At 47.3% G+C, this 72,089-nt stretch overlaps 1 protein-coding gene across 4 annotated transcripts; it reads right to left on the reverse strand.

The window, feature by feature from the left end:
* Positions 1-2,366: 2,366 nt before the first annotated feature.
* On the reverse strand, positions 2,367-49,295 carry LOC119464515 (uncharacterized). Of its 4 annotated transcripts, none has more exons than XR_007463385.1 (7): positions 48,993-49,295; positions 21,896-21,925; positions 20,287-20,418; positions 16,526-16,669; positions 12,309-12,466; positions 3,311-3,521; positions 2,367-2,494 (listed from the first exon to the last, which is right to left on the reverse strand). XR_007463385.1 is itself a non-coding variant. In XM_037725520.2 (7 exons), the coding sequence occupies exons 1-7, from the start codon at positions 49,036-49,038 to the stop codon at positions 3,481-3,483; spliced, it is 567 nt and encodes a 188-aa protein (XP_037581448.2). In that variant the 5' UTR covers positions 49,039-49,295; the 3' UTR covers positions 2,513-3,480. The 4 variants fall into 4 exon arrangements, 3 of the variants coding, with proteins under 3 accessions (XP_037581448.2, XP_049511837.1, XP_037581447.1); XM_037725520.2 differs by lacking the exon at positions 2,367-2,494 and adding an exon at positions 3,982-3,997 and having other exon boundaries at positions 2,513-3,521; XM_049655880.1 differs by lacking the exon at positions 2,367-2,494 and having other exon boundaries at positions 2,513-3,521.
* Between the last annotated feature and the right edge of the window lie 22,794 nt (positions 49,296-72,089).

Below are 72,089 nucleotides of genomic sequence, written 5' to 3' on the forward strand. Positions count from 1 at the left end.
TAGAGAACGAGCGTTCGCCCAGCTAGGCTGTGTCGACTTTTCGTCGTCTTCGGGACCATCGTCGTTCTCTTCTTCGCCTCACGGTAACAATATAGAGAAGAAAAAAAAACAGCGCAGCTTCACTGACTTAACGTCGCGAAGACTGGTAAAACAGCGGAGCTGGTGGCTTCAACTTGTCTTTTACTTCACTATGAGTCTTTTCGGACCGTTGCCGCGACGCCGCCTCCCTCACTCGAAACTCGGGGTCTTCGGATCTTCGCCGTCGGTTAGCCTCGGCTTCCCTTGCTCGGAAATCTGGGTCGGCGCGTCGTCGTTGGACCCATGCTCGAGCAGCTTCCCGTCGTCTTTCCTGCCGCGCCGCTTCTTCTTCCGGAGACAGTTGCTTCTTCGTCCTCGTCATACTCGTCGCCGAACGTCGTAATGCTCTGCGCCGACAGTGCACGCTTTTTATACTGCTCGGTAGACCCCCGCACCGGCTATCTCTCCCCAGAAAGCGTCGCGCCGCCGCTACGCCGCCGTCTCTCTCTCCTTGGCTCCGCCCACCTGCCGCTCGGCGGGCGCTCTCCCTCTCTAATCCTCGCCACTCTCCGACCACCTGTGGCCGGCGCGCGCTCCCCAGACCTGATCAACGCTCGGCACGGTTCAATCTCGGCCTTAAACAGCTCCGCTGTAAAAAAAATTCAAGAAACACTAGAATATTACTATCCACTTGTTGAGCGCACATACCTCGCTCAGACCATCTGGTGTGGCCATACCTGGTATCTCTACCACATGGTGCAACCCCCCCCCCCTCCTTTAGCCATCGTGAGATCATTGCAATCCTTTCTATGCTCTTTCTTCTGGTCGGCTGGCACGGCGTTGGTCTGCCGTGTGGCACTAGGGCAGTCACGTCCCCAGGGTGCCTTTTGCCTTTCCATCTGTGTCTGTCCGCTGCTAGCTTCTAACATTGCGCTTTCCGCTACGCCTAGTCGAAGGTGATGAATGGCCCGCGCGAATTCTCACATTTTACTTCCTGGGCACTCATCTTCAGCAGCTGCTGCCCGTGTGCATCTCAACAGAGGCCCCCGGTCAATGAATTCCCCGCCATTCTTTGCAACAGATGTGGAATGCTATCGCTATGTGCAGCTGACCTGCCAAGATTTAAACGTGTTTAACAGTCCTGTTGTCAATAGTAAGGTGCCTAGATATTTTTTTGCTTTCTTTAAGTATATAGCGACAAGCTTTGAAGCATCTCATTGGTCGGCGCTCATTTCGGCGGCCATGTTCTTCCTAACGCTGTTCGCCGCAGTCACTTACATGCTGCTGCGAGCAAACTTGAGGGCAGGCTGAAGACGCATTAAGTTTCTGTGCGTGTTTATCTTTTTGTCTTTTCCTTGTGCGAAGAATTTTCTGCGGTCGTCGCGACCGCAGCTAGAAACGCGGCAGGCGTCGCCGTAAATACAAATTTCGCGTTCTGCCTCAGCAGCGCAGTACCAACGCCTCTTATATTTAGGAGGCGTTGGCAGTACTAAGTCGCTTTTGGGTTCGTATTTGGTTGCCTGGCCCCATGCCTGAAGCGTATATTTCACTTGTGTGGTGCAGCAGCGGCCGTTGACGGTTGAATGCTATCTACGCAGATACGCCGCTTCAGGAGGTTAGGAAGAGCATGGCGGCCGACGGACGTAGATGTCGCTACTTAAAAAAAGAGCAGAAAATCTGGGGACTTTAGTTAATATATGACAGCGGCCTTGCTCCAGTGCGTCGTGCTCGCTCCGGTGTGGTCATGCGGAACTATAAAGGACTTTCTTTTCGTGACTTCATGTGGCGGCTCGAGTAGGGTGTGCTCCCCACTGCCTGGAGCGGTGAGGAATGGTCCAATCAGCGACGCGTCCGTACTACCCACTTCAGGAGACGAATCAGCATGTCCCGAGGCAATGTGTCGTTGATCGGGTATTCTGGAGGGCCTTGCATTACGGATTTCGCGGTTCTAGAACAAATTGTTTCATTTCTACTGGCCATTGTTCGCGGGGCCGCTCCGATCGGCTTCTGGCTATTGCCGGTATACCTTCCGCTTACAGCGCAACCGCTCCGAGGCGGTTGCCGCAGACTTCGTCGTTGCACCATTTTTCCTATTCTAGAACGGCCGCAACCCGAGCTTCTATCTGTTCTGTCGGTGGAACTCTTATTTAGTAACGCAATGAGCGGGGCTAATTGGTGGGCATGCATGACTGTATTGCGCTTAGTGTTACACTGTCAGAATATTGTAAAGAATGAACATAAAAGAACAAAAAGTGGACGCACGTGGCACAAACTACCAACTCGTTTAATACTGTTAGATAACACGCTTATATACATGGTGATTGTGTGGGGGGAGGGGGGGGGTAGAAGGGATGAAATATAAGATATGACAAGGTGATCACATGTGATGATGCGGTGGGCCGGAACAGCGGCGTTCATTTGCACCCGTTGGCGCTGGCAAACTCGTCCTCAGCTTCGATGAGCGCAGAGACGAGGACTACGAAGAAAGAGGCGACGGGACATATAAGCCCTGTACTCGCAACTCAGAACTTTATTGGAAGTCTCCCAATGTTTATTGTCAACAGCCCAGCTTAAATGGACACTAAAGGGAAACACTAAATTAGTTTAGACCGATAAAGCATTCTTCCGAATCCTTATTTCCGTTAACCTCGCGGTAATATTCCTACTGAAAAAAAAACGTATTCCCCATAACTCCTATATTCAATAACGTCATATAGAATATGGGAAAAGCGGGTTTTTATATGGGATCCTATATGTTTCATATCGGATTGTTGGATATGGGAGTTATGGGGCATATGCATTTTTAAACAGGGATGGCTTCATTCATTATTAGAGGATAAAGTGAAGGTCCAATTCCATTTTTCAGATTTTCGCGCCGAAATCCGCAGCACCGGGACTTCACCGTGACGTCATGGATTTCAAAGTAATAATTCTCATATTTGTGCCGTTGTAACTCAGTAAAAGTTCAAACTTGCCGAGTTCAGTCTTTTAGCCCGTCAGAAAATTATGTAGTCTGTCTTTAGCGATAAAAAGCTTAACTAGTCCCGAGCAGAGGCCGTCAAAATCTATGACGTCATGGCTGGCTGGTGCGGGAACACGAAGGAGGCGTCGCTACGAGTCTTTCAGTTCTTGCGTTTTTCCTTCCTTGTTCCAAGCCTCTTATCCCGGTAATAGGTGCTTTTTTTTTTCTTTTTTTGCTAAACGTAGAACAGCAATTTGTTATTGCGGCTCAAACTATTTTTTTTTCTCTTCAGTGTCCCTTTAACATCCTTTCTGAAATCCGTTTGCTCACATGTCGCCTGTGTGGTGTCTACGCGTGAGCGAAATCTCGCCGTCTCAGGCCACAACGTTACAGTCTTCGATGAAGGTCAGCCCCTCGTGGTCGTCTTGCTGCACCTGCACACATTCTGCACACAGCTGGCTCGATCGTAGTGCAGCTTGCCGCAGTCCGTCCTGCACTGCTCAGGGCGTCCCTTTCCAGCACGGGTCCATGTCATACAGAACTGCACTCGAGAAGGAAAAATAAATAAGCAAACGGACATGCGTTTTTCTCTGCAAGTTGGCTCTAGACTGCAAGCTATAGCTCCGATATACAAGAAAAAAGGGTTTAATAAATACCACTAATTGCAACAATGCTTAGTTCACCGATTTTTCGCCAGACCTTGCAGAAACTTGGCACGTCTTAGGGAGAGTCCATGGAAACCCGAAAGATGGCGTCACTACAGATACCTGGCAGCAAGAGTGTTCACGTGCGCAAACATGAGGACAATGAAGATGCTAGGCTAATGCGGGGAGGTTCTAACTCCGCCTTTACGTCATGACGCTGAAGTCATGAACTTTGAAGTGATGTACGTATCTATCATCACCTCCCTGTGAGTTTTACTCGCCGACTTGCATGTCTCAACTTGAATCAAAACAAACAACGTTCCAATAGATGTCTAGATAACAAGTAACACTACTCACCCTTTGGCACTGACAGCTGTAAAATGAGAGAAGAATAACAGCACTTCATTACTCAACTAATAGTTCCCACACCACTGTTATTATTGAAGCTATTTTCGAGCAAGCAAACAAATTCATACTTGACTTCAAGCGGAAAACAAAAACAAAGACGAGGCCACAAGAAAGGAAGACCACAAGAAAGGAAGCGCTCGTCCTGTGTGATCTTCCTGTCTTTTGTCCTCGTTTTTCTTCTTTTTTCTTTTGTGAGCTTCAAGTCACGCATGAATTCTTCCAAAATCGGCCAAATATCAGTTCTTGTAGGCTTGTTTGTACCGGCGCAAAACCCGTGCCGCGGAACTCACACACCGCTGGCGTTGAAACGAGCACAGGTCCCAGCGCCAAAAGATGACAATCAAGTGTATGGTACCCTTGTATCTGCCTTTTGAACGTCGCTATTCGGAATGACAAATTAAACTTCAGCCTACTAGAAGTTACAGCTTGAGTAATATTTTTGTAACTTGTTTCGGCAGTAATTAGCGTATGCAATACGGTCCTGTACAAAGGGCCAGATACGACATTTTCTTAACTTTTGATTGGTTGCCCGGATTCTCTCGTTTTGTTGTTGCAACGATGTCCGGATGTTCTCGTTTGAGTGCCCGGATAACGGCTCTGGCTTGTGGCTCAAGGTCACTTGAAGGTCGCCGACAACGGGAGCTAAAAGCATTTCATGCTTAATACTGAGCTCGGAGCATCAATGCAAAATGCCTCAAGGTGTCTCGGCTAACTCCGTAATTAGAAGTTCTCTCTCTCTCCACTTGCATTTTAGCTGCGTCCTTATAAGTTATCTGAGAAAAAAATGGCGAAAGAAAATTTTATACATCGGAAGGGCTTTTCGGCTTTTTGATATTTAATTGACAGCCGGTCCATGATAAAATTTGATTTCCGTGCTCTTCGTTAGTTAGTGTAGACCATTTCATTTGAGCGAGGAGGAAAGGTCTGGCAACCCTTGCGCGACGAGCATTTTCTTCTCTCTGTCTTGTGCCATCCGGCACGGTGCTGCTTGAAGGTGTTGCCATCGCATGCTTACGGAACAATTTGAATGTCTTTGACTCGTTATGTGGAGTAGTTACGTGATGTCTGCTTATACGAAGAACCCCGGGGGAACCACTACCTAGTCTTTAAGCTGAAGCAATAACTACAGAAAGTGGAAACTCTTGGTTGCACAAACATATACGACGTGCACCACCAGCCATGGTGTGTGTGCGCGCTTGTGAATCATTTTAACCCGCCGCGGTGGCTCAGTCAGCTAAGGCGTCGCACTGCTGAGCACGAGATCGCGGGATCGAATCCCGGCCGCGGCGGCCGCATTTCGATGGAGGCGAAATGCAAAAACGCCCGTGTGCTTGCGTTGTAGTGCACGTTAAAGAACCCCAGGGGGTCAAAATTAATCCGGAGCCCTCTACTACGGCGTGCCTCATAATCAGAACTGGTTTTGGCGCGTAAAACCCCAGAAAGAGGAAGTGAATAATTTTAACTGACTGCATCCGTTCCCATAGACGAAGACCAGCGGCTTCTCTGGATAGCCAGCGTGAAGTAAAAAAGGTCGCAGTTTCACCCGATAGGCGAAGCATCAATTGCGATAGCAAATAAGTAGAGAGCTATACGGAGTAAGGATAGTAGTTTAATCAGCTCTATAAACTTGGACATGTAGCAGCACCAGCAACGCGCAGAACTGTCGTTGACGCTGTCGGCGTTTTGCCCGCGTTCGCACCGAATGCAGCCGCGTTGGTGACTGTTGCCGGTGCCTCTGGGGGAGGCTCGGAGGTTTTCGACGAGATCAGAACGGGACACTCGTCGAGCAGCGTAGGAAGTCTTTAAAACCTTCTCGCTTCGCAACGTTTTTATATAAATACGCATTTGGTGCCGCAGCTAAACGTTGCCTCCCCTCCCTCCCCTCCCCCCACGGCCTTTCGCGCGACGGAAGAAGTCGCGTTTGCTCTCCGCCGTGCGTTCGCTCCCCGTGAAAGCGTGCGTCCCTCGCGCGCTTTAACTCGCACACACATGGCGACGATTTCATCGCCGTTGAACTTCATACGGAACCTCACGGCGACGACGGTGACGACGCCGACGGCAGAAATGCGCTTGGAGCGTCCATATAATTGCTATCGCAATCAAACAAAGAAACAAAACCTTCTCACAATATGACCACTTCGCACGAGAATTAAAATGTAACAATGCTCATGTACGGCCAACTCACTGCAACCCCGGAACATACAAGCGCAAATCGCGAGAATACTTCCGTCAGTCACCGGTACTGATTTCGCGCATGTACTACTGGAAGAAATGTACTAAGGGATATTCGGCAGTGGGCTAGCTGGTTAAACATACTAGAGTGCGGGCGAATGTGATTGGGCCACATATACAATCTCTAGTTTCTGAAGCAAAAATCCTGAGCCATTCCACTCCGTGAAGGTGGATGACCAGCGAAGCTGTTTAGCATACGACACAGAGGTGACACAGAATGGGGAGGCCGCGTATAGTCCGGACTCACGAGGAGCAACGCGACTACGAAGAGCGACGGCAGGAACAGGCACGAGAATGCAGTCATCGCCGACAGCGCGCACTACACGCGGCCTCCCAATTACCACGAGAGAAGTTTAAAATGGAGAACGGTACCTTCTCCTATATACACGTGCGACGGTGCCGCCGCCTCTGGGGACCGGCAGCAAACAAGGCACGCACGCGGTTGGAACGCCGACAAAGAGGGTCGGTGGTGCGAACGTAGACGTGGCCGACGCGGGTTGGCGTTTTGGGCTAAGATCTGATTGTACCTATTAATATTACTAACACCACTAACTCGATTTTTTTACCATTTAGTTTTTTGGAATTTTATTGTATACATTTTTATCCTGTTCTTCTTTTGGTTCTGTAACCCCTTCGTGATGATGTTTGTCAATAGCATTAATAAAAAATGTCACAGTTTCGCCCTAAGGGCGAAGCAATGAATGCGATAGCAACACAGCAATGTCATACGAAGTAAGGTGAGCGGCTTTGGTAGCAATATGAATTGTAGTAAACATGAGCTGATTAAGTAAGCAGGTGTGCTGCGGCGTAAGTAGACCGACATGAAGATAGACTCGATGACCACGAGAAGGCGCGTGTGAAACGGTGGTGATGAGAAGCGCTTCCCGTGGGCAGCGCGTGCGAAGGGACACACCTGTAGTGCTGCACTGGCGATCCGGGCAGCATTGCATGTGTAGCGTGCGTTGGAAAATGTGGCCCGACTATTACTAACTGAATGAACAAGCGTGGTGTGAGCGCGCACAAACCAACATGAATAGATCACACTGAATGACTGCAGACAACGACCGTCAAAACGCTGGCAGCAAGCGCATACGCCGCAGCAGCGAAGGTACATGTACGTGCGGTCTATCGTTTCAACGGAAACTGAGCGGCGAATGCACGGCGCATAAAGGTCAGAGCCGTGTGGAGATAAGAGACGGTGCGGACGAGCGACGAGCGCGGTTGTTGGCAGAGTAGAAGTGCGCCCCCCCCCCCCCCCCCCCCGTTCCCTCCGGCGCTGGCCTCCCGCTTCCATGCTTTTCTCTACGTGACGTGATCGATAATAATGTCGGTAGTTTCAGCAGACTCTATACATGTATATCCCCCCCTCCCTCGCGTGTGCGTGCGTTTGTGAAGAGATTACGTAAAAAGTAAAGTAAGCTCAGTAAAATACAGTAAGTACGACAGGTATAGTGGGCGTTTAGAGCAACGGTCTCTCATCGCGCCACTGAATGGACTAGTCTTCGAAAACGCATCATTGAGACGACCCGCCCGATCGGAGAAGACATGATTAATTGTTAATCTCCGTTAAGGTTAGATGGCGTTGTCCTCGTCTGGGCGAAGTGCGTTTTACAAGTCAAGGACGGCTATACACGTGAAAATTCACGTGTGACCAGGCTATACCTACTACCATAGCAATAGTTCGCTGCGTCTTTGCGCTAGAAAACTTAAATACGGGCAAAAACGTGTAATGCTTTTTTTTTTTTCGAAGATTTCGTCGCCCTGCTCCCTCATACGAGAGGGTTGCATTTCCTGCGGCAAGTGCATGGGCCGCTGTGTCTTCCGCTGTGTGCGAGCGTGCAGCCGTCATTTGCCTTTACGTCAACAGATGCAGAATTGTACAGAATATTTCACTGCACAGCATAGATATGGCATGTGCACGCATTTTAAGTAGTGCGTGCAACTCATTTCTCCTTCACTTACGCCCGTGCAAACAGGAAGCGGCCTTGTACCTCACAGAATCTCGACGGATTGGTGTACTAGTGATGCAGGAATGAACTCCGGTCTTGTTCAGCGCATAGTGCGCATAATCAATTTCTCAGGACGCGTGAACTCGGACGAGAACTTTCAGCGCCTGCAACAAGAGTTTACTTACGCTGTACTGCGCACAGCAGTAATCCATGCTTGTCGGCTGTCTGTTTCGTGCATTCTGTTGCGAGTTGGCGGAATTTCACTGCTGGCATCAACCCCTTCATGTGTACATTGCTGGTTTTGGATTCCACAACAGAACAGCAACTACCAGCCTTCCGTAATTGTGGCTTGCGATTCAACAACACAACAGTAACTACCAGCCTTCCGTAGGGGCGCAATCGCAAACAAGAGACGTTTCGCGCGCAGACGAGATCCTGCGCGAGCGCGGCCTAACCGGCACCTGAAGGGAAGCGGCGGAAATGTATACCGGAAATTTCGACCACATGGGGTCTTTAAAGTGCACCTAAATCTAAACGGGCCTCGAGCATTTTCGCCTTCATCTAAAATGCGGCTTCCGCAGCATGTTGCTTCATCTAGAATGCGGCCGCCGCAATGCGGCCGCCAAATTCTCGCCCAAAACCTCACAGAGTGTCAAAGCCTTGACAAACACCGTGAAAGTTTTTTCCATATGCAGACATGATGCGCTGTAAATTACCAACCCAAACGGAAGCGCCCAGGAATGAAATTGGGATAGCAGCACCGGTTTCTTGAATTATATCAGCGCGAAGCGACGAGAACAAAGGGTGGGTGGGTGGGTGGGTGTGTGTGTGTGTGGGGGGGGGGGGGGGTGCGCAAAAAATTTGGGGGGGAGGGTTTGAAGCCCCCCCCCCCCCCCCCCCGGCTACGCCTCTGTCCGCAGGGTATGTGCCATTGCGCTTGGACCCTTTCTTCACTATCACCAGGATCGGCCCACATTTTTGAACGCACACGAAAATCGCACGGAAGCCAACGCATAAACAGCTTCGCTGTAAAAAACTCTTGATAATTTGCGCTCGGTGTCCTGCACGTGTTTGTGTACTCGCTCTAATCTGGTTCTTTCGTTGTTTTCGGGACCCAACGTCTATTGTTTCAGATGTACTGTTTTGGATCTACGTCAGGACTCCTGTATAAGACTGATGGTGTGGATTTAAGCGGCGAACGCTGCGGTTGGTAAACCAACACATACGCTTGTGCTGAGCGAGGGTTCCTTGCTCCGTAAAGCAGTATTAACATATCCAATTGGCACCGCATGAACAGAATACAGAACCGCATGAATAATGGGGACTAATTACAACAAATGATTGAGGAACTTAACTGAGAAAGTGCAAGAGTGGGGTTGAAAATTAATATGCAGAAGACAAATATAATGTTCAATAGGCTGGCAAGAGAACAAGAATTCAGGATCGCCAGTCAGCCTCTAGAGACTGTAAAGGAGTACGTTTATCTAGGTCAATTACTCACAGGGGACCCTGATCATTAGAAGGAATTTACAGAAGAATAAAATTGGGTTGGAGTGCATACGGCAGGCATTGCCAAATCCTGACTGGGAGCTTACCACTGTCGTTGTAAAGAAAAGTGTACAATCATTGCATTCTGCCGGTGCTAACATATGGGGCAGAAACTTGAGGTTAACAAAGAAGCTCGAGAACAAGGTTAAGGACCACGCAAAGAGCAAAGGAGCGAAAAATGTTAAGCTTAACGTTAAGAGACAGGAAGAGAGCGGTGTGGATCAGAGAGCAAATAGGGATAGCCGATATTCTAGCTGACATTAAGAGGAAAAAATGGAGCTGGACAGGCCATGTAATGCGTAGGATGGATAACCTGTGGACCATTAGGGTTACAGAATGGATACCAAGAGAAGGGAAGCGCAGTCGCCATCGGCAGAAAACTCGGTGGGGTGATGAAGTTAGGAAATTTGAAGGTGCAAATTAGAATCGGCTAGCGCAAGACAGGGGTAATTGGAGATCGCAGGGAGAGGCCTTCGTCCTGCAGTGGACATAGATACAGGCTGATGATGATGATGATTAACAGAATACGACGGCTTCTTGTGAGAACCCGATAACCGCAAAACTGGTGGGTGCGTCCGAGAGGAGGCACCATCGAAAAAAAAGAAAACAAGAAAAAAAAGCTTGTTGTTATCTTCTCGTGGCTTGTACCTCATGCTGATATTGCTAAGCCAATTAAACTACTTTATTCGGAGAAAAAAATGTCGTCTAACTCATAAACTGGCCCTGGAGTTAGCACGACATTACATTACATTAGCAACAATATTAGCCGCTTAAGCGCTTGTGGAAGTAAACTACAGAACTGCAGCCCCGTTGTTACGATCACCTTGGCTGTATCGTGAACTAATCATTGCTACTAACCACAACGTAGGCGAAATACCGGGCGACAGTTGTAATAAGGGCTTATTCATGAAACGAATGTTTATAATTAACGAAACGAATGTTCATAAAGACAAAACTAATCACCAACGCCGGTTCTGGGCTCAAACACGTCTGCATGAACGCATTGCATTTAGGGTTGCCAACCGTCCAGAATTTAGCCGGTTAGTCCCGACTTCGGCGTAATTGTCCCGAGTCCCGACTAGATCCAGTTGGGACGGCTAAATGTGTTGACTATTGTATTTTTCTGCTGAATAACAATCAATACACCAGAATACCTTTTTGTAATGCCTTACATCTCTGTTGCACATTCATCTCTTTTGACTTCTGTTGCATTGTCATAAACGTAAAGGCAGTTTAGTTTTTGTGTGGTTTTAGTATTGATGTAGGCGCTAATCGGTCACAGTATACCTCCATCTGTACTGGTAGCTGTGTTAACCAAGCTGCTACTGCAACTTTCTTTTTGTGAATCGCGATGCTGGGACTTGCAAAAAATTGAAACTTTTTGCGCCTAAGGACTGGCGGTTCCTGTAACTGACAGTATCTATCGTCGCCAGTCAGCATTTACATCCGTCGTCGACAATGTGCATGTACATGCGGTTATTCGAGTCCGGATACTATTAACCGAATAATCAACCGAATAACCACTGATTCCACTTATCCGGTTTTCAAATTCGAATAGTATCCGGATACTTGTTCGAATTGGAAAACCGGAGGAGTGGAGTGAGTGGTTATTCGGTTGGTTATTCGGTTAATAGTATCCGGATACTTGTGATTCTGTACTTTTGCCGAAATTACCTCGCTTTCTGTCATGTATTCTTATATTTGTAGTTATTTTTGCAACCGCTCATGGCAAACCCGATATTTGCTCTAATTAACCTCCTTATACGTTTCCTTTTTTAAACACCAAATATTCGTGTCCTAACATTCGAATATCCGGCTAACCGGTTACGTAAAAGCGGACATCCGGTCCGGCTATCCGGTTAAACCGGATAGCCGGTTTGACGGATATTTGCAAGCACTAGTGCGCAGCCATGCACCGGTTTTGAACCGGTCGCACTGTGCTGTTTCTCGCCTTGACGCAGGCTGTAGCAACAGTCTCAACCAGCTATGGGTACGAGGTCGTGTAAGCGCGGCTGGGCCGGGCTGTCCGACTTCTGATTCAACTCGTTTTTTTTTATTATTATTATTAAAGTGAAAATAAAAAGAAAGAGATGTAGTCACCCTATAATGGGGACGGCTACTCCATTTCGCATAGGAGAAGCAATATAAAAAATATATGTAGGGAGAAAATGAAAAGAAGCAACGTCACAAGGCCATAAATCCACAGCACACAGGCCTATACACCAACAAACATATAAACATAAAAGTCGCACCACAATACGTTTTGTAAACAAAGTCACAAACACACATCAACGGCCGCGATGTATGACTGCGACGAGCATGTAAACAGATGAGTCTACACAGAATACAAAGAAGTATAACACGTGATACTCAAGCGCTAATAATTACCAATAATAGAAGCAAGTTGTAGTTGCACTGTGTGATCAAGTAATTGTTAAGGATGCCTGTGTCTTCGAAAAAATGTTCGAGTGTGATCAATGCTTTTCGATCTCGTCGGGTTCATGTCTATACGCAAAGCCTACGACACATGAGTAGCCTAATTCTTACCAAATCGAGCAGCGGGACGTAGGTTTCCTGCGATGAGCCAATGACCCGCTTCCTGTGCGGCTGCTGTTTCCGGAATCCACGCCCATCGACCGCAACCCTACGCTCGGGCTGCACCGCGGCGCTCATAGCATTCTGCTTCGAGGCGGCTGCTTTGGCGTCTGCGAGAGAAGCACGGAGTCCTATCTTAATTAGCAAGCTACACCGTAAGACCTAATAACCATAGTCCACTAGCAAAACTTGTTGTTGGGTGAATTGTTAAATGTCGTTATGTAATAAATATGAGCATTAAAATGCAGTTGGTGGGAGATGTGTGAAAGCATAGGTGGTGTCCATCTTCGGTGTCTCTAAATGCGACTCGTTTGTGTTTTACTCTGTTTATTTTTAATTTTTGTTTGTTTGTTTGTCCTGGTCATTGTATCCGTGATGTCTTTTCATTATGTGTCACTGGTTCATAACTAACCGTTACACTGAGCGACGATCGACTGCAGCGCATTGTTATAATGCGCGAGCGCCATGTGAGTTATGCCACGGGCTACGCAGATATGTTGTAAAGTATACGGAATGTTTTATTTACTGCGCTGTACACCGAAGATTACGCGCGGCTTTATCAGCAGTCTCTAACTCCCGTATTCAGAGGTGCTTATGAACTTGAAGCTTATGGTTGACTTAATCTAAAGACGCCTCGCGTGAACGTGCCCAAGACGCCCATTGGGTTTCCTTCGGCACGTTCACGTCAGGCGTCAATTATAGATCAAGGCATGCATGACAGGGGCTTCAAGTTAAGGCACATCTCTGAATACGGGGAACCCCCATATTAATACATGCACCACAGCTTGAAACTCATCCTTGATTTTGTCACGATAACACCTGGCGTGAAGGTGCCCAAGCTGTCTACTGCCTTTGGTTGTGTGCGTTCATCATGCGTCATCCTGACCAAGTCAAACATGGGCTTAGAGTTAAGGTGCATTGCGCTTGGAGCCCGCACTTGGTTTGATCAAAAAATCACCGCATATCCACGAAGTAATTGATGCTGAGTGGGCGAAGCACCGGGGGATCATTTGGGTAACTGTGAATCCCCCATGTATGTATGTATGTATATATATATATATATATATATATATATATATATATATACTGAGCATGTGTACAGTATATACAGCGCTTATATAGCCCTTGTGCACCGCAGCGCCCCTAGCGGTCTCCATGCAAACCAGAGCTACGGACAACGGACGACCATGATCGGACAAGGCACGGCCCTAAGGTGCTTCGCCCTTATTACCGCCTAACGTAAAAGTGTCGAAGGAAGCGTAATGAGCATCTTGGGCCCGTTCACGCCAGTCATCATGTAGATCAAGTCAAGCATGAGCTTCAATTCAAGCTAAGGCGCATTTCGGAATGCAGGGGTAAGCTTCGACGCTCGCAGCTCCTCCGAACACACTGCGCATCGTATACGAGCGATTCGGCAACGCTTGGGAATCTTCTAAGCGTGGTGCCTTCGTTCCGCTTCGCATTGGGACGGCGCCTATCGCAATCTTCCCAAAAAAAGGACCTTCGTGGGACGAGGCATCTTCGCTATCCATGCTATCTTCTCCTGTCTCATTTTCTCTACTCTCTACTCAAGCCCATCCCTGTCCTCATTGAAATCCCTACATGTTTATTTTCGCTACATAGCGCTAATTTTGCGAGTACACGAACACTAGAGGCGTTGTTGGCGCCGCCGTCGTGCTGACACGATATCGACGCGCATGCGCGGTGACGGTCAAAATGTCTCCCGAGACGCACAGTGCGTTTGGTTGCAAAAGTGACGAAGCCACGTGCACGCACCGTCACGCTCTATTCAAGCACCTCTACCGGAGCCGGGGCATGAGCATTGTGCCAGAAAAGAAAGGGAGGAGGCGCTGGTTGTGCGCGCACATGTGAGCGTACCTGCAGAGCTGATGTGTGCATACCATAGTGTGGTGCATACACCGGTCTGAGCAGAACGGAGAGTATACAAACATCAAGCTAAATGTAAGCGTTTCATTTCAGCGTTCACAAAGCACCGAAGGTTTTCCGCCGGTCTCATCTTCGTCTGAGCTCGTGCAATTTCGAGGTGCGACGTCGGTAACGCGGCCGCTGGCGTTCCTCATCGGACCAGCGCAGTTACCAAAGGGATCTCGACAAACATTCTGTTACAGTAGAAGCCGCAGCAGGTTCTTACCAGCAGAGATGAAGCCAGAGCTTGCCCCCTACTTCACCTTCAAGGCGTGCTGAACTCGACGAAGAACAGTCGCATTTCATCTTCTCTTGCTCTGGTAAAATATATAAATTCTAGACTAATTAGAGAATAAAAGCTTGTTGTTTGGGGCTAAAATATTGCCTTTGAGCGGAGTAGTGATATCATGATGTCCCATGCAAGTTGTCAAGACGTTCAAGTGTCACCCTAAAACCAGTGACACAAATGGGGCACGTCGAGAAGCATCTGTATACAGCAAGATCGGTCATTTGAAGGTTTATGAAAGTGAATCAACCGCTTGCTCAATCCTAATGTTAATCGATTCCTATAAAACATCTTCTCTACTCCCGATTTTTTTTAACTTTCTTGGCTGTTACATGCCTTGTATCTGCCAGAGCGCTGCCCCTAAAGTTACGCACCGGTTGTCCCTTGTGCTGCGTCACGCCCTAGGTCACGCCATGTCGTCTGCTCGCATTGTTATAACACACCGTGGGAGAAGCCCGAGCACAACGCTAGGCCTTGTCACCTCTTTCAATTCTTCGCTTGCAATTGCGATGCGATAGCATTAGAGGCGGACTGCACCCGCTTTAAATATATCCATCTTTTTTTAAATAACGTCGACCGACATCGAAGGCAGTACAGTCTAACATAACGTCTCAAGTTGCTACCTGTCATGAGGGCAGAATGCGAGAAACTGGCACCTGACACATGCACCAGACGTTTCAAAGAGCGACTTTGGCACGAGAGAAGCATGCGTGCGATCGTTACCCGCTATGTTTCCCAATGAAAGAATCCAGTGTTGAGCCAAATTAATATTTTAAGCACAATGTGTCACGAAATTTTAACGTTTCTGTCTTTATTATCAGCGCTACAAATAATTACCGGGCCCCCTTTTTTTGCATGTTTCTGCGTTATACAAGGTTTGCCCGGTGTCCTCGGTCAATCAAACGAGACACCTTTTTTTATGTTTTGTGAAAGTAAGGGCCAGGTAATGGATGATGTGAGCGCGAAGTTCAAAGGTGGTGGTTTAATTACGGTATTTGCGATAAATTACTTATACATAATTTATTGCAAATACCGTAATTAAACCACCACCTTATAACCCCCCAGAGCGATTTACGCCTATAGGGGTAAATCGCTCTGGGGGGTTATAAGTGTGTTTTACGAGCGGAGGAGAATGTATCCCGTTGCCCTGGCAACTTTCTTAGCAAAGACTTTCTTAACTAACAACTTTCTTACTTTCTTAACAAAGCGTTGTTTTATGCATTAAAGAACAAAAGTAACTGGAACGCCAATGCATTTCTCCGCAATATCTCGAAACTGGTGTCATCCTGAGAATTCTTTCCAAGTGGATCGGCCTTGCGAACTCCACGGCTAGAATTTGTAAAGGGCAATATGTGCCCATACGATAATTAGTTAGAAACTTAATTAGTGATTTTTTGTTAATTAGTTCATTACAAATTTCCCTTTTTTATCATGTCCGCATCTTCGAGTAGACCAGCTCATGAACTACAATTGTGCTATTTGCCACAAGCAACCTTTAAAATTTTTTGTAAGTGTTCGCTGGAACACCCGGTATAAACCTCTATGTTCCTATATATCATACTAGGCATGTTTCATATGCATGAGCAGATGGGGTCCCACATAAAACATGTATGTTCCCATGTATATACCACATACCGCGTATGTTATATAGAAAGATAATGGCTTCTGTATGGGACCCGGTCCCATGTGTTGATTGGAGATCATATGGGACAAGTCCGTATGATAAATTGAAACATGTAGTTTTTATGTGGGCACCCCATGTGTTCATATGGATATCATATGCGCCATGCCCAGTATGATATATGGGAATATGCGGGTTTTTATATAGCACCCCTATATGTTCATACGGGATACTGGAATTTAAGGCTTCTGTTCTTTTTTTTTTTCACAGGGATGCATAAGCACTCCTCCAAGAAGACTTCCACGAGCTATGCAGTAGAGCTGGACCGAGCCTTACCGCTGAGCCTGGTGCCGGGCTGCACGCCGTTCATGTTGAGGCAATGGCAGATCTGCTCGACACAATGTCCCATGTCGAACGACAGGCCCGTGCAGCTCACGACGCATGCGCCGATGTCCTGCAGCTGGCACGGGTCCGGCGCGGCTGCAAAAGCGCGCGCCTTTCTCACACAAGAAGCAGCACACCGGCACCCCGTCGAAATTATCGCAAACCCGCAAGCAAAATTTACAAACTTTTGGCAGTGGGCGCCTAAAGAATTTCATCGGCGCTTATGAACCACAAGATTGCTGCAGTATGGCGTTAAAGACTAAGTCGTTGTAGGCTGATAAAGTATTCTTTTAAACCGTATTCCTGTTAATTTCGCGATAAGAGGATGATTATCCGAAGAGAAAATTAATGTCGAAGTTAAATTTTTTCACACGCGAAACGCCAGCACCGGTACGTCAGTATGACGTCAAAGCATTCAAAGTATTAAAACGAAGTTCTCTTCGTGTTCTTCTCGCCCCTGTGTTGTCGTTAGTATGCGCTGCATGTATATCAAATGTAAAATTTAATTAATTCATTCATTCATTGTTTCTACATTTACCTTGAGGGCAGTATCGTGAGGGGTTCCTCACTAAACTACACGTACAAATCTCCCACGATTGCAGAAAACTGCCAACTTTAAGAGCAATGAAACAAATTGAGAAATTATGTCAAATCAGCTAATCTGTAAGCACATCCATTTAATACCATAGTTTTAAACGAACTATGGAAAACCTACACGTAAGGAAATAAGTGTCATCCTGGATAGAATAGGACAAAGCTCTAAAAGAAATTGATGCGGGTTTTCAGAGGAAGAGAGAGAGACCTTCGCAGTCGACGAGAAATTCGTTCAGGTAGGCGCATTGAGCCCGGGATCAACGCGTTACCGGGGCCTTCGCTCAAGCATTTGCGCTACACCAGGGCATTTTTTTTTTTGCGCTAACCAGGTGCTAGTGTTATGTAGGTGACAATTTTTTCCTTTCTCGAAAACATTCTCCCTTTCACGCATTTCTGCAGAATCGATTTGTCATACGGAAAGTATTGCGCACATTGTAGTTTTTTTTTATTTTAATTCGTTGTCTTTTGGTATCAAGAAAGGTATCCACAGATCATAAGGAAGAAAACATACGCATTATAGCCATTTTTAAATAGGAAGTCTTGCTCTTATTCTTTATTTCTACCGCACCTTTGCACTGTACTTACTTTGTTTTTGTCCACATACATGTGCTAGCCATTAATATGCCTTGTTTGTTGGTAATAAAATTTAAGTTTATGGGTTTATCATTTTTAAAGTTGCACGTCGGTCTACGAGGGATGCCGTAATAATTCCGTAATAATTTTGACCGCTTTAGTTTTTTTTTAACGTGCACCCAAATTTGCATTCGGCCCCCATCAGAGTGCGGCCGCCGTGACCGGCAATCGAACTCATGACTTCGTGCACGGCAGCATTACGTCATAGCCACTTAGCTTGTTGCTGTTTGCAGTGGAGTTTAACTCCCCTACAGTCAGTCGGTCGGTCAGTCAGTTATTTGGTTAGTTGATTACTTACTTACTTAGTTGGTTAGTTGGTGGTTAGTTAGTCAGTTACTTGGTTTCCTTTTTGTGTGTGTGTTCTTCTTTACACTTTTTTTACATCTCTTTTCTAACATCTTTTATTCCCCTTGCCCCCTTTCCCCCGCACATGGTAGCCAGCCGGTCTGAGAACTGGCTAACCTCCCTGTCTTTCCGCCCATTCTTCCTTCCTTATAGTTACTCGGCTGGTTAGTTAGTCTGTTTGTTGTTTGTTTGTTTGTTTGTTTGTTTGTTTGTTTGTTTGTTTGTTTGTAAGTTCATTCATACATACAAAGCACGTCACAGGCTCCAGTGTTGGACTATTACGAGAAGGAAGGGGCGGGGGGGTACAGATATGCAATTAGGCGTCGGTCGTACGTGGGCATGCAGAATTTGAAGAAAAAGAAAGTAGAAACGAACTGCAGCTGAGGACATGAATGTAACAAACACAACTCACTAATACTGTGATTACGTACCAATGCGATGACAGAAATGGGGAATGAGCTGCAACTGAAGACACAAATATAGCAATACACGACTAACTAACGCAGTGATTGGGCAAGAACGCAATAACAGAGCAAGAGAATAAATCATATATATAATGAACACAAGTGTGTAACACAGTGGATAGGCAGGAACGCAACACAGAACTAGGTTATAAAATAGGTTATATAAAGAAAGTGCTATAAACACAACTAAGAAACACGGTGGTTAGGCAATAATGCAATGACAGAGCTAAGGAATTAAGACATATACTTCGGTTCGGAATTTATCAGGGTCACCGATGGTGACAAAGTCATCAGTGAGACCATTCCTCAGTTGAATCGCCCTTGCCAGAGCTCATAGGTGGAACGTAGTAGGTTTCTTCACTTAAAACTTTCAACTCTGTGACCTTCAGAACATTGCCGGTGTCCCCGTGCAGCCTCTAGAGAATAACCAAATTGTCAAGAAATCAAAAAACAACGTCAGCCCAAGAATTGCACCATAGTTTTATTATTGTTTCATATACGTGTCATTAAGTAAGTGAAACCTTCTCGAAAATATGTTCCCCTTAGTTGGTGGAACCTGCGCAGAACGAGATTGAGATCATGGCTACAACAGCACGACTAAAAAGGACTAAGAAAAAGAGAGAGGACCCCATACGGCTCTGATTGCCTTATTGCAGAAAAACTAACATATACAGGATGTCCCAACTATCATGCACCAAGATTTAAAACTGTGCAAATGCCACGTAGCTGGACAGAACCAAGGTAATGTTGTTTGCCGTCGCATGGAGATACTCAGGTTATTTCCTGCATTACGCCTAATTATATAATTAGTCCTAATTAATTATTCAACTTCTCAAATATTATAATTAGATGAAAAGTGTCAGTGAGAAAATTGTAGAGCAACGTGAAAAACTCCCGATACAGCTTTCTGTTGCTCAATACAGGCTACATAAATGTGTTTTTCTGAGCGTGAAAGAAGCGCGCGAATACGCACAAAATTTCCGCACAAGACGCTCGAGGCCTTTGCGTGTATTCGTGCACCTTCGGCGTGCGGAAAGGATGGGCATTAAATATTGTAATTTCGTGTTCGTGTTCAACTGCATATTCATGTATTTGTTTTCCAAGCGCACAGCACTTTCGAAGGTTTGGATTTTTGAGTTGAACGCCGTTCTTTTTTTTTTTCTTGGGGGGGGGGGGGGGGGGGTAGTGATCATTTGTGTATGGGAAGGAGTTCATACCCTATAACAGTTATTCTTTATATGTTCGTTTTCCTGCAATAAACTTCAGTTGACTGTCGGCGCCGTGTACTGTTGCCTCCTTTTTCTGAGTCCTCGTCTTTAGTCGCGCTGTGTCAGCCATGAACGGATACCAATTCTCCCGATTCTCCATCCTTCTGACATTAGGACGTTCCGATCACTTACTTAGTGAAACGTACGTGGAAAGATACTGAGTGTGGCATACAGTAACGGCGGCAAGAAGCTACATCTAAGGAAGAGCCGACGCTCGACGGCATTCGTCGCGCGTACGTTCCACTAAGTGGAGCCATTTGTCATAAGATTAAGAGCGTAATACCGGTGTCACGCGGTCACTTTCCATCGCGATCGGGTCCGATCCAGATAAGGCTATAATAGATCGCGATCGAAAAGGGCTCCGCTGACACCGCCGCAAAGCACGGACAAATTGGCATCGCATACTCACACTCAACCACAGCTCGGGCGTTAATGCTGCACTCGCAGTGGTCGCCCCGGCAGTAGCCGTGCGGCAGGTTCCTGAACTGCTTGCACGCCTCCGTGCACCTGGCGTCGCTGTGGTACTTGCACGGGTTCTCCACTGCGCGCATGCGCGGTCGGGTGAGAGAGCAACAAAATGGAGAGGGTATGAACGAACTTGAAATAAAGGGAACAGCACCTCTGACGGCTAAGGGCGATGGGATAGCAGAAATTAGTAATTTGTAAACGATCATATAGCAGCGCAAAAGCATTTTTCTTTCTTCGCCTTATCCAAGCCGCAGCAGCAGTACTGGCCTCCGCGATGCATGGAAGCCCTCCGGCTGCGCAGTCTCGGAGGCCACGATAGCAAAATGAACGCACACCAACGAGCTCAAAATTTCTCTATTTCTCGATATGCTCAATTATTTTGCTTCCGTTTGGCTACACATTTACGCCATATGCCGATGCCCTATACATCATCCATTAATAATATTCCGTAAAGAATGTAATGAATAGCCTCTTTAGGTGGTACGTGGCTTTGCTGATGATTCGAAAATCTGTCGGTAAATCGGTCCGTTCAGTAGGTAGCGCTATATACAGGGTCGCGCTAAGGCCGCCTACATGTGTCCTACTTCAAAACCAATCATCCCGCCAACTTTGAAAGATCACGTGATCCGAGGCGGTTTATCTGATTGTACTACCTATAAAGATGGGTAAACAGAGTAAGAACGGCACACCAGAACAAGACGTCTGACTCGTTAAGGCCTCACCACGCGTACGTTTGCCCGAGCGCTTATATACGCATGCGCAGATGGTGCGGGACAGATCGTAGGCGTCGCAGCGCGAGCACAGATATCTTCTCCAGACAAATATCGGTGCTCGGGCTGCGCCGCAAAAATACGAAATAATGTCTACCAAGGCGAAAGAAGGCAGCCAAGTGGGCTCGCGCTGGCGCGCGTCTTGTAGTTGCAAACCGCCATTCCTCGCGAGACGCGGCAAACGCAAGGCGCGGGCGCGCGCTTTCGCGCGCTGGCAAGCGTATACGTGTAGTTTGGCCTTTAGTTCTACGAAACGTAACTGCCAGTCGTGTTGTGCTCGTGCGCATGCGCGGAACCTCGCATATTTATTCTCTTCGTCTTCTTACGCTAATTCTGGACGCTTCTTTAACCTACCGGAGGAAGGCGCTGCAATCGCATAACTGGACACATCCTTACATTTGGTATCTCTCTCTCTCTTTTCTTTTCTTGACACCAGCATCTGAACATGCAATCTTACGCAGAGCAAAATGGCGCCAGTGCCCCGGCTGGTCTAAGTAGCAAGAAGAAAAGACAATGCAGGAGAACAAACAGACAGCAAGGAACGCTAACTTAATAGATTAAATAGTTAAAGCTAGCGCACTGTCCTGCCTCTTTCTTGCCCTCATTTTGTTGTCTTTCTTTCTTTCTTTTTTTGTCTAATAATGTCCAAGCCTTAGAAAACGCACCAACTATAGCCCGATCAGCCGTGTTAAGCCAAAGCCACGTCGACGGGATCGTATACACAGCACTGTTGCAACTTCACAAGCAGAAAGATGTAGTTGGGCCTTCTAAAACACTTACTGCTGTATGGGTGCACGCCTCCGATGAAAACTGAAAGGAAATCCAAGCGCAAGTTTAAAGAACGCTAATAATAAAAGTTGGTCAAAGAAAGTGCACAAGTTATTACAAAACTTTAAAGTCTTTGTCGCTTACAGTTACGTTTCACCAAAACAATAGCAGAGAGCGAGCTCGGAAATACTGGAGCCATATTTTTATTTCTTTATACTAGCGCGGACTACCCAAACTCTAAACATCCCTTTTATTCTGTCCTCTTTCTTCCTTCTCTTTCTTTTAGGGGCGAAGCACCTTAGGGCCGAGCCTTGTCCCTCGTCGTCCGTTGTCCGTCCGTAGCTCTGGTTTGCATGGAGACCGCTAGGAGCGCTGCGGTGCACAAGGGCTATATAAGCGCTGTATATACTGTACACATGTCCAGTATATATATATATATATATATATATATATATATATATATATACAGGGTGTTTCAGCGAACACTTTCAAAATTTATTTAAGGTTACCTGTGGCAGATATCCCAATTCTAGTTAATGAGCCGGTCTACTCGAAGCGGCGGACATTATTTGCGCAAAAAATTGAGATGCATAATCGACTAATTAATAAAAATTCACTAATTAAGTTTTTAACTATTTACCTGATGGCCCATATTGTAATCCACAAATTGTAGCCGTGGAGTTCGCAAGGCGGATCCACTTGGAACGAATTATCGGGATGACACCGCTTTCGAGATATTAATTCCCGAACTTTGCGAAGAAATGCATTGGCGTTCCAGTTAGTTTCTTAACAAAACGTCGCTTTATGCATTGAAGCACAAAATTAACTGGAACGCCAATGCATTTCTCCGCAAAGTTCGGGAATTAATATCCCGAAACTGGTGTCATCCCGATAATTCGTTCCAAGTGGATCCGCCTTGCGAACTCCACGGCTACAATTTGTGGATTACAATATGGGCCATCAGGTAATTAGTTAAAAATTTAATTAGTGAGTTTTATTAATTAGTCGATTATGCATTTAGTTCTTTTGCGCAAGTAATGTCCGCCGCTTCGAGTAGACCGGCTCATTAACTAGAATTGGGCTATCTGCCACAGGTAAACTGTAAGAAATTTTGAAAGTGTTCGCTGAAACACCCTGTATATATATATATATATATATATATATATATATATATATATATATATATATACGGGGGGGATTCACGGTTGCCCGAATGATCCCCCGGTGCTTCGTCCACTCATCATCATACACTTCGTAGATATGCGGTGATTTTTTCTTTTCTTTCATTTCATTCTCTGCCACAACGGTTCGTTATTCATAGCAGACAATCACGAATAGCAAAATCACAGGGCGTGCTAGTCGTGATTGTCTGTCGTGATTGCTATAGTCGTGGTTCTTGTGGGTGGTGTACGGCTAAAACGCAGAACAAAAAAAGTTGTTCGAGAAGCCCTGACAATTATTAATCACCTTAATTACCAATATAATAAAAGAGGTGGTGAGCACATGTTTAAAGGAGGGGACACAGTCATGTTTGTTTTGATTGGTGGAACTTGTTAGGATTTGAGTGAACCTGCTCTAAACTTGTATGGTGTGGTTTAAGGTACGGCATGCATAGAGTTTGTATACTAACTGTAGAGGAAAGGCTCACTGAAAAAAAGTCGCAGTTTCGGGCGAAAGGTGAAGCATCGATTGCGATACCGAATTATTAGACAGCAATACGAAGTAAGGATAGTAGCTTTATAGGCCATATAAAGGTGTAAACATTCGTTTACCACCTAAATAAACAAGCACGGTGTCACGCGCGCACAGATAAACATGAACACATCTCGTTCAATGACCGCAGAAACTCGTCAAACGCCGGAGTGAGAAAGCGCGCCAGCGGCAGCGAGCAAATTGACCTTCGCGCTGGCTCTCGCTTCAACGCGAACTAAACGTCAAAAGCACAGCGCAGACGAAGCTACCGGCACTCGGCGCATGCCCTTTGTACCCATCGCAGATCGCTTTGAAGATGAGGCGCCCGCGGGCGCACATTTCGGCCACATCGCAGATCGCTTTCCAGCCGTGCTTTCAAGATTGGCGCCCGCGCGGCAGCTCCGCGTACAGCAGCCGTAAGAGCAGAACGCACCTCCCCCCCACCCCCCACCGTCTCCATCGCCTCCTCCACGTACCTCGCGCGCGAACGAAGACAGCGCGCGCTTCCGGCCGCCTTCCTCACTCGCGTGCGCGAGATTTAAGCTGCGGTTGCCGGCTCACCCTCGCACGCTTTCACTCGCACACACAGTGTACGGCGCGCGGCGACGGTTTTATCGCCGTTGGACTTTATACGGAACCTCACGGCGACGACGACGGCAATGGCAAAATGCGCTTGCAGTGTCCATATAATTGCTATAGCAATGAAAGAGGCATCCGCAAGGACGCCGCCATGTTGCTACGACTAATTTTGTGACGCGAAAAATATTTAAAATATTACGCAGAAACAAGCACTAACACGTAGCACGTGCGCATGGTGTAGGATTCGGAAGTCGTGGTCTCGGAGTCTGGCGTCAAACTGAGGGTCGCTCTCTAGCCTACACCACCGGTGCATCACACGGAGGCTTAGCGGGCCCACACCGTCGTCCGAGCAGACTTGACGAGGGCTCTTTCTTTAGTGAAGAGTACGAGGTCAAGAAGTAGGGGCTAAACGGAACAAGCTATTCATTTACACAGGATATCCAAACTTATTTACAGAACAAGGAGATACATGTACTGGCCAGAGTATACGGAGCGCAGTACATTGTAGCATGTCAGCGCTGCTACATCTAAGCAGACATCGTTCTGGGAGAGCACCAGCTACAAGTTAGAGCAGATGGGAGAGCACTATCCAGGTGAGCCGCAAAAGTCCGCTTAGAGGCACCTTGTCCTCCCTAGATCCCTAGGCCAGCGAAACCTGCGGTCACACCTTCCTCCAACCGGAGCCTCGAAAGTCACCGAAGGTTCCTCCTTGAGGGCGAGGGTAACACATAATCACTCCGGCGCCTTTATTCCCCGAATGCACTTGGAAAAGTAGCCTCGGGCGCACACGGCTCACTGTCACAAAGAACGGAGGGGACGCTCGTAGACGGGAGGTGTCACGCTTGACCCAATCTGGCGCATCTTGGCTACAAGGATAGGATAGGATAGGATAGGATAGGATAGGATAGGATATGATAGGATAGGATAGGGTAGGATAGGAATAAACTTTATTTGTCCAACGGTTATGGCTGTTGGTGCGCGGGGGTAGGCACCAACAGCCATAACTGTTGGTAAATTAAAGTGCTTTGCACTTAAAAAGGTTGTCGCAGTTTCACCTGAAAGGCGAAGCATTAATTGCGATAGCAAATTTGTAGAGAGCTATACGGAGTAATGATAGTAGCTTTATCAGCTGTATAAACTTGGACATGCAGCAGCACCGGCAACACGTAGAACTGTTGTCGACGCCGTCGGCGTTTTGCCCGCGTTCGCACAAAATGCGTGCGGGGTTGGTGACTGTTGCCGGAGCCTCTGATGTAAATAGGCACCTGGTGCCGCAGCTAAACATCGCCTCCCTTCCCTCCCCCCCCCCCCCCCCCACGGCCTTTCGCGCGTCGGAAGAAGGCGCGTTTGCTCTACATATATGGTGATTGTAAAGGAGGAAAGAGACGCCTACTTCTGCAGCCCTTAAGGGAGCACGGCGCAGAACGCGCGTTTGTTCTCCGCCGTGGGTCCACTCCCCGTGAAAGCGCGCGTCCCTCGCGCCCTTACACTCGCACATACAGCGTTCGGCGGCGCGCGGCGACGATTTCATCTCCATTGACGTCATACGGAACCTCACGGCGACGGCGACGGCAACGCCGACGGCGACGCCGACGGCCGAAATCTGCTTTGGAGTGTCCATATAATTGCTATCGCAATAAAAGAAAAATCTGGAGTAGCAATGCTGCTTCGGAAGTGAAGCCAAGCCGACGCCATCTTACTCAGGGCACGAAGAGACTTTAGAGAATAATGGAATATAGGAAACGCTTTCTTTTCGCCTCCATGTTTAAGGCGGCTAATTTTGCTCTACAGATCCTACTGAATACACATCTCTGCTTCACTGGTTTTAGGAGGAAACCCGAAAGGCCTGTCACATTCTTTTAGAGTTCTCGATATCAATACTGAGCTACATATAATATTTTAGCTAGAAACAACGACCTTTTATTTTCCGATTGCCCTAGCGTTTACATTCGCAAAACAAAAGCATTTAAGGTGTGCCTGGACTGCAGCCTTCGCGGCTCTCAGTCGGAGGTGAAGTCAGGGCCAGCGCTGGCTTCACCTTGGCTGGTAAACAGTAGCGAGCGCTGCCGCTCCAGAATTTGTTTAAATGCGAAGCACTTAGGGGCCCAAGCTGTCGGCGTCTGTTGCTTGATCACGCTCAAAAACACGCGCAGAATTGATCAAAACCGGTTAAAAATAAACTAACACGATTCAGAATAATTTAAAAGACAGGAATAATCAAGCCGATTTCACGAGAGCGTAGGTTTGCATTGGAGCCAAATTCGAGCAATTGCTGTTAACGTTATCTTTAAAAGCATCCGTTATTGCCCTGGGGAGGTGTCGACATATCATCTCGATATCTAATTAGTACTAAAGGCCGCCTTAATATAAAAATTTGAAGTTGAAACTGTTTATGCTTCCTTCATGTCTTTTAGGCTAACATTTCGGTAGTCAAAGCAAACGTGCCTGAAATTATGCTGTTTGAGCATGTTCGAGACAAGCGTTTATGAATGAACTTCTTTCTGAGGTTTTACGTGCCAAAACCAGCTATGATTATGAGGCACGCAGTAGTGGAGATCTGCGGATTAATTTTGACCACCTGGGGTTCTTTAACGTACACTACAACGCAAGCACACGGGCGTTATTGCATTTCGCCTCCATCGAAATGGGGCCGCCGCGGCCGGGATTCGATCCCGCGACCTCGTGCTAAGCAGCGCAGCGCTTTAGCTAACTGATCCACCGCGGCGGGTGTTTATCAATGAGAATGTGTACAACTTGGTAGTCTGCTCTATAAAACTGGGCGTCTTCGATTATCAGTTCCTGACAATCCGTGGACTGCTTGGGACTGCTGTGCCACATTTTATTTTGCTCGGGCAGCTTCGGAAGCTCCGCCCACCTGTCCGAGAGCCGCCAGAATTGCGTTCGTTTTTCGCGTATCGGAAGTCGCATACTGTCCTGCAGACTCTCGGAGCTGCTAGCAGATTTTAAGCGAAGCCTTATAGAGGCTCACAAGTTTCGGCGGTGGTGGTGGTGGTGGTGGCGGTGGTGTCACGCTGAAAAGTGGGCCGATCCTGGGGATAGGGCGGAAAGTGTCCAAGCTCAATGGCACATACCAGGGACAAGAAAGAAAGAAAGGAAGAAATAGTGAAAAAAATCACCAGCCCTTCCCCTGTCGAGAAAATGGGGGTAAGCGAAGCTTGTCGCGTTGACTTCGTGAGTGAGTCATCGTGAGTGACGACCCGCATTGCCTTCCCTGGGTCGTCACTCACGATGACTTGCAGCCGCCGGAGAAAATCAGGGGTTCTGACGACGTCTGACCGCTGACTGTGCTTTTTCATTTTCGACACAGATGCCACGTCACCACCAGAACACATCAGTTCTGTCCGCATCTTGCAAACGAAAGACTTCGATACGTTAAGAAAGATGGCAATTTCCAAGTCGCTGTGGTGTGCGGGCAGGACGACGAGGACTGCAAGGCGTTTCATTTCCTGCGTCAGCCTGTACGCTTCCATCTTTGAACAAACTGCGCAGTATGAATGATAAGGGGTCAAGCAACAAGAAGTCGCACGCCTAGATAGATATGATGAGCCTGCTGATGTCTATGGCGCTAAGGAATAGTGTTCTCAAATACTTCGCGCACCCGGTATGTGTGAGAACCAAGGAACCATATTTTTCGGCAACCAATCCACCGATATAATGAGGTTCACTGTACTTAAAAGAAAATGTGAACAGATGAAAATATGCTTTAACAGATGAAGTTTACGATTAAAACCCCAATATCTGTTTTTTTTTTCACTTAGGAATTTGTAAACTAAGTTTCAGTTTTCTAACTTACCAAAATTTGGCAATTTTCCTAAACAACTTGAAGCCCTAGAACAATAATCTGCTTCTTATATATAGCGTTGCTAGAGTTTAACATTTTCTCTCAAATTCAAAAGAATTCATTCGAATAGGTCCAGCGGTTTTCTCAGGAAAGCATTTCTGAGTTTTACATGTATTTGAATAGGTAAATTGGACTTGGCCCCGAGCTAAGCTTCCTCTTAACCATCCTTTTTTGTTCGAGACACTTTCAACCGAAACACTCATGAGGTACATACTATATATCACACGCTGTCGTACTAAGAGGCTAGAACAACTCGTCAGGCCAACAGCTCGTTGAAAGGTTTGCAGGCAGTATCCGTCTTATACGTGCATTTGACACTTGCACGCCAAATGGCTAGGTTGCTAATTGTTCCGTGTAAACTGCAGTGTCCGCCGTAACTAAGTAATAAAGGGAATCTTCGCGCTTTGAGCAATACATCATACAAATTTCTACACGCTGAATTCGCGGGCATTCTTCTATAACAAAATTTATTAACATGCACGGCGCACCTCTGCATAGCAAGAGCAGTAAACTAATTTAACTCTACATAGCTTCCAATATCTAAGCCTCACTTTTTCACCAGTCGCTTGGTTTCGAGAAAAAAATGAAACTGCACTTCAGACTTGACAGCAGAAAGCAGTTGAAATATCCTTCAGGATGCATAGCTCGCGCCTACTTAGTTCCTAGCGTGCCCGAAGCTAGAGAGCATGCGCGGTAGGCGAGCGAACCGGAGTGAGCGGCGGCGGCCTGGCAGTGACGTCACTCGTGAGAGGGTGCAACTCCAATTTCTCGTCACTAATAGGAAACCATATTTAGCCAATTTCCCGAAATAGGAGCCATGCATTCGAGTATATTCTTCTGGTCTCGCTTTCTGTTAAGATTCCAAGACAAACGGCTGACTATACGGTACAGGTTAATTACGGCCATTATTACGCTTTCAACAGCTCCCCGGGATGATGATTTGGAAGATATACCAGATCTTCGAGCGAAAGAATTGCAACTCTATTAAAGTTTGTTCAGCACAGATATATTATTTTGTCGAAGAGTGTTAAATACTCACTACTAGAGTTATTGTTAAGTGGAATATCCTAAATTGTTTTTGAGTAAATGCTGGCGACTAGATTTCCGCATTCTGACAACTGACGGACTCATCTCGTTTCATTTTCGTTACTGCTGCTTATGCCCAGCGTCCGACAACCTACTTTTGTCTCTGTGGTGCATATGCAAATGGGCAATTGATGCCAGTTAGGGCTCAAGGCATGTCAACTCGAAATGCCCCCCGACACTAGCGCCAATTTCAAGATATATATACCGCAAACTTGCTCCGAAAACAGACGTTTCACCTAATATTTTCCAAGAAAGGCCGTATTTCTTGCGTACTTCGGGAGCGAACTATTTTTAACACCAACATACTTCTTGGCTGATTTTGGGAACGAATACCTAGTCTGACAGTTCAGATCTAATGAGTCCTATTAAGTGGATTTGTCCTGACCACTGTGACTAGATAGTTAAATGCATAGCTCAATGCGCAGCTAAATCAGCATGGTCTTTCGGTGATAACTGGTCCGTTGTGGGCGGTCTGTATCGAAATATGCAAGCTGGATTTGGCAACCCGTGCTAGTAGTTGGAAACCCGTGGTCGGGCGTCGAGCTGGGTTCACTTGTTAGGCCATGACGTGCACAAAAATATTACCTTGCCGATCTAACAAAATTATGCGCATCTAACGCACATGTTGTAACCTATGTGAAGCGAAGCGGTTTATTAAAACTAAGTGCTATACAACTAAATACCACGCGTACAATAGCGCTTATTCTCATCCTATACAACGTGTAATCTCACGCAGCATTCATGTTTATGCACTGCACAGGTCACAACTTTAACCTCGCGTAATGTCTATGTTTATGCATTCCACCGTTCACAAGCTATCAAACTGCAAACACCAAATCAGGCAGATCCACACTGTGAGATGTGCCACTGTCGCAAATTATATATATGCGTGCGTGTGTGTGTATGTGTGTGCGTGTGTACCCCTTTTGCGACAGTAGCACATAACTACCCTGTGAAATTAGCCAATGTACATACCAATACACCCATCCATACATAACCCCTAGTGGCCGAAGGATCATCACGATCATCATGATCACAATCCTATTTACGTCCACTTCAGGACCAAGGCTTCTATCAGCGATCTGCACTTACTCCTGCTTTGCTCCGGCCTACTCTATCTGATGAGTGCACATCTGCTAATTTCATCGCACCTTCTAATTCTCTGCCGTCCTCGACTGCACTTCAGTTCTCTTGGCAGCCATTCTGTAACTCTAATAGACCACTGTTCAAGTGCCTTACGCATTACATTGCCTCAGCCACTCCATTTTTTTCCTCTTAATGTCAACCAGAATATTGTAACTCTCCAATCCACATCGTTGTCTCCCTGTCTATATTAACGCTGCGCCTAACATTTTTCGTTCCGGCAACGCTCATTGCTCGATTATTCACTTCTCAAGCTTCTTCGTTGACCTCCAAATTTCTGCAATGATTATAGAATCTTCAAGAATAGAGGTAAGCTACCGGTCATTAGTTAGTAATACCTGTCGTATGCGCGCCCACCCAATGTTTATTCTTCTGTAAACGTTCTTCCCGTGATAAGGGTCCCCCGTGACTGATGACCCTAGATAAAAGTACTCTTTCACAGATCCTAGGGGATGACTGCCAATCACGAATTATCTTTGTTGTCAGGCTACTGAACATTAATTTTGTCTTCTTTGAATAATCATGCTTCTAACTTGCGCTTACATTTTGTCGGCTAACATCCTCAATCATTTGTTGCAAGTAATTTCGATCACTTGTGAACAGGACAATGTGATTTCCAATCCGCAGGTTGCTGAGACGTTTCCCGTTGATTCTCACTCCTAATCTTGCCCCATCTATCAGGTCGAATACTTTTTCTAAGCCTACAGTGAATGGCACAGGAGAGGTTGTGTGTCTTTGCCTGACCCCTTTCTTGATCAGTATTTTTCCGCTTTTCCTCTGAAGAAATACGGTGGCTGTGGAATATTTATATTTTAAGATATTCACCTAAGCTTCCAGTGCTACTGGACTACGCAATATTTTCATGAATACTGTTATCTCTACTGAATCTAACGCTATATCATAGTCTATAAAATCCATATAGAAACGTTGGTTGTACTCCACAGATTTCTCAATTTGCTGATTGATGACGTGGATGTGATCCATTGTAGAATACCTATTCCTCAAGCCAGCCTGTTGTCTAGACGAGGATTCGAACATAGAACGTTCAGTATAAAAACTCGATGTTATATTTCTACAGCACCCAGGCCCAAGAATGCGGTAGCCCAAATATAAGAACATTCAGAACATGAAAGAAGTCGTTCAATAGCATGCGCTGTTCCATTAGGAAGTCTGCGTTGTTTAGCGATACCTACTAGCCGACATCATCCACTTTTTATGCGGAGATTTATTGTGCAATTGCACAGAAGAAAGGCGCGTTCACCGACACTATACTTTGTCTCAGTCGACACTCAGCCCTATGTAACTCGTACATTCGGCGACAAATGCACTTACGCTAACCCGCCCTCCCCCACTTCCAAAGAAAGCTTCGCTTGAAAAACTGTTGTCTTATCTCTACAATGTCTGCAAGCTCTATAGTTTTCAAGATGCCCACAGAGTGTTAATGACCTATCGCTTTTCTATAAAAACAAACATTATAATGTGTGAACACACGATCTCATTTGAACTCGCTGTCCACACAATGTTGACAGGTTCTCTACACGTGTGTTCAGATAAAGAGCGTACACGCTTGCAGCGCCCTATAAAGTATGACTTACAAGAACATGTAGCTAAGAGAATTCAGTCAACTGTAACCTTCTTTATATTATGATTACAAGAAGTCCATACACTCTATATTAGCACACCGTAAAATATGGCATTATATGAAGTCGTAGTTATAGGAACGTCCACAGACTTTTTTCCATAAATCTCGCTTGCCTGTGCGTTTATGTTGGTTCTTTTCAGCTACAGGCAGATATACACAGTTAGACATAATAAGCCATTTTTTTTACCACTCCGTATTTTTTGAAAAAGTTATACTAAAAAACTTATAATGTGCATGTGTACAGGTCTTTTTTTTCTCACTTTAGGCACATATTGTACCATGTCTATAGACTGCAACGGTGTACTGACTTACTACCTTACACTATTTATTACCTATTGTTTATAGCAACTAAATTCAGATATTCATTCGCAACGGACCGCTCACACGCTACTCAAAAAGCCTAGCAAGTACGTTGCCTGCACAGAATGCCAGAGGCCCTGCTTGTGCCATAAAAAAATCAAAGAGTGTTATATTTCAATCAGTCAGGGGTTATTATTATTTTTTTGTGTGTATGCGTTATCTATCGCTTGCAGCCCGCGATCAATAGAAAAGCTAACCTCGCATGCTGGAAATGACGGCTCTCTGATTCGCGGCTGATTAAAAACAGTCGAAGTAGCAGGATTGTTTCAACATCTACTCTTTATTTGCTTCCCGCCCAAACTCGGAGCAAACTATCAACGCAGTTACACACTCCAGCAATTTCTACACCCTTAAAGGTGCTTGTTTGTCCCATGGTTAACACCCTTACTCTTAAGGCTACAAAACGTAATGTAGATGACAGCGCGCTCACACTACACGTGCGATGAGAGCGGCCGTATATGAAAACTGTCTCATAATTCTTACCACCTGGCGAGATAAACCCGCCACAGGAGACAAACCAAGCACCCTTTACACGCCCATAAGGGTGTTGAAATATTTAATGTGTATGTAGTTGGCTTGTCGCCTTTACCTTGTTAGGCACCTCGCTCGTTGTTTCGATAAGTGGTGCTCTTGACAAACTCTTAGCGTCCAAGCACCACAGTAAAGAAATATACTTAAGGAAGCCATTGATGCGAAAAAATAGACAGACACGAAAAACAGATCACTGGAAGCCTATCACCAGGTACATTCCCGAGGTCGCTGTACTCACAACTGATGGGCGTAGTGACCACGGTGCCCAGTCTTTTGTTCCAATGATGATGATGATGATGATGATGATGGCCTCATACTATGACTCGTAGCCACACTGGGGGACTTGCCAAGAATTGTCTGCCTGAACTTTTACTTAATGTTTTGCAGATTTGCCTATTAGATTTTTTAAAAGTATAGAAAATGAAAAAAAATAAAAACATTCAAAAACGTATTCGTTTAGTTGGTTGTATGAAAGCACAAACAACATCAAAGACATCCCCGTGGCTGAAGCCCAGAACTTACGCACCGAGAGTTAGTATTATTTCTGATGTTAAGATTAACCCTAGTTTAGCAAGCGGCATTTATAGAAGCCTTTTTCTTCATACTGTATACCGGCGACATAGCAAAATATAGTGATCTAGGGATTCTGTTTCTTGGCAGTATTGACACAGGGGTGATATCGCCAGACCAGTCCTGCGTAAATATAAGTTTAATAGGCAGACACGGCAGCGTAATCTGGTGATCACTACTTCCGACTGTCCTAATGGACACCACAGGATTTTCCACGGAAATTTTAGGTGCTGAACTTCTGTCCATGTTATTTATTCAATGACATCTCTACTAATAGAATATTTTTGATATCTAATCGCTCTTATGTGCGCCATTACTGGAAGGACCAACATTATCGGTCCACTCAGGGATGCTCGCACTAATTTATTTTACATTTCAATTAAATGCCATCCACAGTGACCTGCATGGTGCCCATACCATCGTCATCATCATCAGCCTATATTTGTGCCCACTGCAGGAGGAAGGCATCTCCCTGTGATCTCCAATTACGCCTGTCTTGCGCTAGCTGATTCCAACTTCCGCCTGCAAATTTTCTAACTGCATCACCCCACCTAGTTTTCTGCCGTCCTCGACTGCGCTTCCTTTCTCTTGGTATCCATTCTGTAACTCTAATGGTCCACCAGTTATCTATCCTACGCAATACATGGCCTGTCCAGCTCCATTTCTTCCGCTTAATGTCAACTAGAATATCGGCTATATCCACGTTTGTTCTCTGATCCACACCGCTCTCTTCCTGTCTCTTAACGTTAGGCCTAACATTTTTCGTTCCATCGCCCTTTGTGCAGTCCTTAACTTGTTCTCGAGCTCCTTTGTTAACCTCCAAGTTTCTGGCCCATATGTTAGCACCGGTAGAATGCAGTTATTGTACACTTTTCTTTTCAACGACAGTGGTATGGTCGCAGTCAGATTTGGTAATGCCTGCCGTATGCACTCCAAACCAATTTTATTCTTCTGTAAATTTCTTTCTTATGATAAGGGTCCCCTGTGTGTAACTGACCTAGATAAACGTACTCGTTTACAGACTCTAGAGTTTGACTGACGATCCTGAATTCTTGTTCCCTTGCGAGGCTATTGAACATTATCTTTGTCTTCTGCATATTAATCTTCAACGCCACTCTTCACTTTCTCGGTTAAGGTCCTCAATCATTAGCTGTAATTCGTCCCCATTGTTGCTGAATAGGACAAGGTCATCTGCAAACCGAAGGTTGTAGAGATATTCGCCGTTGATCCTCACTCCTAAGCCTTCCAAGTCTGAGAGCTTGAATACTTCTTCTAAGCATGCAGTGGATAGCATTGGAAAGCGTGTCTCCTTGCCTGACCCCTTTCTTGATAGGCATCTTTCTACTTTTCTTGTGGCGAACCAAGGTTGCTGTGCAACCCTTTTAGATATTTGCCAAGATATTCACGTATGCCTCCTGCACTCCTTGATTACGCAATGCCTCTATGACTGCTGGTATCTCTACTGAATCAAATGCTTTTTCATAATCTATGAAAGCCATATAGAGAGGTTGATTGTACTCCGCAGATTTCTCTGTTACCTGATTTATGACATGGATATGATCCACCGTAGAATATCCCTTCCTGAAGCAAGCCTGTTCTCTTGGTTGGCTTAAGTGTTGCCCTGATTCTATTGGAAATTATCTTGATTTTACAATAATAGTTTTACAAAATTCAACTGTGGAGGAACTAATGTTAAAAGCGTTTTTCAGAGCTGGTGAATTGGATGAAGCTGTAAGCGAAGTACAGACAGAAAGCGAATCTGTTGTCATAACCACGCTGATTGTGTTCAAGGGGGCTTCCGCAGCGCTAAAATCATTGCCAAAAGCTCGGCTTCAAAAACGGGAGTGTAATTTTCTTCGTGTCTGTCTATTTATTCTTCTACTACTTCTACTGCTACAACTTTTTCTTCTGCTTCTGCTTCCTTCAATTTATGGCACGTACCCACAAGGGGGGGGGGGGGGGGGGGAGTGGCCAGGTTTCGCAGCGAAACCATATAATGAAGTTCTCGCTTCCTGCTAACTTATTGATCAGTACTACCTATATTTAGTTAGTAGTGATTATAAAATATTTCTTTACGCTACATTAACTTTCTCTTCTACCGCACAACTCGCCCAAGAACAAGTTATTTTGAGCTAGGAAAGATTTCCCTATATCATTGCTAGCGACGTATAAAAACAGATTATAGGGAAGCCATGCGTCCAATATCTGTACCGCGTGTTTCAGCGACGATCTGCTGAGGCTATAATTAAACAAGATTTGAGTTATAATTTTTATCAGCGAAGCTGTCCTAGCTAACCGTAAAATGTGGCACCTGCTGTCGCAAAACTTCGCCGAGCTATGACGTCACTGCGTTGCATAGCAACTACCTAGCGGAGCGGCGTGTGCCTCGCCTCCTCTCCGTGCCTTGCACATGTTGCCTTGACATGGGACGTTAAGGAGAGGGAAGGAGAGCATGAGCTCGGCGCGCACCATGCTCGGGTAGGGAAAGAGAAAATGAGAGCAAGATAGAGAGAGAAAGAAGTTGTAGCAGCACCAAAGAGGCAACGTGCAGAGCTGCTGCCGACTCCGCCCGTGTTGCCTAGCCGCGCATGTGCCCAAGCAGTATCGATGACGTCACCTCGCGTTGCCTAGTAACCGCCGGCGCAGGTGCGCGCTCGCTTCGCCCGACACAGACACGGCTCCTGCCTGCCTGCCTGCGTTTGTGGCATACCAGGAACGCGGTCGCTCGTAGGCGCCGACGCGTCCAGCGCTAGTCACGCGAAATGTCGTGAAAGGGAAGGTCTCCGCAAATGATCGCTCGAGAATACCTGCCCTATAGACCTTTCCACAAACCGACGTTTGAGCAGCGCCATTGGCCGACACGGGCGACGTCTAGCGTCACGACATGTTATGCCGCCATTTTGGACTGTGCGCCTTGCGAGAGCATGCCGGCCGCGCTTTGGTTGTGTGGTCTTCGCCGCGCATTATTTCGATCGTTTTCTTCCGCTTCGCTTGTCTTGTGCCGCTTTACTTGTTACATGTTTCACGTGCTCGCGTGAGCGCTCAGTGTATTGTGCCATGGCAACAGCAAGCCCAGCCAGTGGATGTGGTGTTTCGTCGTCAGTAGCGGCGGCAGCCGCGTCTGCTTCGACGAGACCTGGTGTGCTAATCAGCGGTATATTTCAATGTTATTGCTGGGCACATGTGACCTATATCGTCGATTGAATCTGCTCACCATTACGTTTCGCGGTTGAGGGTTGCCTCATTTAGCGAAAGCAGGCGCGCACGTGTACATGTCGGGCAGTGCTTAGAACCAGGCGCCGGCGGACCGACGACGCGTGTCAGTGGTTGGTAGATATGCGGTGGTTACTCCATACGCTTCCGACGCAACTGAACAGCTCAATCATGCAAACTTCATTGGATATGGTGCGGTGCAGGGTGCTTATAACCAAATGTCAAAGCTTAAGCGTGGCGATCGAGCAGCGCGGTACCTGCTGCGAACCGACGCGCGACAGTGATCACAGATGCCAGCGCAACTGATACAGCCCAGGTGCTAGATTTTTATTTTTAGTATTTATTTACACATACTGTCAATCCCAATAGGAATTCCAGGACTTGTTATAAAGATATATTTGTTTACCTAATTTTACGTTTGTTTACCTGGAATGGCTTTTCTTTCGAATGCCTGAATTTGGAACAAGCTTCGCTCACTGTGAACCTTAACGTAGATCGTGCGCGAAGTTTGTATTGAAGATATCGCGTACGGCGTGAATTGTTCGTGTGCGCTATCTCTGAAGCGAAATAAGCCAATAATATTGCAGCGTTAGGGCCATCTCTGCTCTTTCTCTTGTTTCCCTTACACCGTCTCACTGTGCTATGTCCATAATAAAGTAATGTCGAGTCTTAAAAATTGTCGAATAAATACATATGCATATGATTGTAAACCACTATTGACCATGAGTAAAAAGCGCTTAGTGGTCAGCGAAGCGGTCACTGCACGCACGTAAGTATTTCACTTGATCGACTGTGCGAATAATTTATTTTTTTCGTTACTCATATTCTTGCAAGCATGATGCTATTGTCCGCGTACCCATGCGAATACCGTTTTTACGTTCTTACTTGCGCGGGTTCATTTAGCGCGTTTCTACGCCACGCACAGTTAGCGCATTACGGTTCCCAAACTCAACCTCATCAGCGCTAGGCCGCGCTGATGAGGTTGACACGTTTGTTTTTGCATTCTCTTGCTGCCCAAGTACATAGAAAACGCCCAAAGATGGGTGAGCTCGATGCAGCAACACACTGTTGAAGTTAATTACCTTTATGGGCAGGGCCGCGCAAGGTGCATGTGAACGCAGAGACAATGTTTTGGTGGACACAGGGTCTGCATACATCTTCCATAGGACACGATTTTTCCAGATCGTTGCGAAATGCATTTACCGACTAGTTCTCTCGCAGAGTGCTCCAATTTGTCTTATACCGGTGTCACACGGCCACTTTTGATAGTGATCGAGACCGATTCGGAATGTTCGACCGCGATTGGCTCCCTTCCGCAGATTGAGCAAAGAAGCCAATCGCGACCAAGAAATATATCGGGCTCGATCACGATCAAAAGTGCGCCGTGTGACCCTCGTATTAGGCACTGGAATGAAGTCGTGTTTTAAAGAATAACAAATGTAGCCTCTGCCACTACATACGAGAAAATATTGCATCGAAGAGCTGACAAGACTCGCAACCTATTGGGAAATGCGCCGAACAAAATTTACCAAGACGCGTTATTTTACTGATGTATGCATTGGTTCACATTAGACTGAAATGCCAAGTCCTCAGGTGATGCAGGCAACCGGCGAAGCGTGAACATACCATGCACATCGTGGCAGTGGTCTCGCGGAGTGCTGTGTTGTGGACACACTTAGTCCCCAAAATCCTTATTTTCCGCTAGTTGTTTGTGCACCCATAAACTGCACAGTGCTGGCCTGTAGCGTTTTGATGAGTATATATGTCATTATATACGAGCGTAAGTCATTCGTGACAAAAATAAACGGAAACATCGAATGAAAGCTACCACTCCGTAATGCAAGCGCAAGGCAAGCTCACAGTCCAGACCGAACAGGCAACACTGACACATACTCTCCACGCCAGACCGTCGGAAGCGCCCTCGTGAAAACGTCTATACATGCATAGTTAAACCAAGTTAAGACCTAGCAGCAACCAAGTTAATACCTAGCAGTAGCAGCCACTAAGACTTGAGGATTGACACTTTCGCTGTGCCTAAGCTTTGCACTACCGAGTGCAAACTTGCCCGCTTTTGTTTACTGTATAAGCTATATAGCTGCGGCGGACATTATAATCCACGAGATAATCATCAACGTAAGACCAGTCGGTACTCAAAGCTTATACCTTTTGCTCGAAACTTCGTGTCTCGCACTAATTTTCTCAGAAATTAGTACTCAATATCTGCAGCGAAATGCGTTGTTGCTCCTGTTAATATGTTACCGGACAATAAAATCCAGCACACGCACGCACGCGCACACACACGCACGCACGCACACACACACACACACACACACACACACACACACACACACACGCACACACACACACACACACACACACGAAGCTGCTAACTGGAGACGGCTCTGCGACAGCCGAATAGGATTTTCACTGCATAGAAATACGAGGTATATACGACTCCTGGCAAGGCCAGAATTAACAGGAGAAGCCAAGAGACATTAGTGTGCTACATGTTAGTCGTTGGTCGAGGCACCGTTGGTGCGCATTAATCAAAATGACATTATAGCTAGAGCAAGTTCTTCTGTGCCCGATTTCCATGCTTTGATTGCCGCGAACGTCGGAACCGAGTGTTCCGGAGGCTCGACGCCTCGGAGAAACGTTTCCCGCTGCTGTATTCTTCCGCGCACACAGTTTTTAAAAGCGTTTCCTGTCTAGCGTCGCGGTAAATCACGTCAGTGCAATCATCTCTGGCTGCTTGACGGAGGCACGGAGGTGCGAGTGTTTCTTGTTAAGCCGGAGTAGAGTTTCTGAGCAAAAAGAAAAAGAGTTAGATAGCGAGAGAGAGAAGAAAGAAAGAAAGAAAGAAAGAAAGGAAAAGAAATGGAGAGTGAGAGACAAAAGCACAGCATATATATCCCAAAGACATAGCGCGAAACATAGTCGCGAAACACATGTGGCATGCGCGAGATTTATAAAGCCTGGTTGTTCGTATCCAGCCGCTTTCTTGAAGCTTGTTTTCAGGGTTGCGTGCAAGAAAAGTTTGCTTTCTCTTGCCTTATTGTGCCAGTCGTGAACTGCATCGTGAGCTGCGAGCCCAAATCTGTGACTAGCGTCGCATTGCATATAGACAGTAAAAAAAAAAAAAAAAAGGGGGGGGGGGGGGTGCTCCAATACCCGCTGTGAAGGTGGTTGGCCAGCGAAGCTGTCGACTGGGTCCTGCCGAGCCCGAGCACGACACCGCTGTGCATATTGACATTGCTGTTCATTTCATCACTCATCGGATTCGCGCTGCTCTTCAGGCGTCCTAAGTGCGCGTGGCGTGCTTTGGCCAGGAACAGCTGCGTCCTGCCTAGCCAGAGCACGAAGCCGTTGTGCATATTGACGTTACTCTTCCCGTCCCCGCTCATCGTGTTCGCGCTGCTCTTCGGGAGTCCTAACTATGCGTGGCCTTTCCATAGCGTTATCACAACACAAATGAAATCAGTTGCTAGGCGGCTTCTTCTTTTGCATATGAAAGTGTAATGACGTCACTCCAGGCTTCGTATGCTAAAGTTGCCGCTTCCTCGCAAATGCAGATTATGCAGCCGTTATCTTTACCGGGAAGCGCTTGTGGCGAATGCTGTGAGCGAATGCGAGCTTTCTGGTTCTTTTTTTTTCTTTCCCCTGCATGGCCGGCGCCGCCATTGCCGCGGATGCGCCGAGGCGAGCGCCATCGGCACGCGCCTTCTACTGTGATTTGGGTGAATTTCCTCTCGACGGAGACGAAGAAATCCCGGGATCCTAGTCATATAGAGCTTCGCTGTAAAAAAAAATGTGCAGGGAACCATCGATGATGACTGCCAATGTAAGTCAATAGCCTAACGCTTTTACAAAGCCATCTGCTTTATTAAAGCAATGACGCATTTGTTTTGTTGCATTGAGCATATTTAGGTAGCGTTTGTTGTTTCATGCTTAATTCAATAGAAAGAAAGCCGCCAAATGGATCCATAGAGGGCGGCTGGAGGGGACGAGAGCTGTCCTTCCCAAGCGCTCCACCACAGCATGCAAACCTTCACACCCCGAGAGAGAGAGAGAGAGAGAGAGCGAATAAACTTTATTACAAAATCGTGGAGACCAGTTGTACCTCGAAGGTGGAGCCCTTATAGTCCGGGGCCCAATAGGTAGCAGCCACCGCCTCGGCACGGTCGACCAGCCATTGCTGGCCAGTCGCCATCGTGTCGGCCAGCCGCTCCTCCCAGCAGGTGAGGGTGGGGTTTGGAACGGGAGGGACGTTGGAAATGTCTTGCAAAGCCAGACCATATGCAGTAGGGTGGATCGATCGCCGCAGTGCGGACATTGAGCTGGACCACGGGAGGGATAGAGGTAGGAATAGAAAAGGTGCGTCGGGAAAGTATTCGTCTGTAGTTGTCACCAACAGACAGCCTGTCGGCGAGTAAGGGAAGGATGAGGTGAGGAGTAGTGTAGCCGAGTTAGGCGTATCTCAGCAAGTTGGGATGTGTACGAGAAAGGTTGCGGTCAGATGATGGCAGAGCGATCCCCAGCGGCTCGGTATGAGAGTTCTCGGGCCAGCGCATGAGCGCGCTCATTACCGAGGATCGCTGCGTGCCCAGGCACTCAAACCAACCGAAAAGTATGCGAGGTGGATGATAGAAAGGACTCGAGTATGGACATGGTGGTAGGATGTAAAGTGTTGAAAAGAAAACGCCGACAAGCTGCCTGGGAGTCTGTGAGAATATGATTGGGGGTAGAAGGAGGGAGAGAAGAGGTGGAAAGGATTGCCCTAGCAATCGCACGTTCTTCCAGGAGGGAGACATCGGTTAATGTGCGTGCCGAGGCTGCGAATACGGTCATGAGATCAGAGTCGACTACTACTGTGACTCCCCCGCGTTCATCCGCTGGGCTGGCGTCAGTGAAGAGCACGCGAACAGCCCTGCAGCCCACGGGATATTCGCGCCGCACGTAACGCGACCGATGATCCCGGCGGGCAGTATGACGAGTAGGGTTCACACCCCGAGATCTATCGCGTGATAGCACGTGCGTCTCAAAGAGCAATGCGTCTCAAAACGGTGCGCTAGACGCTGATACTGTGTGTCACAGAAGCGCCGAGGTGCACCACCGTATCTTTCACGACATTCTCAGCTTGAGGCGACGACCTTGTGGCTACTGCGTCTACTGCATCATTCAGAACCCACCATCGCGTTCTTGTCACCGAACGCAAGGTCGAACGAAAGTGTGTCCTCTGGCTGCTACCGTGGTACTTGTCCTGATGACTCACACACACCGACTATGTGTCAGCTGCAGCTTATATGCAGCATGAATGCCATCGCCCTTGCGATTTCCACACTGCTACAACCACTGGTGCTACGTTAGCTCAACTATATATCACCGCCATGCCCTCGTCCACTGCCACACACCTCAGCCAGACCGCCGGAATCAATCGCGTGCACCACTAACTTTAGTGCCCCTGCCCTTATTATCTGAACCGTACTCGCTGACGCCTGGATTGTAAATTTTATGTATATAACTGTACATAGTGTGCACAGTTTCATAACATCACTCCCTTTTGTAAATATATGTATCGCCTTTCCCATGTACGTATTTTTCTTCGTTTTCATTATGCATGAACTTTTCACGCTTAGCGGGCGCCGCTGTAGCGCCATCGTGAACGTGATGGCGACAAGGACGAAGTTCACTCGGCACGCGGTAGAGACCACGCTCGGCGCCCAGTTGGCGGGTCGCCATCTTAGCCGATTCCTTAGCCATCGACCAACACGCCCGCATCTATAGTCGGGCCGGCTCGCGCAATAAACGTGGCTGCTCGTCGCCACTGAGCTGCGACAAGGATATAGGTGGCGTTCGGCGGCGAAAGCGCCCCGCAGCTCGGTCGCTTTGCATCGGCGGTGGAAGTCCTACCGCCACCGACCACTGAGCACCACAGAAATGGTCGAAAGAGTCGAAGAAAGCCCAATTCGCTTTAATAAAAAAAAACACTGCTATGCAACTCCTAATACCAAAGTGGTTCATGTAGTAGTAAAACCCAGAAGTTGCGTCATTCAATTCTCCCTATATGCTGCAAAGTTTACGAAGACTCGTTAAAACGCGTCGTAAATCAGTTTGCTAAGGAAGGTCCAAGACAAGAATATTGCAACATTAAACTAAAGGGCTGGAACGCGCACCGTAGAGTGCCGCAAAGTCCTTGCGTATAACGTACGTAGATCACCAAACGCTATTATACGCCTCTAACTACAGGAGCCCCGTATGCGCATCAACTGCGACACTTTGGTAAGTGTCAAATGTTGATGATGGGAGGAAAACTGGTTTCTAATTCCATCAAATCTCGGTCACAGAATATGACAGGGCGGACCTCCATTTTCACTCATCATTTCCGCCTATACTCTTGTGAGTGCGAAAGCGTTTACAGTTATGTATGACGCATTTTTGTGTGAATATACGCTTCTCCGGTTTTCATTGCCGCATCACTCGGAAACCAGCACAAGCGTGTGCGTGCGTGCGTGCGTGTGTGTGTGTGTGTGTGCGTGTGTGTGTGTGTGTGTGTGTGTGTGTGTGTGTGTGTGTGTGTGTGTGTGTGCGTGTGTGTGTGTGTGTGTGTGTGTGTGTGTGTGTGTGTGTGTGTGTGTGCGTGTGTGTGCGTGTGTGTGTGTGTGTGTGTGTGTGTGTGTGTGTGTGTGTGTGTGTGTGTGTGTGTGTGCGTGTGTGTGTGTGTGTGTGTGCGTGTGTGTGTGTGTGTGTGTGTGTGTGTGTGTGTGTGTGTGTGTGTGTGCGTGTGTGTGCGTGTGTGTGTGTGTGTGTGTGTGTGTGTGTGTGTGTGTGTGTGTGTACACAAAGATTCCGCCTCCATTCCATCCTGTGAAATTGGATGTACAACGAAGGTGGTGTGGATATTAGATGACGTTACACAAGCGCCACCACCACAAGCGACGTATGTCACGCGCGCATGCATGTGTGCGGAAGTGCAGCATGCATTTTCATTCTACTAGGCCGTCCGCCAAGCGCAAGCGCCTTATTGGACTAAATTATAGTTTAAAAGTAAATTGCATCAGGAAGTATGTAAGGTACGACTACACACAATCTGCAGACATGGTAGCTTCGGATTGTTACGCGAATATGCGAGAAAACATGATTCTGTTACGCGGAAACTTAAACACAAGCCCCATTTCCAGCTGCCGTTTGTTGGGTGAGCACGCCACGAGAAATCCCGACCAACTTAAGGCTAAACGCTTCGCCGTAAAAGGGGGAAAAACAGTGCGGGTCTTTTGATGTTATCGGCACTACAATAAGTGTCCGAGGCGGTGAAGGTATAGGTAATCTTGTTAAAACTCTACGGTTAAATGCAAAATAAAATAAAATCAGTCTTGATGAGACGACGTGCGTGGGTCACAGTTCTTAGAGCGAACCTTTTGACTCAATGTATAAAAACAAGAAACCCAGTTCTTTGTGCCTCTTTCGAGGGGCAAGGCCAGGGAGCCACTATCCGTGTCAATGTCACGGGGCCTTGGTAGAGCTTTTCCATGTTCATTTTATATCAATGCTGCTCGTCTCTGTAAGCTGGGCACTCAAGCAAAATGTGCTCTAGAGATTGCATGGCGCTGCAATTGTCACAACATGGACTACAAGCCTGGTCATTGCGATAAAGACACTGTTAGTTGCGTACACTGTTCATGTATGCAACGTTTAGTCTAAGCCGGTGATAGAGGGTCTCCAGATGCCGTGGTCGACATTCGGGTAGCCTTGATTGGAGCTCTGGGTCGATGCTGAACAAAAACTTTAAATTTCCTGAAGGTGAAGACCAACGTCTACATGGCGTTCATTGAGTACATTCACATCACTCCGCCAAAGCGCAAACGTTACTTTTAGTGCAAAACACTTTTATAAACTTTATGTGATCATGGACTTTGCGGGCTTCCCAATCCGCCAACAGCCAGCTGCAGCGGGAAAGTCGAAGGGAAAGGGAAAGAAAGCTTCGTTTTAAAAAGAAAGAGACAGAAAGGGTGCCATCTTGTAACTAAATTTATTTCAGAAGGTAACACCCAATTTATAAGCGGAGCTATGGTACGTAGAACACCATTACAAGCGCGGTACGCGCAGGTAAGCTATCACAAAGCAGTATCTGAAAACGGAAATACATTCATATACAGAAACAACACTAATGCAATAATCACCTTTTTTTATGTAGGGTTGCCGGCAGCTCTTTGGCCAACACGTCCCGGCTTCTCCTACACCGCGCGAATCTTTAAACTGAAGCACGCAGCCGCCCGAGGCACAAGAGGCAGGTGTGATCGCGCTCCATTCTGAATTATCAAAATGTGTTACCTTAAGCGGTCGTTAACACGGCGCCCAATTTGACCTATATACGCTTCGTCACAGCTCACAAGAATCTCGTCGCTTCCAATGCAACGCAGAAGTGGCTTGGCACGCTTCTTTTCGACGATAAAGTGAAGTGAGCAAGCGTAGCTTCTTGCTTCGCGCCGATAGCCGTTGTTACAGTCGAGGCTTAACAGCGCTTCTTGGACGAGAAGCCGTCTGAGGCGATGAGAGATGGCACGCCATGTCCTTGGTCGAGCCCGCCTCTTCGCACTTGGGCCCCACCGGAGAGCCTACTCCGACTTATACGATCGCTTATGTGCCTTTCGACGTCTCTAAGAATTTGCATTCGGTACACAGACAGATTCTATCTTTGTACTGTGGCTCCCGTAGGGATTAATGCAGTACGGTTCAACAACAGTAAAGACATGGTTACGGTAGAAAGCGAAAGCTGTGTGCGTGCTAAGACATATAGAAGTCCGCTCGTCCATCGTGCACGCTGTGCCCACTATAGGCAGGCGTCATTTCCGAAGTATTCATACACTACAGCAACGAAGAATTTCAAAGAATGCTTTCGTCGACGGCTAAGGTCCTCGACTTTCATCGCCTCGACCGCTCGACGAGCGTCAAGCTTCTTTTGGACGGAGACACTCTACCTGATCACGTCGAGGTGTGTACTATACGTCAGACACCCGTTGCATCCTTATGTGTCCCGAATGCTGCAATGTCGTAAGTGCCTAAAGTAAGGCCACGTCAGCGCTGTTTGTACAGGCCAGACGACGGCATACCTCCGCTCTGCAGGCAGCCATGACATATCTTTGTGCAAAGCGAAAGAAACAAAGCGCTGGCCACACGAGGCAAATTCCAAGGATTGCTGCAAATAGAAAAAGGAGGTGATAATATTGAACCAAGCGAGCACGACCAACATGTCCCACAAAGAGGCGGCAGCGTCGGTACACCATCAGAAGGAAGCGGTCCCGTCGTCGACGTTACCAAGCTGTAGGAACCAACGTTACGTAGGAACAAACGAGAGCTCCGCGGCTGCGCATGTCCAGCAAGAGGTTGTTGAACCGTCCCCCGGTTGATCTTCCAGATACATTGCATTAAGCGAGCAACGCAAGCCCGGACTTGAATGAATGGCCACGCTTGCCGCCGCGGACACGGACCTCGGAATATCAGAACAAACTACGGCAGTATGTCAAGACATCTCTATCGGCCTCCTTTCAAATCAATTCAATTCAGTCTTATTTCAACACCTCTGATGTTGTTGAGGACTATGAACAAAAAGAAGGCTTGACGAGATCCAGGCAGCGACAAACAGCACATAAACGTCTCTGCCCATCAAGACAATGGTGCGGTAGGTTATCCACGTCCTGAAGTTCCTACTTTCTGGTTTAAACACGTCACTGGCACGGGCTGCAGATAGCCTCGACCCCTGCCCTCGAAGACGCATTTACTCAGAATCATGCGCATTGCACAGAAACAGCATACTGCGCAGCTCTCATCATGAACTTCATCATACCACCCTCCTTCCTCTTCACATCCTATCTCCCCCTAACCCCTTCCCCAGTGTGGAGCAGCATGCCTGAGAAACCTCACTCAGGCCGCCCTCTCCACTTTTCTGTCATCCAAGTTACTTTCTTTACGAAACGTCGTTTTATGCACTGAAGCACAAAAGTAACTGGAACGCCAATGCATTTCTTCGCAAAGTTCGGGAATTAATATCTCGAAACTGGTGTCATCCTGAGAATTCGTTCCAAGGGGATCCGCCTTGCGAACTCCGCGGCTATCATTTGTAAAACGCAATATGAGCCATAAGTTAATTAGTTAAAACCTAATTAGTATATTTTTGTTAATTAGTCGATTACGTATTTCAATTTTTTGTGCAAGTAATGTCCGCCTCTTCGAGTAGACCAGCTCGTGAACGAGAATTGTGCTATCTGCCCCAGGCAACCTCTAAAAATTTTCAAAGTGTTTGCCCTGAAACACCCGGTAGTCCCAGCCAACTTTAACCAAGCTGTTCTGAGAAGAAGAAGAAAAAAAACGCGGTTCAAGGGACGGTTATAAGACTTACGGCAAACGCCGTTGGTTAATTGCGGCGTTCTACAAACGTTGATTGCATATTTTCAAGCGGTGTTCTGAGAGAACGAGATGTGACACACAATTTATCCTTTCTCGAAAGGGGGTCCATATATCACGAGTCATGTGCGGGCAACATTTTAGAGTGCGTGGTTTAATTAGACGCAGCTGACATTATTAATGCAGCTGCTCGAAAGAAACAACTTCGCTGGAAATTGGGCTGTGATTCTGCAAGGTCGCACAATTAAGTCTGCTGCGTTTTTTATAGGTTCCACAGGCAAATTTGTGCATTTGCGAGGCACCAAATTAACTCTTACAGCAATCTTCTTTCGGCACTATGTTTCATGTACACAATCAAACTTTGCAAGCGCATCGTGTGACAAGAAATCCTTTTCAACATAAAAAAAATGTATTTTAGGAGAGTATTGCACGACTATTAAAGAGCAATTATTTTTTAAAGAGAAAATCGGAAATGGTTGAGCGACACGGCTGTAACCATCGGGTGGAATGGCTCATTTACCCAGCCGTCCCTCATTTCCTTTTTATTCCCTTGCCGTCAATCTGTTCGCGCTCTCTACGATATTAGCGCTCGTTACTTAAGAGGTCACCGTTCGTCCGGTTCTTCCATGTCCTACCATTTGTGGCTTGGCGTCGCATTCACTAACTCCTATGCCTTCCTCATTGGAATGGCCGACATGCCAGCGTACAACACATGCTGGTGTGACGAGACACTCGCACACATTATCATGTGTCTGCCCGCGATATACCCACTGCTCCAGCTAACACTTCTATTTTTTAGCTAACACAGCTCCAGCTAACACTAAAATTTTTAAAGGTTGCCTGTGGCAGGTAGCACAATTCTAGTTAATGAGCCGGTCTACTCGAAGAGGTGGACATCACTTGCACGAAAAATTGAAATGCATAATCGACGAATTGACAAAATTTCACTAATGAAGTTTTCAACAATTACGTTATGGCCCATGGTTCAGTTTACAAATTCTAGCCGTGGAGTTCGCAAGGCGGATCCACTTAGAACGAATTCTCAAGATGGCACCAGTTTCGAGATATTAGTTTTTGAACATTGCGGAGAAATTCATTGGCGTTCCAGTTACTTTCTTAACAAACGTCGTTTTATGCATTGAAGCACAAAAGTCTGCCTCTTCGAGTAGAGCAGCTCATAAACTAGAATTGTGCTATCTGCCACAGGGAACCTTTAAAAAGGATGGAAAATGTTCGCTGAAACACCCGGTATAGTGTCGAGAGGCGAAGTGCTTTGCTCAGTGCTGGACCGACTGGACAATCAGCCGCTATCAGAACAAAACGTTCCCGGCCAATACTCCCAAAGAAAGTCCACGCAGAAGGCTTTATTCGCGTTATTAAGGTTCCCGAGGTGTACGGGCCTTCGTGATAGACTCTATGAGTGCCGCCTGCTATCGCTCTATAGGGTACCGTGGTTACTTAATGCTCGTATCTCTTTATCTCTCTCCCCTTCCGCCTCTCTCTTCTATCCCCCTGACTCTTCCTCCGTGCAGTGTAGAGAGAGAGAGAGAGAGAGATTGTGAAGTGGAAGAGGCGCTATTTTCTGCAACACTTTAGGAAGCACAGCTCAGCGCCGCAGCGTATAGCCAACTACCTTTGGTTAACCTCCCTGCCTTTCTCTATGTATCCTTCTCTCTCTCTCTCTCTCTGTCTATCTTTCGTCTGCTTAATATCTTAACGCGTGTTATTTTTTTTTACGACACCATAGTAAGTTCTAATAAAGTGTACAGCTCCAGCGGAAAAAGGTAAGCACAAGTGACCGATCACTGGAGCAGCGAAATTGCGGTACGCGGCGCTCTTGTTCCCGTGCACATTGGTATCTAAAGTGCCAGTTGATTCATGTTTCAAAGAGGGAGTGCCTGGCACTCTCGTTTTAGGCGTGCTAGGGAAAAACAGCGTCGCGTACCGCAATTTATCTGCTCGGGTGATCGCAATGGACGCGATTTTATTTTATCGGAAAGCGTGAGTCAGAGGGAGGTAAGAATGCACATTACCTGCCAAGCAGCAAGCCAGTCGAAACGAAGCCTTCGCATCCAACATTCCGTGTATAAAAGCACGCGCACGGCGGGCACCGACACTCTCACACAAGCGAGGATGAATTAATGGACAACAAAACAAAGACGTTGCTACGTCGAATGTCTATGTCCGCGCGATTCAGACGCGACGTGCTTACTCGGAACACGCGCGGGCCAATCGCCGCGTTTCCCCTCCGCGCCACGACTGTGCCGCCGCGCTGAGTCTCATTTTGCTCGCGAGTGAGGCCCGCGATCTCAGCTACACGCGCACGCCCGGGTACATATAAGTGAACGAGCTCGATGTCGCATTCGCAGCAAACGCTACAGTTGTTGCCGGCGGGCCCTCTTCACTTTCCTCCTTGCCGTCAGAAAACTCCCTTTGCTCATTCTCCCTTCCTTCCTCTCTCGCGGCTGGGAGCAAGTGCCGGGTTTTACGCCGTGTTACGTGTACCCGCTTCATCTTGACACATATGCTTCAGTGTCGGAAGAGTTCGTCGATACTGTAAGTGGCTAAGCTGGCAACTCATTATTTCTCATTCCTTCTGTCACTAACACGACTGCGCAAGCGAGTTGGTACGTTAGTAAAGTAAACGTTTCATTCAGTTGGTGGATCATGCAGAATGTACTCAAGGCGCAAGGCTAAACAAGGACAGATACAAGAAACAAGACGGACGGCGCTGACTTCCAAATTATTATTGCGATAGCAATTATATGCACACTCCCAGCGCATTTCTGCCGTCGCCGTCGCCGTGATGTTCCGTATGAAGTCCAAACACGATAACATCGTCGCCGCGCGCCATACGATGTATGTGCGAGTGAAAGTTTGCGAGGGTCAGCCAACGATCGTGGCTCCATTTTGGCGCGCGCGCAGGAGAAAGGCGGGGCGGAAACGCGCCTTCTTCTGTCGCGCACGAGGCACGGGGAAGGAGGCGAGGGAGGGCAGGGGGGTTTCTACCCCGGCGGCTGCTGCTTACGGCGCGGCCGCGCGGCCGCCGTATCTTGACAGCGATCTGCGACATGGACAAAGCGCACCCGCGCGGGCCTCATCTTGTAAGCGATCTGCGATGTGGACAACGTACGCCCAGTGCCGGTAGCTTCGTATGCGCTGTGCTTTCGACGTTTAGTTCGCTTTGAAGGGGCGGGGGGGGGGGGGGCAGCACGAAGGTCGATGCACTCGCTGGTGCTGCCGCAGTTCCTGACTGCCGCTTTTTGACAGCGAGTTTCCGCGGTCATCTAGCGAGATGTGTTGATGTTCACTTGTGCGCGGGTGACACCAAGCTTGTTAACTTAGTTAGTAAGCGAATGTTTGCAAGTTTATACGGCCGATAAAATTAATATCCTTACTTCGTATAGCTGTCTACTAATTTGCTATAGCAATCGATGCTTCGCCTTTCGAGCGAAACTGCGACCTTCTTTTTTTCGCAGAAATAATACTTGTATGTAGGACTTCTATTTGGGTGTTTTCATTGCACAGTCGTATATAAGCGTTCCCTCTGTGAATAAAATTAGTTACAAGTCAGCGCTGTCTGTGTCGCTTCTTGTTTATGTGCATGTTTAGCCCGGCGCTGTACGTTAATTCATCTTGTACCTGTTTTGGCAGCGAACAGCGCTAAACATGAGACATAAAACACGGGCCGCTTTCTGTCTCCTCTTGTTCCGTGTCCGTCAATAAATTTATTATTGCGATAGCAATTTACTGGACACTTCAGGCGCATTTCTGCCGGCGCCGTGCGCTGTATTCTGTATGTGCGAGTAAAAGCGTGCCAGGGTGACCCGACGATCGCGGATCAATCTCGCGCACGCAAGGAGGGAAAGCGGGAGGAAACGCGCCGTCTTCCGGAAGCGCGCCATCGCGCACAACGCTCAAGGGCAGGGGGCCGGGGGCTAGAATTATTTCCCAAAGTGTGGGGCGAAATACATGGGCGTTCCAGTTACTTTTGTGCTTCAATGTATAAAACAGCATTTTAGTAAAAAAGTGAGTGGAACAACAATGCATTTTTACGACGAGTTTGATGGCGCATATCTCCAAACTATGGCTTTCATAGATTATGAAAAGGCATTTGATTCAGTAGAGATATCAGCAGTCATATAGGCATGGCGAAATCAAGGGGTGCAGGAGGCATACGCGAATATCTTGGACAATATCTACAAAGATTCCACAGCTACCTTGGTTCTCCACAATATAAGTAGAAAGTTACCTATCAAGAAAGGGCTCAGGCAAGCTAGGAGACACAATCTATCCAATGCTATTCACTGCATGCTTAGAAGAAGTATTCAAGTTCTTAGACTGGGAAAGCTTAGGAGTGATGATCAACGGCGAATATCTCGGCAACCTTCGGTTTGCAGATGACATTGTCCTATTCAACAACAATGGGAGCGAATTACAGCAAATGATTGAGGACGTTAACCGAGAAAGTGTAAGAGTGGGGTTGAAGATTAATATGCAGAAGAGAAAGATAATGTTCAAAAGCCTGGCAAGGGAACAAGAATTCAGGATCGCCAGTCAGCTTCTAGAGTCTGTAAAGGAGTACATTTATCTAGCTCAATTACTCACAGGGGACCCATAATCATCAGAAGGAAATTTACAGAAGAGTAAAATTGGGTTGGAGTGCATTCGGCGGGCGTTACCAAATCCTGACTGGGAGCTTACCAGTGTCGTTGAAAAGAAAAGTGTACAATCATTGCATTCTACCGGTGCTAACATACGGGGCAGAAACTTGGTGGTTAACAAAGAAGCTCGATAACAAGTTAAGGTCCGCACAAAGAGCGATGGAACGAAAAATTTTAGGCCTAACGTTACGAGACAGGAAGAGAGCGGTGTGAATCAGAGAGCAAACGGGGATAGCCGATATTCTAGTTGACATTAAGAGCGAAAAAATGGAGCTGCGCAGGCCATGTAATGCGTAGGATGGATAACCGGTGCACCATTAGAGTTACAGAATGGATACCAAGAGAAGGGAAGCGCAGTCGAGGACGGCAGAAAACTATGTGGGGTGACGAAGTTAGAAAATTTGCAGTGCAAGTTGGAATCAGCTAGTGCAAGACAGGGGTAATTGGACATCACAGGGAGAGACCTTCATCCTGTACTGGACATATAGGCTGATGATGATGGTGATCTCCAAACTGGTGTCATTCTGGAAATTCATTCCAAGTGGATACGCCTGACAAGCGCACCGGCTACAATCCGTAAATTGTAACATGTGTCCGTAAACTAATTAACTAAGAAGTTAATCAGTGAATTTTTGTTAATTAGCTTATTATGCGCTTCAATTTCTCGTGCTACTAATGTCCGCCTCATCGAATAACCCAGCTCAATGATTACTATTGTGCTACCTGCCACAGGCGATTTCTAAAAATTCCGTAAAACCTAAAAATGAACACCCTGTATACAGCTTCTACACTAACTATACTAAGCCCTCGTCGGCAGCATTTCGATGAGGGTGAAATGCGAGAACGCCCGTGTACCGCGCATTTGGCGCACGTTAAAGAACCCCAGGTGGTCAAAATTAATCAGGAGTCTCTCACTACGGTGTGCCTCATAATCAAATCGTAGTTCTGGCACGCACGCATAAACACCATAAACGACACCATAGTAGAGATAAAGAAAGAAAGGAGCACAGACACACAATCACAGTCGGTCACTGTCACCGCATACTGTCACCGCACAGCACAGTAGCACTTGCAGCACTAAAAACATCTGTTCAGGCTACAGCCGCTTGTCCAAGTCTGTTGCCCTTAAAAACTGCAACAGTGCCCTCGTCGCCCTCCGCTGCGATGGCTTGTGATGTCGGCCTTCTAAAATAAGTTCCTCTGTTAGCGGTCTTTGGTCAAAGCGCGCTATCGCGATTGCGAGCGATCGTCTCTGCAAATTGTGGCGAGGACAGTCACAGAGAAGGTGCTGAAGAGTCTCCTCGCTACCACAGTCATCACACGAGGCATCGTCGGCCCATCCGATTCGAAATGCGAAAGACTTGGTAAAGGCCACTCCTAGCCATATTCGAAAAAGTAGGGTAGCTTCGCGACGGCAGAGTCCAGCTGGGATGCAAAGGCGTAGAGAGGAGTCTAGGTTGTGCAGCCGGTTGGTTTGAAAACTTCCTGCGTTCCACAGGGAGAACGTGATATCACGGGTAAGCATTCGAAGTTTTCTAGCGGCATCTGTCCTTGATAACGGTATCGGCTCCTCTTGTCGCCTCACAAGTGTCGGCGGCGGTGGTGGTGGTGGTGTCACACCAAAGAAACTATCAAAAACTTGTCGAAAACTCGCGTCTTGTTCATTGGTATATTTAAAAATTGACATGGAAGAGTACGAATGTATGACTAACATAACATCAATAACATCACATGCTCGTCAGTTTCGTCACGATTAACGATAATAAAATCACGTGTGGCGCATACCCGCATTGGATATGCGGGTATGAGCCAGGGATATGGGGGTATGAGCAATAGACAAGAAAGAAGGAAAGAAAGAAAGAAAGAAAGAAAGAAAGAAAGAAAGAAAGAAAGAAAGAAAGAGGGAAGGAAATAAGAAAAGAAATCACGTGTTACTCGTACCGGGGCCGTACATTTCAGCTCCGCTGGTTTACCATTTGTACGGAGTGCATGGCCGGATCACGTGACGCGCGCGACCAATCAGGGTCATATGGAGTGTCGGGGGGAGTTACATAGTATGGGCTTGCGCAAACACACCACAGCTCACACTAGGGAGCCTACATGCAAGCGCTGTTTTAATACAGCGCTTGCATGTAGGCTCCCTAGCTCACACCCATAACACACCACACGGCAATGGCAGGCAGCGCTGTCCAGCTCCGACTCACGGACCAGCTCAACCTGGTCAACCGAGCGAGCAGGGCAGCTAAGACCGCTGGACTGAGGGGACCACCCACTGCAGAGCGGAGGAGCTACCTACGCTCGCGTGCTCTTTCGATTAAAGTTTATTCTTTCTCTCTCTCGGAGGGAGTTAAAGGGAAGGAAAGGGGGTTGGCGCCCGCTCCGCCGGGCTTAACTCGGCTCAGATCAGTTTCGGCGGCCAGATGAGAAGGCCTAGAGTGGAGTGTCCCACCGAGGAGCAGGCTGCGTTTTAGCAACAGCGCCGCGAACTCACTCGGGAAAGGGCTAGTCGTCGACATGCTGATTCTAGCGTGAGGGCTTGCGAAGTCCAAGCGAAACGTCAGCGAAGAACCGCCGACCCTGAGTTTAGGGCAAACGAAGCGGAACGCCTGCGAAGCATCGTCTTGCCACAAGCGTTGCTTACCCCTATTTTCTCGAGAGGGGAAGGGCTCTGAATTTTTTAGACAGTAAGTATATTTACATCGATCGTCCAACGTTATGCTGGCATCTGCATTTCGCATCGCACGGCGGTGATAGCCTTTTTTACAAACAATTCCAACTAGAAGAATGAATTGTTTGACTAGTTGATCTTGCATTGCTAACGAGGAAAATTAGCGAAGGCAACTCACATGGGAAGAAAAGACAGAGACAAGCGCTACGCCAAGTCATGAAGCATGGACAGAGGCTAGCACACCATGTTTAGGTCCGTTCTCCTACGTCATCGGGAAGTGAAGCGAAGCCTAAAGCTATTACAGGCTTTCCCTGCGCTGTCTTGCTGGACAACATGTGAGTTGTCTTTTTGTGTGCGCTAATTTTTCTCGCGAGCACTTTGAAATTGGATAGGCGCACGGTACATGAAACTTCAGTTTACAGTACAGCCTATATATCAGTAAACTTTGGTTTGTTATTCTTCGTTCTTGATTCTTGTCCGCTGCTTCGTTGAAGCACTGAAGCCTGTGCAATCAGAGATCGGACGAAGACAGGCTAGGCTCATTGCACCGCCCAGCTGAGTCAGCGTGCTCGGCGACTACGACTGGGGAGACGAAATGGCTTGAAGTTGTAAAAAATGTGGTTGATCCCTCTTATATAGGAATCGGTATAGAACACGAAAGTGAAACGTGTCTTCACAGAAGTAGTGTAATGTTTATTGCACATTGATATATAATGTCTATTGGTGTTTTGTGGCTAAAGCGCCCTTAAGGCCCAACCACAAGGAACGGATTTCCGACGGATTTTCGGCGTCGGCGCCGGCCGGCGGCACGCGACGGCGGCCGGCGGCGTGGAGAACAATGCGCCGCCGGTCGGCGCCGCAAGACCGAGCAGGCCAGACTGCAGCGCTGACGGCGGAAGTGGCGGTAGACGCAGGAGACAAACAAAATATAGCCTCCGAGATTGTGCACCGTGCCATGTGAGTGAGCTCGGAGTCCATTTACAAAGCGAGCTTCCGGCGTTGTCGTCCGCGAGTGCCTGTGCCTCGACTGCGTCCCAAACAGCCGTTCGCTTGCGCGTGCTCCGGCCATTGCAAGTGGTGCAGCTTTGTACAGTATCATAGATAATGATGTATACTCTTTCCAGACAGGGACATGCAAGGAACGCCGAAGTGCACACTTAAGGCCCGTCCACGTTACCGGCACGCCAACTCGCCGTACGCCGTTCGCGGGTCGCCGTTTGACGGTGGTTTCGCTCGCGAGCGGCGAGATTTCCTTGCCGTAGACAGGATGGGACCGGGACCCATTTGTGCTGCAGTTGTACAGCGAAGTGGCCAATCAGTGACCGAGGGGTGGTCACCCTGGCACCGACGGCAGCCTCACCGCCGCTGATCGTTCGGCGGCGCCGATATCGTCGCTAGGCCTTCTCCGGCTCACTCGAAAGCTTAAGCTGACGGCGCTTCGGAATGAATCACCGACGCTCACCAGCCGCGATATTTTCTCACCGTTGTTGTCGCTCTTCGCTATAATTATACACAAAGAAGAAAATGCGCTGATATTAGCGGCGCCGTCGGCTGTGATGCGGGCACAACCGAGCCGGTCGTCTGCCGCCGGTAGCCGTGCACTGCAGCTGAGCTCGACAAGTATCGGAGCTCTCGTTCGTGTTTAACGTTCGACAGCGGATATAGTTTTTCATACAATGTAGAATTTACATGTCACGTTATCTAGCGGAAAGTATTTTTGCTAGGAACAGAAGCTGCTGGTGATGCTATCCATGCTATGCGACTGGTGCTACGTTTTTCAGCACAGACAACCAGCGTATATGTTTGCACTAGAGCTACGGACAATTTTTATGAAGTTTTAAAGGTACAAGAAGTCCTTGCTTAGCAAAAACAATTGTTCTGTTAGCGCAACATTTTGCAAAACTGACCGGCTAAATTCGGGGCCAATAATCTGGCCACATTGCGCCACGCTTGAAATACGTCGACGCCGAGAGTCTCTTGTGGTTGAGAGCCGTCAATGAGCGTCCACGCCGCGTGCCGCCGGCCGGCGCCGACGCCGAAAATCCGTCGGAAATCCGTTCCTTGTGGTTGGGCCTTTAGGCGTTGATGCACCCACGCTGACGCCTGGTGGCACGTCTCCTCCATCACGACTACCAACGTCGATGACCATGAGCAACCGTCGTGCATATGGAAGCTGCACTACGCTGCACACGCTAGCACAACGCGAAAGACGAAGCACGTAACTGACACACTAATACAACGCGCAAGACAAAGCACGTAACTGAATCGTCACCGAGTCAAATCAGCGCGTACAGCGCGTCGTAATTGCAGCCTCCGCGATCAACTTCAGAAACATTTTCAGAGCTAATTGCGGAGGCCACGCTCCGCTGTGCTGAGTACGGTGAACGCCACCTAGGTGGCGTTGGTAGTGCTTCTTGATGCCAGCGTCCCTTCGAATGCTGGCATCGAGGCGTCGTAGTGCTGAGACCACCGAAGCGTTCACTGTCGGTGCGCGTTAGTGTCATAATGCAGTACTTCTCTTTTCTGCTCGTAGGCGGCGGCACCGCCCCGAGCAAGAGCGCGGGTACACGGAGGAGTGTTAGATATATAAGGCGCGTCTGTGTAGCTCTCTGCAAATGCGTTTGTGGCGCAATGGGTTAAACGCTCGGCGATCTATCGTCGCGGACCGAGAGGTCGTGGGTTCGATTTCCAAATTTTTCATGTTTGTGGAACTTTTTCTTCTGGTTTCTTTCTTTGTATTATGTTCGTGTATGTTCGTGTGACGTATTTCCGTGACGGAAATACGTCAGTGAAGTCTTGGTGGACCCCGGCATAAAACACTTTCGTGTTAAAAAAAACGCAGCTTTATAAACAGAAGATTACAAGCATATATGTTTTTTGTAAAAAAACATATTTACCGATCGTTTGGAACGGGCTAACACTATGAACTTGTCCCACTCGGTAGGAACGAAGATACGTACATAGCACCTGACCCTTAAGACAGAACTCCGGACAATAGTTCCGGGAGTCGTTTCAAAGGCTGGGAAGTCCGGCCCGCAATTGACAAATAACTAATGGTAATCGCACGGAAAGGTGATTAGTCCGGCTGCGACCCAAGGGGACGTGCTGTGACTGGGACGCACCCGCCAATATTGACGGTACAAGAAACCCTCTCCCCGATATAAGAAAGAAAAACGAAAGAAAAAAAAAGCCTGAACGTCTTCAAACAATTACAGTTCATCCCCTTTCGCATGGTACGAGACCCGCGCACACAAATGGTCTCGTTTTCAAGGCAACCAGATGACTCTAATGACACCACTTACGTGTTTACCGCAAGTGGTGCGGCATCTTTAAAAACCGACGCGTGCACAAAAAAAAAAAAAAAAAAAAAACTGCCCTGGACAACCCACTATCATCCTGAGCCAGCCCCTGGCACTGCCTATCTTTCCCCTAACTCGGCTACAAAATCATTCTTTCAAACACGACCGGCGCCGGCGGGCCGGCGAGGTCAAAAATCCCCGAAAAGTTCGGCGACGGCCACCTCTCCGACAGTGCCCGTCACGACTGAGCCACATCCCAACAGAAACGACCGCGCGGTGGCCGCCACCACCCTGCCTAGCGTGGGTCCCAACACCTTTGCTACCCGTTTCTTTCGAAATTCCTCTGAAACCGTAAGCACCTGTCTCATCGAGGTCCGCCTTGGACCGCGCGAACATATTGCCCCGGCGCCACTTCAAACGGAAGCGCCTCCGAAACAAGCCCCGTGACAGAAGGCTGCTTGTGCTGTTCCAGCGCCTTTCCCCGCGTTTTCAATTAGCGGCGCACCTATACTCTCAGGGGGTCCGGTGCGCGTTTCAAGAAACGGCTCGTCGTCGTTACTGAGCTGCTGGCTTGCTATATTTCGATCACTTACAATATGTATACAGAGGTTGCAGTTAAACGGACACTATGGAAAAGAAAACGTTAGGTTAACCTACATTAACAGATTACACTTCTGGAACTGCAATTGACACGGTTACAACGAGTGGTAGCTAGATATATCTGCCATACAGAAGAAACCAGCTCCTCGTGACGTCAGACGCTTTTATTCGGCGCTAGATAAGTGTTCACCAATAATAAAAATGTATATATAGATTGAATATCAAAGTACACAAGTAGACAACTCGGTAATATCTGCCAAATTTTCTTGCTCAATGCGGCTCAGATAACCGACATTGCGGTGAAATCCGTGAAGTTTGGTTGAAGTCTTCACTACGGAGATTTCGGGCCGAGACTAAAAAAAAAATAAATAAAATTCAAAGTTCCGTCTAAAATTGCCTCCGCTGGTAATCCCCCGTTATTCCACCCAAGAAATGCCGAGAGAGTCTTGAAAAAAAAAAAGAACACGGCAGATCCAAATCGGGTGAACTTTTTGTTTATGCGATACGTTATCTCGTGTGAATCTTGCAAAATTTCTTTTCACACACTGTTTATAGCATTCGGCCAAATGAGTATGAATTTTGTCTCCTTTAAATGTCCTAATAATTACAGTTATTGTGCAGTGCAGAGTTAAAAATGAGTTAAACCTGATACGTATTTTTTTTTCATTTTTACAATATTCCAGTATTCTGCAATATTTATTGAAAATAGCGGTCTAAATAAAAAGTCTGCGGCAAATTTTCGATATTTAAATTTCTCACATTAAATACAACAAACCTAATTCAAATAGGTTCCGGGGATGCATAACAAAATGATTTTCCCTTTCCTGGTGCATTTTGACAAAATTTCCAACGCCTCCTCATTACAGAGTGCTTGTCCGTAAATATTAGTTACGTAATGCAGTGAATCTGTACACATATAGGTGGCGGCAGCAGCAGTGCTGGCGGCGACACGTCACATTAAACGGCGCGCTTTTTTTTTTTTCATGGGGCAATGTGTTCAAACACACACACACAGAAAAAAACGCTTCATGAAAAACGTTTGACGAAAACAGTCTCTACTTTGTTTTCCTTTGTTTTAACCAAAGCAGTTTGAATGAAGGTAGAGAGATCGGCTTGAGCTTGCGCACTCTAGCCTCCTACTCTGCACAGAGGGAGGGGGAACGTGACGTAAAGGAGTGGTGAGGGATGATGATGATGATGATGATATGGAGGAGAGATGCACAACAGTGTAGGCCAAGAAATCAGTGCCTATGAAACAGCCGTTACTCTGTAAACTTTAATACGCACCGAATGCCCCTTCGCATCTCGAATGCCCCTTCATACAGAATTCCGGCTTAGAGGGTGGAAAACACGGCACACGGTGAGTTGCGTCTTGCCCTGCCGCCGTTCTCGGTGTTTTACGAATTGCGCTTTTCGGGCGCGAGTCGACACAGGCGCCCCCTGTATGTATTCTATAGCGAGATCGCCTACCGCAGAAAGCGAGACGCCACCGCATTTTAGTTGCGCTTTGTTTCGCGTGTCGGCCGCCTGTCGTTACGCCTATAGCTGCCTGGTGTTCAGTCGCGAAACAAGTGCATGATTAGCCCAATTCCTGCCAGCTATTCGCGACATACAACACGTCCCGGTAGTCTGGAGAGATGAAAGTGCTGAAGGAAGAGAATAACTCGCGAAGTAATTCTTCCAAGAAGCGCTGCAGAGATAAAGATGTTTTTACAAGGCGCTTATGTTCACTCAGACTGGTAATTTTGGCGAGTTGGTTATTCGCGGTAAACTCGTTTTAGCGCTGACAGACGCAGACACATGAAAAAGAGAACGACGCACGCAGCGCTCTTTATTCAACCCGTTCATTTGCAGAAAAACAGGCGCTTCTATATATACGTAAGATAGTATGCGCACTTTCAGTGCGTAAATTTTTACGCGTAATCCATCTCCTTGTTTGATAGCGAAGGAGAATGCATACTTATAGAATCTCTATACCTAACGCATCGCCATTTCTTTAGTGATTTCCCTGGTGCATTCATCTTCGCACTGGCCTACGACTGGACACGTGTTCAACTGTGGTTTTCAAAACAAATTCCTGCAATTAGGGTGAGATGATAATAGTTTTTTTTTCTGTCAACGTGGTATGACTACGCTGTTTTAGCCGTTAATTGAGGCGCTGCCCCGTTTCGCCGACTGCCATTCAGCGCAGGCAGTGGGAAACGACCGTCATCTTACAATGCCGGAAAATTTTCTTAGGTACAAAAAAAAAAAAAAAAAGACGCTTTCACTCAGAAAATTGTGTGATAGCCGATAATTGCAAGCCGATGAATGCACGCCGATGAACAACCACCCTTTCTTTTTCTCGTTTTAATGACGGTCTGGTTTCCAGCAAGGAAGTTTCTTTGTTTTACAGCAGGCTCTCAGCGATCGACACAAGCACATGTTAAAAATTAAACTATGGAGTCCTACGGGTCGAAACCATGATCTGACTATATGAAGCGCGCCGTAGTGGGGCCCTCCGTGTTAATTTTGACCAGCTGTGGTTCTTTAACATGCATTGGGTGCACGTTACACGAACATTTTTGCATTCCGCCCCCGTCGGAATGCGGCCATCACGGCTGGGACTACAAGCACAAGCATGTGCAATGTTGCTTGTTAGACGCTCGGTCTGCTTCGAAAAAGAAACATCAAACATATAAGGTGCCAATTCTTCTCGGAGCGCTTAACACATAAGTTAATATTGCTGCGTTTATCCAATTCGTCACGAGATGATAAATTGTGCGGTAATCACCTATGAACGCTTCTGCTGGAATTCAGCACTTAATTATAATTACTTACTAGGTGTCACGCCATTTCTCAAGCATGTCCGCATAGCGGGAATCTTGAGCACTGGATAATCACACGGGCACTGGATAATCGCCCCTGAATCCTGCCACGAAGTGCAATGTTATCCCACCGAGTTTTCTCCCGCACTAGAAAAGAATTTCCGGGAGAATGCCAAGTGGAGCACCAGTGCACTGCGTGGTTTTGTCTGAAAGTTTCACGAAACTGAAATATGAAGAAAGAAAAAGAGAAAACGTGGCCCTGCAGAATTATATGGACCCAGCAGAATAATTTGGGACGGACCTCAGTATTGAAGAAAATCAACAGATAAATCAAACATGTTGCGGAAACCATCGAATATGATTGTCAAAATCAGCGATAGCTTGCTTGTTGTAACCTGCTTGTGTAGCCACGCGATCTGTGAATCACGAAACCTTACGGGTACATCAGCAGACACACGAAGGGGCAATCTCGCTACCAACCGCAATGGCAGTAAAATGGCAGCACGATGGTAGCGACAACCACAATGACAACCAGTGGCACAATACTCGGTGACCACACCTCCTAGTCGGTGACCCAAATAGTCTACTAGGCCAGACAGCTACCAGCAGCAAGTTGTCTATTCGGGCCCGTACCCATTAGCCCATGTTGTCCGCTTGGAAAGACAGCAGCCAACAGATACCGTATAGACTCGTGTAAGGGCTGCGCCGCCAGATCGGGAGCCCGAGCTATGGAGGAAAAAAATTCCATTGGAGAAGCAATCGCGCTCGGTGCCTCGATGCCGCGCGCGCGCTTCGGCGAATTTTCGCGCGCTGCGTACTTCTGCGTGCCGCTACTAGATGGCGAGAGCTGCGCGTTGACCTCTGATGCAATGGTACATCCGGGAATCCGGCGTGTGCAGCAGCTGCCGGCTACGCCAGCACCATTTTGACTAAAAGGTTCGGTCCCAAGCAAGGGCCGCGCCTCGTCAAAATTGTGAAAAGTGCGGCCCTTACACGAGTCTATACGGTACCTTAGGCCATGGTTGATTCTCCTCCATGTTTTTAGAGTGCGTGATCAGCCGAAATCCATCCAAAGTGGGCGAAGTCCGTAAAGAAAGATGTCGCTTTAAAATTGGTTCGAACGCGTACGACAGGAACTCCCAAGTCATAAACGACAGCTTGGCATATCATTTAAAAAATAAATGTCTTATTATAACCAGTGCATGCTGCCAGTACAAGTCCGCGAGGCTGAAGCTATCTTCTTGAGTATATGAGTGCAGATAATAAGTTATACGGGATATAAATGGGAATTTTCTGGTGGCCAGTACGTCCTCAACCTTGACTTCATGGGCGCAAAGCAGTTTTCATGCAGGAAAGATGTTGCACTTACAACTTTCCCTGTGCATGCCTAGCTGCCTTATAGATACGTTGGAAATATTTATAGGGGTCCAAAAGGAGAAACACTAATTCACTTTGGACACAAAGACATCCTTTGAAAAAGTAAATGGAAATACCACGACGGTATCACGACCAAGAGCCCATACCTAGTGGCGCAAGCATGTAGACAACTTGGGTAGACAACTTGGACCACTGGGTCAGCGTAAGATGCTAGATAGATAGACTTAAAACGGCTGAAGCAGGCAAATAATGCTAGTCGCATTAAAACCTAACAAATGTTTGCAATTCGATTGAGAGAGAGAGAGAGAGAGAGAGAGAGATACCAGCTTTAATTACATGCTGGAGATGTTAGCCTGGCTGTTCGATTGGCCTGAGTGTTACAGTCCTGGACTGCGGGGCAAACACTTCTTTCATGGAATCCAAAAAATAACCCGCCGAATTATAGCTCAGTTCAGGTCGCGGGTTCCACCCGGCCGCGGCGGCCGCATTTCGATGGGGGCGAGATGCAAAAAAAAAAAAAGAAAAAAAAGAAAAAAAAAAAAAAAAAAAAAAAACCCGTGTACTTAAATTTAGGTGCAAGTTAAATGGGTCGTCAAAAGTGAAACGCGGAGTCCTCCACATACTGCGTGCCTGATAAATTAGATCGTGGATACGGCACGTCCATCTCCAGAATTTACTTCTAAGGCGAAGCTTTATAGGCTCGCAACTGTCGGCGGTGGTGATAGTGGTGGTGTCCCGCTGAAAAGTAGGCCGGTCCTTTTGATAGTGCAGAAAGGGTCCAAGCTCAATGGCACATACCCCTGTGGGCTCGGGGACCTGTAACGCGCACGTGATCTACCCCTGTCACACGTGGGACCCAAATGGACAAAATCACCTGTCGAGAAAATGGGGGTAAGCAAAGCTTGTCGTCCGATTCTAGCATGAGGGCTTCCGAAGCCAAGGCGAAACGTCAGCGAAGAGCCGCCGACCCTGAGTTTAGGGCAAACGAAGCGGAACGCCCTGTGACGTCTGAAGGATTAGAATTGAGCGTCATTTCCTCCTATGGACCACTATCATCATTAGATGCTGAGGTCGGTACGGGTGGTGTCGTGTCTCGTTTCGCCGCCGCCTGGGCTGAAGGTTGCGGGACGCATGCAGTGCCAAAGCCGTTGAGCGTCTCATGTCGAGACGCACCGTTTCGTTTGGCCGGCTCATCACAGCTTCACTTTGAGCGATTCCCACAGTGAGTGCACGGGGAATGCATGATTTTACCGCAGAAGCGGTTTTTCTCGACGTCTCCCGCAGACTTCCATTTCACGTGAACGAACTCACGGGCATTCTGTGGCCGCAGCTTCCGCGATAACCTAATTTGGTTCAAAAATTAACTACTGAATTTTTCTCACCCTTCTTTATTATAACCACAAATAAAAATAACTCAATAACTTTTGTACTTTCACGGAAACGCGCGTGGTCTTTGCACCTTTGTTCGCAGCTGTAGCTACGAATAGCATATAAGGGGCACTGGAATCTGAGTGAAACAATAATTTTCACCTCATTTCCTACCACGCTCACTCTCCGACCGCCCTCACAGCATTTCTTGCGTCGTGGTGCCCCTTACCCCTCTCTCCTCGTCCTCCTCACATCCCAGCAAGCGCCGCAGGTTTGAAGCAAGAATCTCACTCTCGCGCGGTCTCGACTTTTGAGAGACGGCGCGCGCGTGCTTCCTCGCTTTGTGCTACGGAAATTGACTACGCCGGGCTTTAGTGCCGCTGGAGGAGGATTTACGCACGCTCCGCGACCTGCCCAGCGACGAACGCTGGCGCCAAATCACGAACGCTCAGACTCGGCAGAACCGCCTATCACGGCACGTAGCGCTGGGCGACCTCTTGCCTTCACCCGCCGTTTTTGCTGCAAGAGAGGGAGAGAGAGCGTTGATGGGAAAGGGCACTAACTGCTGCTTCACTGCAGAAAGTGAGGCAAGGTGGGGAGGAGGAGGAAACCTACCTGTGCGAGTGGCGGTGCGGCAACAGGTGCGCGCCTGCATTCGGCGGTGCGGCCAAACGCGCAGAGCGGTGAAAAGACTTCCGACGCAGAGTTTAAATTAGAGCTCGCTGGAGGTGTTATACGGGGACACTAACGAGAAAATAAATTAGTCTGTTTAGACTGACGAAGTATTCCGTGAAAACTTTATTTTTCGTTAAGTTCGCGGTGAGAGGCTCATTACTAGAAGAGAAAATGAAGGCCAAGCTTTCGTTTCTTGAACCGGCAGCGACGGCACGTCAGCGTGACGCAGCGTATGTCGACGTATCTTCTCGAACGCGGGCAATCGTTGCGCAGCGAGAGTGCCCCAAACTTGATAAATTCGGCCTCTGGCTCATTAAGAATTCGATCGTTACTGATAAACAATTAACTATAGGCCCGAGCAGACCCGCCGTCAAAACCTGTGAAGTCAATACAAGATGACTTCGAGGCGCTGTCGCTATACCCGTCTTTAGTTCTTGCGTCTTTTTCTGTCTCCGGTATTACCATACCGGATTTTTTTTCATATTTATTTATTTTCATTTGCATTGCAGAAAAGTAATATAATAGTAGAGCTGAACTTAGAATCTAAGTGCGTTTACCCAAATTTCTTCTTTAAAAACTGCACGCGTTTTCCGGCACACATGACATCCACACTGTTTCTCGCTTCTCTCCATTTCAGCTTCCTTCTTTTCAATAGTTGAAGACCACAGTGCCCGTGTATATGAATTGGAGTTAGAATGTGCTCGTTTGTATTCGTTTACAAGGGAGCAACGGCAAAGGTATTTTTCGTGAAGGAACACGCTTATGAAAACGATAAAGGCCTCTTTCGTGAAGGAACACGCTTATGAAAACGATAAAGGCCTCTTTCATGAAGGAACACGCTTATGAAAACGATAAAGGCCTCTTTCGTGAAGGAACACGCTTACGAAAACGATAAAGGCCCCTTTCGTGAAGGAACACGCTCATGAAAACGGTTCGAAAAAGACAAGGCTCAAGGTCAGAACTTAAAGATATAAACACACCACCCGTGTGCTGCGGAGCTTTTGCTCGCAACTGTCACCAAGTTATGTCGCCTAACCCCCTTTCCCTCTGAGTATTGACCCTTTTCGCGGTGATCCCGTGGGCGCTGCCATGTTTGATCACGTGGTGACGCGTCCATTGCTTGCCTCAACTGCCTCCTTGTTTACAATGGAAGTCTATGACGCCGGTGCACCTCTGTTTTCGGAGATATCGTAGACGGTGACTAGGTGGACGACACGAAGCTTTGATCACAGCTTCATAGAACATGCAAAAGCGCTTTCGGAGCTGATTAAGCTATGTCCAAACGGTGCAAGCAGCCTATATGGTGCTTGTTCTAAAAGCGGGGCTAAATATGCATTCTAAGCTTTCTGATTATGAATTCATTCAGGATTAGTGTGCTTTGCTCTTTGTTCTTTATCGGCAAATATTTTGAAGAAGTGGCTTGCCAGTTTCTGATTCAGTGAAGTTCCTCGGTGCGGCCACTGTATGATTATTTTCTGCCTAATCGCTCGCGGGTGTGCTCAGTTCCGATATATTTGTTCTTGCTGCGGACAAGGCTTGAAACGTAGCTGTTTTGCACATTGGGTACCTTGTAGCAAATATATATTACAGCTAGTAACTCGCTTACTCTTGTGGACCGTCACGAAACATTCAGCTTCAACCATTCGTGCTCCATAGGTGTAGTCCGTCATTTATTATTGCGATAACAATTATATGGACACTTCAACCGGATTTCTGCCGTCGGCATCGCCGTCGCCGTGAGGTTCCGTATAGATAAAATCTTCGCCGCGCGCCGTATGCCCCAGCGGAAGCGTGGGGGGACGCGCGCTATCACGGAGAGCGAACGCACTCAATCTCCCACGCGCAAGCAAGGAAGCGGAAAGCCAGCGCCGGAGGGAGCAGGGGGGGGGGGGGGGGGCGCACTTCTACGCTGCCAACAACCGCGCTCGTCGTTCGTTCGACCGCACCGTCTCTTATCTCCACACGGCTCTGACCGTTATGCGCCGTGCATTCGCCGCTCAGTTTCCGTTGATAGACCGCACGTACCTTCGCCCGCGCAGCGGGCGAAGGTACGTTGCGCTGCCAGCGTTTTGACAGTCGTTGGCTGCAGTCATTCAGTGTGATCTATTCATGTTTGTTTGTGCGCGCTCACACCACGCTTGTTCATTCAGTTAGTAATAGTCGGGCCACATTTTCCAACGCACGATACACATGCAATGCTGCCCAGATCGGCAGTGCAGCACTACAGGTGTGTCCCTTCGCACGCGCTGCCCACGGTAAGCGCTTCTCATCAACACCGTTTCACACGCGCCTTCTCGTGGTCATCGAGTCTCTCTTCATGTCGGTCTACTTACGCCGCAGCACACCTGCTTACTTAATCAGCTCATGTTTACTACAATTCATATTGCTACCAAGGCCGCTCACCTTACTTCGTATGACATTGCTGTGTTGCTATATCGCATTCATTGCTTCGCCCTTAGGGCGAAACTGTGACATTTTTTGTGCGTATACAGTACGCATATATTCAAGTGTGCACCCATTCATTTATTCTTAATACGTTGGCGATCGAGTGGGCGTAAGTTTTCCTGCCATTTGGGACAGATGTGTATAGATAATGTGCGCGAAACCTACTATGACAGGAAGCGGCGCAACTCCCTTTGTCATTGTTTAACGAGTGGTACTCACTCTTGACGACGTTCTGGGGATGAAGCCCTTTCTTTGAAGGTTAGCAATACAAGGCTGGCGGATGAGCAAATTTCTGTATCCTCGAGGAAAGCCGTACATTACGAAGTACCGGTAACACGTTCGAACTGTTGCAGCAGCGGTCCGCGCACTTGACCTCACAGATTCATTCTATTCCTTAACATACCAGTCACTATTTTTACGGCCAACTACTTCACACGTCTTCAATCCACATGATTCAATCTAGCATGATTAGAGCACAATGTGTTAGCGAAAACTCAGTCGCATTTCCGACAGCTAATCGCACAGAAGCAAGGTAGAAGCGGTAATGGTTTCGTATTCGTGCGCGGTCGCTGAGGAGAGGTATGGCGCGTCGCCGTGAGCGCCATCTCGTTTCTCTAAAACAAACTGCTCCGCGAAAAGGGTCAATAGAGGCGCGGGCTAGAGTAGTGCGTTTCCTCGATAAATTAATTTCTCTAGGTGTGCGTGCAGAGCTGTGCTCCAAAGCGGTGCTCCCACTTGGGCAGCGGGGAAGATGCCAGGCTGCTTGTAACTGCGAGAATACGGTATCAGGAGCTCTAGAGGGAACGGTTCGGCTTCCATGACGAGTTGAACTATGTTGCAATCCTCACAGCCGAAGTAGCATTACGACGGCTTTCTGTCGAGGATATATACCATTATTATTAATTTAGAAATTATTACCCTCCTTCCAGGAAAAAAAAAAAAAAGAAAAACGATGAAGGTGCCCAGCTGCGTGATTCTTGCTTTGCAAACAGCCCCGTGTTCGATCAAGCCGCTTCACTACGTAACTGGCTCCGGTTTTTATTTTTCCGCGTACGGTGGAAGTTGTCACGAAATGTGCCATATGGGCCGCGAATGCAGTCGATCGCCTTCACTTTCCCGCCGCGGATTGGACTGTATACCTTCTCCAAACCTGTCACGAGCGGTATTTAATTATTACTATTCTTTAAGAATTCTGCAAGGGACGTTGAATGGATTATTAATAGCAATGCGTATATTTCATGCCACCTGCTGCTGCTACAGCCGCGAATTCACAACAGCCGAGTCCGAGAGAGAAAAAAAATTACATAAAAGAAAACAGCGTAGAGTGGAAATTCAGAGGACCGAGGACGTTTTAACACACACATCAATTTAGTTTTACAAAAAACGATTGAAATGCATAAATATATACTACACGCGTTCTCGTGGCTCAATATCGGTGGTTTTCAAAGCGTCGCTTTACACATGCTAGCACGCAGGGCAGCATAGCTGTTTCCGGCCGTTTGCAGCTTTTGGAATTAATTATTGCTCGGTTTTCGAAGCCAGTCTTTCTCTGATCTTTCTTCCTTTTAGTAAGTTTGATTCATTGCGGCTGTCAATTAAATCGTTCAAAGTACAGCAAACGAAATACTCACGCTAAAATAAATGACAGATTAGCAAATTTGGGGATCCAAAGCGTCACTTTTACCGGCAGCAGCTTCAGCAAGAAGAAAATTATCTAAACGTAGAAGATTGATTCCGCCTCTGTGAAAATAAGTTGCCGACGCAGCCATGGCGCAACACGTTCCGCTTGTTATCGGTCAATAACACTTCTCCGTGGATGCAAAGTGCGCCTGCGCGATGCCCCTTGCTCGAGTCACCTGATGTCTTCTCGTGGATAACGAACTCTGAAAAGCAGTGCTGCTCGGAATGGTAAATAAAAAAAAAAAAACGAAAAAAAAAAGGCGCGGTTGAATTGGCAAGGCACATGTACGCAGCTCCTTGCAAAAATACGCCTGCCAAGTTCAGTCTTTGGCTCTTTTAGAATACAATGCAAACGACCTTAACCAATAAAACCTTAACTAGGCAAGAGCAGGCGCTGTCGACATCTGTGACGTCACGGCTGGCTGGTGCGGGAAGTACAAGGCGGCGTCGCCACGCATATTTTGTCTTTGCATCTTTCCTAGCTCGCCAAGTCTCTCCTCACGATATAGAGTAGAACTTTTTTTTTGTATTGTAGAAATATAATTTACTAATACATATCAAATAATTTTTCTTTTCTGCATTTCAAATATTTTGTTGCACCATAAAAAGCGATTATGTTAGTCTTAATTCCTTTGCGAACCCTCTCGGACTTTCCTGACCGTGACTGGGCGATGCTGCTGTTTTGCCTAACAGCTCACACTTCAAAAAAAGAAAAACGTTAGAAAAAGATTGGTCTCCAATCCGCGCCGTGGAGCTGGTGGACAGCGATGCTGTAAACGACACCTGGAACGATTACCCATCGCGACGTAGCTCGAAATTATTCACATAGCGACATTCACATGCACTTTAGCTAATTATTAGCCTAAGGCGTTTCAACGGCCTGCGACTTGGCTTGCGCCATTACTTCGTGCACCTACAAAGAATGAACCAGAGAGAAATGCCATTGACCACACTTTTCTCCGCGCCTCGTGTGCCTCTTCAGGAGTCCTCACCATACGTAGACTTCCCATAGCACAGTCACAACACAAATCAGTTGCTAGGCGGGTTCTTTAACATACGAAAGTGTAGTTACGTCACTCCCTGCTTCGTATGCTACAGTTGCCGCTTCCCGGCAACTGCAGAATATGCAACCGTAATCTTAACCGGAAAACGCTTGCGGCGAACGCATGCGCGAAGGAGAGCTTTGTTTTTTGTTCTCCCCACACGGCCGGATGGATGGATGGATGAGGCTGAACCCTTTAAATCGGGCGGTGGCATACGCCACCTAGCCATGACTATTAACCTAATTTCTACTTTGTGGTGGGTGAAATTTCACCCCTGCCTTGATTTTATCCACCAATCAGATAACCTCTGTTTGGTTATTTCTACCCGCTTAAAGTCTATTTTGCCTTCACTGTCCATAAACCCCAATGCTTTGAAAAAAATCAGCCCCGTTGCTTTGCACTGTAGGGTTAAGCCCTTTATAGAAAAGTATGAGGTGTTCAGCCGTTTCCTCTTCTTCTCCACACGCACAGCACAACGTGTCTATACCTTGGTACTTGACTCGGTACATCTTAGTCCGCAATACTCCCGTCCCGGCTTCAAACAACAAAGAGCTTCCCCTAGAATTATCGTAGATATTTTATTTGGCAATTTCTTGCTTGAAAGTTCGGTATGTCCCCAGTGCTGATTTCGTTTGCATCCCTGTTTTCCACAGACCCCTCTCTGTTTCCTTAACCTTTTTCTTAACCGCTGTTTCCTGGTCTGCACCCCTCGATCCTGCAGTCCAAATATTTGATTGACAGTTTTCTGGCCAGCTTCCTCCATTTTGTATCAACATTTCCCATGTACAAATAACTGAAAACTCTCCTTGCCCACAAAAAGATCTAGTGGTAGTGCGAGGAACCCAACGGCGCACAAGACGCGCGTCTCCCGTTGATTGGTTGTTTTTGCCCACGGACACGGCAAATGCATTGGGGGGTAGAGGTACGTATACAGCTTCACTGTAAAAAGGAAATGGTCAACCAAGCGTTGACGCTAAAGAAGACAAGGCATGGTTGTTCAAATGATTACAGGATAAAATGTTGATTATACGTCTCTATTCTGCCCCTTTATTTTTCACGTTCATTATTCACTTATTTCGAATCTGAACCCCATCGTATTTTACGCGCCACTATACGTCGCCGCCAATCGGCTCTCCTATAAAATATCTATAACTCTAGGGGAATCTCTTTGTTGTTTGAAGCCAGGACGGGAGTATTGTGGACCGGTCAAGTACCGAGTACCGAGTCAAGTACCAAGGTATAGACACGTTGTGCGGTGCATGTGGAGAAGAGGAGGAAACGGCTGAACACCTCATACTTTTCTGTAAAGGGCTTAACCCTACAGTGCAAAGCAACGGGGCTGGTTTTTTCAAAGCATTGGGGTTTAGGGACAGTGACGGCAAAATAGACTTTAAGCGGGTAGAACGGAGGTTATCTGATTGGTGGATAAAATCAAGGCAGGGGTGAAATTTCACCCACCACAAAGTAGAAATTAGGTTAATAGTCATGGCTAGGTGGCGTATGCCACCGCCCGATATAAAGGGTTCAGCCTCATCCATCCATCCTTGGCCGCACTGCAACGCAGGAGGCACTCGTGCCGTTCTTCGCAGATCTCGCAGCGACACGTCTGCGTTGGGCAACTCCGTTGCGCTCCAGGGCCTCCAAACGCTGCTCGACGTTCTGCCGCTACTGGCGGCCACGATTTCGGCGAGGCAGGCCTCGCGAGCTTCGGCCGTCGTCCTGGCGCGGCTGGCGCGTGCTTTGACGAGACGTCGGTACTGTGCCTGGCCCGTCGATCGCGCTTGCGGTTCCTCCCTTCAGCGTCGACAGCCGTCCTTGAACGCGGCGGCATGTTGCCGTTAGGAACGGGATCGCTTTCTTGTAGGGAGGTCCGTACGATTAGATTAGAGAAATCTGGTAATTTCGTGCCGGCGAATCTTGCTTGTGAATCTGCTTTTACCTACGTACTTGAGACGAGGACGCGCTTTGCTCCGTTTGTCCCTAGCCGAGGTGCACTACGCGACCACGGATAACTACTCCGTAATAGGATCTCTCTCCTGGCGACGAGGACAAAGCATCGCCACAAATACAGTCGAACCCAGATATAACGAATTATTGTGTATAACGAACACCAGTAAAATCCCCTTGGGAAGTTTTGTATCAAATTTTTATTTTATATATCGAATTTCTAATATATCGAACTTTTTTTGTGATCCTCCAAGAATCGATATATCCGGGTTCGACTGTAAATGTTTTCTTCGCTCTCCGCTCGTGTGTCATATGACGTAGCGGTCACAGCACTGCATTCGCGATTTGGCGGTCCGTAGTTCAAGTCGCGCGTTCAACGTTTTTTTTTTCTTTTGTGGTTAAAGAATTTTCTCTGAGTAGTACTTATGCTTCACCACCAGGCGTGACACGGAGGGTATCCCTCGCCCCAGACGTTAATTCGGCGAAATTTTGGATGAATTGGCAACGAACCCAAGACGACTGGACTTCCAAATTGTGAAGCCCGCCGCAATACATCG

The sequence above is a fragment of the Dermacentor silvarum genome, chromosome 9 (assembly GCF_013339745.2).
Source record: "Dermacentor silvarum isolate Dsil-2018 chromosome 9, BIME_Dsil_1.4, whole genome shotgun sequence".
NCBI lineage: Eukaryota > Metazoa > Arthropoda > Arachnida > Ixodida > Ixodidae > Dermacentor > Dermacentor silvarum.

Bases quoted from the DNA above. Each gene is read 5' to 3' on its own strand.
- LOC119464515 (XM_049655880.1), bottom strand. From the start codon at position 49,038: ATGTTGGATGCGAAGGCTTCGTTTCGACTGGCTTGCTGCTTGGCAG. The intron at 20,419-21,895 runs GTAAGTGTTTTA...GCATGCGCGCAG, and splicing joins AGGCGTGCACCCATACAGCA to TGGAGAACCCGTGCAAGTAC. The intron at 3,522-12,308 runs GTAAGAATTAGG...TCTCGAGTGCAG, and splicing joins ACGTCCCGCTGCTCGATTTG to TTCTGTATGACATGGACCCG.